Here is a 72,089-nt window from a genome sequence, read left to right on the forward strand (position 1 = left end):
GACTAACAGAGTGACAGCTCACTCACTAACTCCCCCGACCCCCAAGGGAGGGCATTAATCTATTCATGAGGGATCCATACCCATGACCCAAACACCTTCCAACACTGCCATGTTGGGTATCAGATTTTAACATGAGCTTTGAGGGGACAGACATATCCAAACTATATCACTGGTGCTCACTATTTCTCTGTGTGTATATGAGTTGCTGCCTAGTGTCCTTTCATTTCAGCCTAAAAGATCCCAATTACCCTTTCTTATAAGGCAGGTGGTCTACTAGCAATAAACGCTCTCAGTTTTTATCTGGAGGTACCTTAATTTCTTCATTTTTTTCCTTTCTGCTCCTCATAGTGGGTAATTTCAATGAACCTATCTTGAAGTTTGCTGTTTTTTTCTTCTGCCTACTCAAATATGCTGTTGGACCCCTCTAATAAATTTTTCATTACAGTTATTGTACTCTCTAGTTATCTCTATTTGGTTCCTTTTTACAAATTCTATCAATATTCTCTGTTTGGTAAGACATAGTTCTAATGCTTTCTTTTGTTCTTTGTACTTAGTTTCTTTTAGCCCTTTGAGCATGTTTAAAATAGTCTATTTAAAGTCTTTTTGTAGTAAGTCCAAGGTCTGAGCTTCCTCATGGGTTTCTATTAGCTTCTCTTTTTTTCTGTGTATAAGCCATATTTTCTTGTTTCTTTGCATGCCTCATAATTTTTTGGCTGAAAACTGGATATCTTGGATATTATAATGTGACAACTCTGGAGACCCAATTGTCCTTCTTTCCCAGAACGTTTTATTGCTGCTCGTTGTAGTCATTGCTGTTTGTTTGTTTAGTAACTTTTCTGAACTAATTTTGTAAAGTCTGCATTTTTTGTTGTGTGTGGCTACTGATGTCTCTATTCTGCTAGCTTACTGCTCAGCTCATGACTTAACAGAGATTTCCTTAGGTGCCTGGAACCTCCCCAAAACAAAACCGAACAGAAAAAAAACCAAACTCCCAGTTTTTGCAGCAGGGCTCTGCGTGAACTTGAGGTCATGTCTTAACTCTCTTCCTGTTTACAATGTGAACAACAATTTACAATGCAGTTTATAACTCTGCATTAGCCTACACTTTCTGCTTGTGCAGAGACTGGAGGTCAACCAGAAGTGAGAGATTAGGGCTGGCCCCGTGATGCTTAGGCATTAGACCTTGTTCATAGTGATAGGTACTATTTGAAAGTGGAAAAATTAAAGGCTACCAGAGAAATCTGGGCCAGACACCTAGTAAGGCACCTGATGAGCATAATTAAACAGACAGACAATATGAAGGTACACACTATGGCCTGAAATCCTGTGTGCAGCCATCCACCCCACTGTGCAATGTTGAGCCAAGTGAAAATGTGAAATCCTTTACCCAGAGCCAGAGTGGGAATGTTGTTTTAAACCTGGGTAAGGTTATGAAACACCTGTACTTGTTGATCCATGGCTTTTACATAGTTTTGTACTTGGCTGGAGTTATTTATGTAACTCCATGCAGCAGGTTGTTCCTAAGATGGTACAGCCTCCCCTCCCCACCCTGCCCTTTGGCCAGGAGGTAATAGAGGGTGAGACAATAATCTAATACCATTTGGGCTAGAGAGTCATGTGATTGTTGCAGCAGGGTAAGGCTGTGCTTTAACGGATTTATGTGTTTGGCCAGTGCAGCTGACAAATTTGTATTGTCCTGAACAATTGGTTGTTGCGTGCACAGAGCAGCAGAGCTCATTCCAGTTCCTGCTAGTGGAAGTAACAATCCTATTCCCAAGAGTATGGAAATAAAAACAATTAGCCTTTGTTGGGATGGATGTGGCCTGGCTGGGAACTAAGGTTGACCGTCTTGGCTAGTTGAATGTAAAGGAAGGCCCAAAGACACTAGGACATATTTGAAGTTACAGTTGGGTCTGGGTGCTGTTGTCACCCTTGCATTGAGGGAGGTGGGAATGGGGCTGTAGGAATATGAAGTGGATATAATGAGTTCCAAGTTCTGTAGGACCACAGTATATCCCCATGGATGAATTAGGGAACCCAAAAGTGGACCTCATTACCCCTGGTCTCCAAGACGCAGAGTGGTACCAAGCTTCCAAGTGTCTCCAAGTCATGTTAAATTTGGGGCAGATATGTAAAGACATAAACCCTGCTTGAGGATCTGAAGGGGCAAATAGCAACATGTACGCTTTGGACACCAAGTATTTGGGCTGTAATTTTGGGGTCTTGTGTTAGCAGGAGAGATATCTGTAATGCTAATAATTGTGCCAAGTTGGGGGGAATTAGACTATCTGCTGAATAAACACACAGCTTACAGAGAAGTTTTGGTGTGGTATAATAACAGGCCCAATAACTATGTTTCCTGAGAAACTTGGCTCTGATTTCAGCCTGCAGAATGAAAATATTGGGACTATTGGGCTTATACGGGGAGGTAGCAATATAAGGGTCTGGGGTGGTCATTTATCTCCGATACTGTGGATGACCCTGCATTTGGGAAGACCTTGGGGGATGTGTCTAAGGTAGAGGAGGAATGTGGTAAAGTGCTAGTTGAAATGGTAGGGAGGATAGTGGTGGTGGAAAAATAACTATCCCAACAGAATCCAAACAACTTTACCTGAGAGGACACAGAACTCAGTCCAGCTCAATGGAGGTGTGATCAGACATTGTCCCAAGTTGAGAATCTCTGCGACTGTTTGAAGAGATCAGGTCAGTGTTAAACACTGGTGCCACTGGTTCTATTTAACATAAGGGGCTGTAATTACCCTGTGTCCATACCTATGGCACTTGGGATGAAGTCCCTGTAGGACTGTCTTCAAACAAGGGCTCTTTCCCTTTCCTGAGATGCATTTGTGCACCAGGCCCATTTGGTTCCAACACTTCTCCAAAGTGGCCTGACTGGGGTCTAAGTGTAGTCCAAAGACCCAGATGGCCCAATAGGTGCACAGTAATACCAACAACAATGAACGTTGACATTTTAGGACTCTGTGTTTGCCTGTGGGCTGCCCCATGTGGACATTTATCATGGGGTCATTGAGGACCTTTCTTTCATTGGCCATCCACTCGAGGTCGGGACGTGGATATGCCCAGTGAAGTCTGGGTCTGTTCCTGGGATTGTGGGGCACACAACAAGGATGTCATCTCCTGACATTGCTAATGTCTACCAATTTTAGTGCTTCCTCCCCTCTTTTTTTTTCCCCCACAGTAAAACATTCTATCATCATCTTCCTCTCTTTTGGAAATCCACACTTGCCTTCTGCAGGCCCTGAAATTACGGTGACCACATGGCCTAGAATTTAGTATGGTTAATGCCAGAGGTAGAAGGGACATGCACTTGGGCATTCATTTGCCTTGCTGTAGTTTAAGCAGCAAGGATTTTAGCAGTTCATTATGGTGCTTGATAGGGCCAGAATCCTGTGGGCGGCAGGGCAAACAGAAGTTCCATTGTATGCGCTCCCACTGTTGGGTGTGGGATCCTTGATCTGAGCCTACCACCTCAGGAGTTCCAAACGGGAGGATACCTTTGGTAAAATAAAAAACCCTGATTACCTGTTACTGGAGGCATTCCTGGTCAGGGACGCCTGAAGGAGATTGATATATGCATCTACGGCAGTTACAGTGAAACAGGAAGTGCCCTCTGAGGTGAGGGCACCTCAGAGGGAGGAAGTAGGCCAATGAAATCAACCTGACATCTGGTAAAGAGGCAGTCCTCTCAGGGAATTGAGGCATGATGAGGCAATTTCCAGTGTTTGGCCCGGGAGCATAACTTGCAATTGAAGACACCTCATCTAGCTGAGGCCGCTGTGAGGGGAATGCCTCTGCTCCAGGCCCACATATTTGCGGCCATGGTGACTCTGTGGCCTGCTGATATGTGGGCTCACTTGGCCGTGGAGAGGGACATATGAAAGTGATGACTGAGGAGGCCTGGAACAGAGGGATCAGGATTGAGCTACAAGGGCTAGGTCGTGGGGAGGGTTTAGGTGGCCATACAGGAGAGACTGGAGGAGCAATAGGTGTGGCTAGACCAGAACGGAGGGCCACGATGTGTGACTTTAATGTGGATTGGCACCTTGACTATATTTTTCCAGATGGGGGCACCTTACAGGGAATGACCCTGAATAAAGAACTTGTCTCTTTGCCCTTGACCTGACCAAACAGCTAACCCATTTGCAGATGCCTAAAAGTCAATAAAATATGAGCTAAGGACCAGCCGTGGCATTCTGCACTGCCAAAGGAACTGCAACCAATTCCATGAACTGGGAGCATCTGGCCTTGCCATTGTTATATGTGTAGACCTGCTGGTGAGTGATAGGCAGCTGATCTCCAAAGGACTTCACCACGTTTGGTGGTGGTGCTGCCATCCTTGAAATTTACAAATTCCCTTTCACATTCCATCAGCTCTTAACATGACTAGTGGTTCTGGCAGCAGGAAAGCTACCACCAGTTCCTCCAGGGTTGTGGGCAAGGGGCTGAGGAGTGGGGAAGACATATCCTTCTGTAATTTAGAAAGGGCCACTGAGTCAGGTTTGGCCCTTTCCTGAAGGTACTATTTCCATCTTGGCAAAGAGGAAGTCGTGGCTGTGCAGAGCCACTGTTGGGAGGCACTATAATAGGAATCTGGGTGTATATGAGTAGGTGTCATGCCCGAGAGGGCCTCGGTTTCTATGAGTGCCCAGTATGCAGCTAAAAGCTGGCACCCTAGAGGTGTATATTGGGCAGCTGCACAGGGCAGCCACTGGGTCCAAAAGCCCATGGGCAACCAAGATAGCTCATGTTTGGCTCAGAGACTGCAAGGCACATAGTCTGAAGTGGCCAGTGCCTCTACTCAGAAGGAGTTGCCAGGGGTAACTATAGGCAGAGCCTGATGGACATCCTTTTGTGCCATCTGTAGGGCCTATTGCTGAGCTTCCCCCCACGAGAATGTGGAGGATTTGTGTGTGACAGCATAAATGCACCAGGGGATGAGCTACATGTGGGGAACGTGCTACCTCCAGAATGTATTGGGCCTGTTGAAGAGTAGCCAGGCCACTCTTCAATGATTTTTATTATGGTGTTTAACTGGAAGGGGAATCTGTCTGCCCTTTGAAGACCAACTGATATCCCAAATTTTTCAGCTGTGGCTGGTCCTTGTATTTTATGAGGGGGCAGTGGCCCATCCTCTTGTTTGTAAATGAGTTACCACTCTGATTAAGGTGTCCCTCACCGTGTTCTCCTAGGGTCTCTGTAAGAGGATATCTTCAATATAATGCCACATTATGCAAGGGGACACCTGAAGTTGAGTAGGCTTTGATGGCACAAATTGTGAGCAATGGCAGGGCTACTGACGTAACCCATGGGCAGTCAAGCGAATGTATATTGGATCCCCTCAAAGTGAGGGCAAACTGCTGCTGGGATTCCTCTGCAACTGGGACTGAATGTAAACATGGTGGCCAAATTGACACTGTAAAAACGTCCTCTGGGGTACATTGTTAGGAACTGGGAGTGGGGGTGGTTAATGGAAGGAACATGTGCAATTTAATTGTGGTAATTGATCATTAAGCACGACTCATTAGTGGTGGTCTCTAATACCTAATACTGGCCAGAGGAGAGAGTTAAAGAGGGAGATGGTGTGTTTTACTCTTTCCCGCAGTAGGTCCTGAATGATGGGGTGCAAGTCTTCCTTCTCTGTCTTAGCCAATATTGGGGAGTATTGACAGTTTTAATCAAGGGGTGGCGAGCAATCTTACCAGTTCCTGTCGTGCAGCCTCTACCAAGAAGGCCAAGAATTTGCTGTGAATTTGCTTGTACGCTGTGTGCTAGCCAGTTAATAATGTTCAGACTTTCCCCCAGGGGGGTCTCTAATTGAGATTATCGAGAAACACATTTGCCTCATACTGGGGTCTGCCAGTTGGTCACTGCAGGGGAGTCTGTTTTGCAGCACCAACAATTTGGGGTGGGAAGATATGGCAGGGCAACACCGAGCAGCAGCACCACGCCCCTGAAGTTGCACAAACCAAAGCTACAGACTGCCAGCAAGCTGTGGTGCTTTCTCAGAGGGACAGGGCCATTTGGGAGAGGCAGTTAATAAGCCATTTGCAGCTAATAGGCGATGTATAGGTGTATAACCTGTGACAACCATCCTATCCTCATTGCCAATTGTTTTGAGAGCCCCCAGCTAAACTGGGATTCCAATACCAAAGTGGCTAGCAAACCTGCCCTAATGGGAGATGAAGGGGAGCTGGGCATGGGTGTTTACAGTGCGCCTTTCACAGGATACTGCTTTTACCTGGTGGATGGCCTAATGCCTAATTGTCCAACCCATGACCAGGAGTCCCTCACTAGAAACTCGTTTATACTGGCAGATACCCTTGGAGCTCTTGTCTAACCTCTGTCCAGTTTATGCCATCGCTCTTGACACTGGAAGCACACCTCTGGCATCCTGGGGAAAACCTGGCCTGGGGTAGCCCCTGGTTCTTCAGCTGGAAGGTGAAAATTCAATACACCACCACAATAGGAAACAAGTTCAAAGATTATTACTTACAGATCCTACACAAGGAGGGTGCAATGAGTTGGGAGGGCAGTCCTTTATCCCTGGGTCACTTGAGGAAGAAATGAAGAGTCAAGAAGACAGACAGACAGACAGACAGACAGACACACACACACATATGCACACAGAGAGAGAAACAGACGGCGAGACAGAGAGGCAACTAGCAGTATATACAAGTATAGGGGAATAGTGTATGAGTCACTTTAAGTTTACAGGCAAATGCCTGAATAGTCCATTTAAAGGAAGGGTGGGAAAGAAGAAAGCCCTGACTTCTAGGGGGGAAGATGCCCCTAAGTTCTTATCCCTGGCCACAAGCTTGGGCCATTTGGGTGTGGTGTTCTACTTGTAATGCTTGAGCAGCAACCTTTCCTGTCTTGTTTCTGTTGCAAGGGCCTCTTCAGGTCTTTTCTGAGCATGCATCCAGCCTTGGGCATGTGCATAGTCTTCTAGATTCCCAGGAATATGTGGGAACTTTTCAAAGTCCATGTTCCCCAAAGTGTGTCTCTTTCCCTAGCCTCTTCCTCCCAATCTTTTCAGTTTGTCTTGCTTGCCCCAACTGTTATCCCTTGCACCAGGTACAGTGGCTAAAGCATTTGTATTTAAATATTTTCCACAAACACCTCTGAGTAGTTGCCTCAGTCTTGGGAGAATTCTGAGTTAGGCAAAATAAAGGCAAGCCCTTTGAGCTGGTCCTTCAGGGAGCTACCAAACAGGGCAAAACAAAAAGCCACTGTTCTTTGAGAATAAGTTCCATTCTAATCTCTCTGACACTAGGAACTTGTACTGGGATTGCAGGCTCTTATCTTCAAGACTGCTGTTGAGATGGGGAGTGGGAGATGAGACCAGGGCAAGTTAAAAATGCCACAAAGCTCTCTTATCAAGATTCAGGGTTTTTTGTTTAATTTGTTTTTAAATTTTATTTATTTTTCATTGTATATTTTCATGGGGTACAGTTTGTTGTTTCAATACGTGCATATATTGTATAATGATTCAATAAGAATAGTTAGTATATCTATCACCTAAACATTTATCATTTCTTTGTGGCTATAACATTCATGATGCTCTTTTCTGGCTATCTTAAAAATATATAATACAATATTATTAGTTATAGTCACCCTAGAGCACCAGAACCTATTCTTCCTACCTAACTTTAACTTTGTGACTTTGTATCCATTTACCAACTTCTCCCCATCTCCTCTCTCCCTTCCCCCTCCCTTTCCCTGCCTCTGGTAACCACTATTCTACTTTCTATTTCTTTCTTTTTTTTTTCTTCTTTTGAATTTATTTTTTTCTTAATTGACCCACGATAGTTGCATATCTAATATTTTCTTCTGTCATGTCTAAACTGTTAATCCTGCCAGTTGTATTTTTCATTTCAGAGATTGTAATTTTCATCTCTAGAACTTCAATTTGGGTCTGTGTTATGTCTTTCATGTCTCTATGTTTAACTTTTTGACCACATGGAATGCAGTTATTGTAACTGCTTTAATGTCCATGTCTTCTAATTCTGGTATTAGGGTCGGTTTTGATGGACTGATTTTTCCTCTTCATATGTTTCTTTGCATGCCTGGTAATTTTTGTTTGGATGCTAGACACTGAGAATTTAACTTTGTTGAATGCTAGATATTTTTGTATTCCTGTAAATATTACTGTGTTTTTTTTTCTGGGGTGCAGTTAATTTACTTGGAAATAGTTTGATCCTTTTGTATTTCGCTTTTAAATTTTGTTAGGTGAAGTGAGAGCCATGTTTAATCTTTGGTTAATTGTTCCCCACTACTGGAGGAATACCCTTCTGAGTACTTAATCCAACGCCCTATGAACTGTGAAGTTTGGTGGGAACAGGCACTATTCCTAACCCAGCGTAGGCACTGAGTACTGTTCCCTCTAATTTTTTCAGGTGGTTGTTTCTGTGGTCTTAGGTACTTTCCTCTCAGGTATGTGCTGATTGGTACTCTACTGAATACTTAAGGGGGACCCTCTGAAGATCTGCAAACTTCTCTCTCTCTGAAGCCCTCTTCTCTCCTGTGGACTGCATTGTGAATTCTTGCCTCCTTGGTGTCTCTGGACTCCCAGCTTCTTCAGTTCAACTCAGGGAGTCTGCCAGGCTCTGCCTCATTTCTCCCTCCCTGTGCCATGGCCTGGAAACTCTCTCAAGGCCATGGGGTTTGCTGTGTTTATATCTCGTCTCTCAGGAATCACTGTCCTTTGTTGCCCAAAGTCCAGTGTCTTAAAAAGCATTGTTAAAGTAAAATCCCCTCTCTCTCTCTCTCTCTCTCTCTATATATATATATATATATATATTTATATTGTTGCCCAAAGTCCAGTGTCTTAAAAAGCATTGTTAAAGTAAAATCCCCTCTCTCTCTCTCTCTCTCGCTCTCTCTCTCTCTCTCTCTCTCTATATATATATATATATTTATATATATTTATATATATATATTTATATATATATTTATATATATATTTATATATATATATTTATATATATATTTATATATATATATATTTATTTATATATATATATATATGGGGGTTGTGTTGTTGTTGTTTTGGTTATTTCAAATAGGAGGGCAAAGTTTGGCCAGTTAGCTCAGTTGGTTAGAGCACAGCCTTGTAACACCAGGGCCAAGGGTCTGGATCCCCATACTGGCCAACCACAAAAATACAAACAAAAAAACCCCCCAACTCAAGTAGGAGGGTAAATCAGTCCTATACAGTTTTTATGTGTACTCACATACTATTAAACATGAAACTTATTTGTAAGTTCTGCTATCAGTTTCCAGTTCCTCCTGTATTAGCACTGGTAACAGCCCTTCTAAGAGGGTGTGAGGACATGGAACAGGAATAGTGTAAGGGTCTCTTTGGTGTCTCCCACACTTGGGCTTGTTCCGCTTGGTTCAGGCTGCAATGGCTCCATATTGCTTCAGACCTCTTGCTCAAGTTCAGTCTGAAAATATCTTCTTAATATTCATCCTCTCCTCCTTCCTTTTCTCCCCTTTCCTCTTTTCCCCACTCACCCCTCATTATCTGCCCTTCTGCCATAAACAATATTAACACCAGTTGTGTATCCTTCCATAGCTTTCCGTATTGCTCATATAATCATATCTATCAATCTATTTTACATGTAGGGTGCTGGCCAGTTAGCTCGGTTGGTTGGAATGCAGTCTTGTAATACCAAAGTCAAGGGTTCGGATCCCCATACCAGCCAGCAGCCAAAAAAAGAAAGAAAGAAAACCAGAATAACTGGCCAGCAATTTTGAAAATAAATATTTTATTTTACATGTAGGGGTTTTATCTTTGTTATGCAAAATGAGATCATATTTTTTACATCTTGCTTTTCTCACTTTACAATGTGCTGTGGAAATATCACCAAATCTGCTGGTATAGATCGAACCATCCTTTTTGCTTATGGTTAATATTTCATGGAATGAAAGTACCACTATTTATTCATCCATTTCCTTACTGAGGAGTATTCTTTTGTTTATTGTTTTTATTTGCAGCTGCGTATTGTGTGGCATGACCATCCTTTATGGGTGTTGTCATATGCTGATGCTATTGTTTAGGGCATCTTCATAGGGGAGTGTGGAGTTTTTCTGGGCCAAAGAGTACGGGTCTGTTAAATTTTAATAGATGATGTCAAATTGCTCTTTTAAGAAACTGATAATTCACATTCCATCAACCGTAGTAAAAGAGAACACCATGCCTCCTGCCAACAGTAGGTGTTATCACACTTACAGATTCTTTTCAGCCAGAAGGGTATAAAGAAATATCTCATAGTTACTTTATTTGGCATTTTGGTGGCTACTACGAGGATTGGGCATGCTTTAATGTATTTATTGATAACATATATTTGATATTCTATTCATATTCTTTTGGCCATTTTTCTGTTGGATTGCAGTTTTGTTATCTGTTCTGGACAACCTGTAACTTACAGGCATTGACCTTTTATTTTTCGTCTGCTTTGCAATTCCCCTATTTTTTTAAAATTTTGTTTATGAAAGTATATTTTGTCAATGAAGCATTTAAAATTTTGATGTCGTCAAATATATTTACCTTTTCTTTCTTAGCTTCTGGGTTTCCTGTCTGGACTAGAAAGTTCTCCCAAACCTATAGTTTGTAGGATATTGTCTTAAATTTTGTGGAGAGAAAAATATTCATCAGAGAGAAAATCTAGAAGGCAGGAAGGGAAAACATCGAGAAAGTAAATTGGGACATCCAGGAGAAATTATGCCTTCACTTAGACTCTAAGAAGTGAGGGGCTGCTTTTGCAAGCTGTAGAGTTGAGTAGTTACAACAGAGACCTTATGGCCCACAAACCTAAACTGAGAAATGAAAGAGATAAAACAGGCAGGGAGCATGCAGCGAGTAGAATGGTTTGTCTTCTGTTATGCCACAAGAGTGAGGCAACCAAGATCCAGCCAAAGACTGCATCTGGAGCTGCACTCTTGCAAACTCCTCTCCTGGTTACTCTGACTCTAGCACCCCAACCCCCATGGTCATGGAATTAGAAAGACTACATGAAAATGAAGTAACATTTGCAAGACGGGGGCTCCCTGTGTCTTGTAAGCTCTGCACAGGAGGAGGTCCAGCTAGCAAGCAGATGGAGATGTGGAATGACCTCATGGAGGTGCAGACTATACCCAGGCTGTGAAAGGACTTGCGGGAGTCCATAGGCTGGTAGGCCGCTCCTGCAGAGTGCTGGCGGAGCTTCTCCTGCTGCAGCTACACATCCAGGTCGGAAACCCCAGGAACTGGGGACACCGGCTTTAAAAAGTCGGTTTTCTCTCTCTCAGCGCCCTAGGATGTGTCCAGACTATCATGGCCCAACTCTTCGTCTGATTATCCCTCCAAGAGTGGGGCCATCCAGAAGGTGCTTCGGAGCTACAAGTTGATGACCCGCAGGGGTAATTTTTCCAGATAGATGTTAGTTCACTGGGAATTTATCTTGATATATGTTGAGAGATGAGGGGTTCAACTTTCTTTTCTTTTTCTTTTTTTTTTTTCTTTTTGTCTTTTTGTGACCGGTAAGGGGATCGCAACCCTTGGCTTGGTGTCGCCCGCACCGCGCTCAGCCAGTGAGCGCACCGGCCATTCCTATATAGGATCCGAACCTGCTCTCCTGAGTGCGCCACGGGGCCGGCCCCAACTTTATTTTCTAGATAGAGTCACTACTATTAAAGAAGCTGTGGTTTTCCCATAAATTGAAATACTTTCATCATTTATTAAATTTCCATATTATTTAGAATCTCTTTTCTGGTCTCTCCATTCTGTTCTGATAATTTTTGAGCCCATTCCTACTATTTGGGGTACAGTTGCCTTATAGTGGTAAGTTTGGGCTCACTATTCTTTCTAAATAATTTCTTGGTCATTGGATATTTGTTTTTAGAGATATGTCTTTATACCATATTGTAATTAAAAATCCTTTGGGATTTTATTAAATGTATTCAGTATATATATTCTCTCTCTCTCTCTGAGAGAATATGTTAATAATCTTAACATTCAAAAACATTTTTTCAGATCTTGTTTTGTGCCTTCTAATTCAACCTTACAATTTCCTTTATTCAGGTCTATATTTAACTTATTACTAAGAATTTAATAGTTGTGGGGTTTGTCGGTATTATGGATGGGATATTTCATCCAATTCAAGTTCCATTTGGTTACTGTAAATGCAGAGAAACACTATAGATTTCTGTGTGTTTTTTTAATCAGGCCACATACCAAATTCTATATTCTCATAGACTGTTTTGTCCTCATTAGATTCTCTTGGAATTTCTAGGTATATTATCATAGCAGCAGCAGAAAGAAATAGTTTTATCTCCTTTTCAAAATTTATACTGATTTTTCCATTCTTCTTCATTTGCTGGAACCAAAACAACGTGTATAATAATTTTTTCCCGTTTTTCAGAATGCTGCTTGCCTTAAAAAAAAAGTAGTCTTCCTCAGTTTTAAGCAGCTTCTTTCTATTCGAATTATACCCAGAGTTTTATTAAGATCAGCTGCTGAACTTTCTAAGCAGAATTTTCAGCATATCTTGATTTGATCAGGAGGCTTTTTGTTTTTCCTTTAAACTGTTCATGTAAAGACATGCTAATTCTTCTTGATATTGGGCCATTCCTGGAATAACTCTTATTTACTCTTGCTGTTTTTTTTTTCCTTTGAACACATTCCTGGATTCTATTTGGTAATGCTTAATTTCACATTTTTATATTTGTATAAAAATATAGCAGAGGTCAGCAAACTACTGCCCAAGGGTCAAATCTAGCCCACTGCCTGTTTTTGCACAGCTCAACCTAAGAACGATTTTTACATTTTTTAAATGGTTGCAAAAAAAAAAAAAAAAAATCAAAAGAAGAACAATATTTTGTGACATGAAAATTATATCAAATACAACTTTCAGCACCCATAAATAAAGATTTACTGGAACAGTACTGCACTCATTCATTTATGCATCATCTAGGGCTGCTTTTGCAAGCTGTAGACTTGAGGAGTTGCAACAGAGACCTACTGTATGGCCTGTGAACCTAAATATTTACTGTTTGGCTCTTACAGAAAAAATGTGCCAACTCCTGGTCGATCTTCCTTTGGGGGCCTATCTTTATCAGATTTGGTGGTAAGGGTAATCTGGCTTTGTAAAAAGAGTTGGAGAGTTTCCTTTCTTTTTTCTGTCATATGAAATAGTTTAAATAGCTTCGGATTTATGTCCTCTGCAAAGATTAGATAAAACTTAGCTACAAAACAGTTTGGTTCTCGGACCAAATAATTCCTCTTTTTCTTGGATTAGTTTTGGTAATTTAGATTTTGCTAGGAAATCATTCATTTCTTGACATTTTCAAATTTGATTTGCCATAAATTTGCATAGAGTTTTCTCTCAATATAATTTTAATTCTACTACATCTGTAGTTATGTCTCAGTTCTTATTTCCTGTCTTGTATATTTTTACTCTCTTTATTCTTTACTCTGATTTATAAGAGTTTATCTATTTTAGTGATCTTTTCAAAGAACCAGGTTTTGAGTTCATTAATCTTTGTGGTAGTTTTTTTTGCTTGTTTTCCATTTCACTAATTCAAACTTGTATTATTATTATCCCCCTAGTCCTCTTTTATTTTGTTTTTGTTTTCGTTTTTAGTGGCTGGCTGGTACAGGGATTAAAGCCTGGATCTCGGTGTTATCAGCACCATGCTGTAAACAACTGAGCTAACCAGCCAGCCCAGCCTCATTTATTTTGGATTGTTTTGTTGTTGTGATTATTGTTTTCTCATTGTTTAGATGAATATTGAGTTCCCACATCTTTGGTCTTTCCTCCATATTCATGAAGGCATTTAAGGCTTCGAAATTCCCTCCAAGCCCAGACTTTATTAGGAAGTGGTCATTGCTTTTATGGGTAGTTTGCAATTTCATTCAGATTTTGCCTTCCATCAAGGGTTTCTCTTAATTTCTAAAGAGGTAAGACATTTATTAATTTTTAAATTGTTTCTGATTTTATGGATATGATCTCTGAATATACTTATAAAATCTCTACTATTTGTTATTGTTTCTAAGCTTCCTTTGGTGGCCAAGTACAAGCCACTCCTTTGTTAATATTCTGTGGATGTATGAAATCAATGATTATTCTCTATTTGAAAGATATAAAGTTCTGTATGTATCTGCTGAATTTTGCTTGCTGATTACTATTTATTCAATTTCACTATGTCCTTCCTTTTTGGCTACTGATATTTGGCTCTCACAATAATGATCATATTCTCCTTGCATTTTATGGTTATAATAGCTTGTTAGTTGTTTCTTTGGGATTTAAAAAGTAGATGACCATATAAATTATAAATACTGACAACTTTGTAGTTGTCAAGAGGTACACTCCCCAAGATGTATACTCTTTTTCCTTCTTTCCTTCCTTTGTTGTTGCACAAAATGTTGAAAAGCACTTGGGGACAGTGGGTGCAGCTTGCCCTCTAACTTTAATGGGAATGTTTTTACTTTCATACTTTCCCACCAGTGAGAATGATTGTGGGAGTTTTATTTTACCTAACCTTTCCAAATTAAGTATGTTTCCTTCTATTCTGGTGAGCTAATTATTTTTTTTAAACAAGACTTTTATTCATGCTTTTCTTTTTTAAATTTATTTTTATTATCATATTCATCATTACAAATCATACTTATTCTTTATGCCCCTTCTACAATCTCTCCCCTTCCTCTCCCCCTCTAATAACCATAGATCTGTTCTCTCCACCTGACAGTTTAACTGTTCCTCTGTGGGTTTGTTGCCTAGATGATCTGTCTAGTACTGAGGCAGGTGTGATCAAGTCTTCCCCTGTTATCATAAAGCAGATGCTTCTTCCATTACTCAGGAGTGTGCTTTGTCCTGTGTGGAGAGAGAGGACCTCTTTTTTTCTTTTTTGTTTTTGTTTTTTGGTTTCTGCTGATGCCTCTCTTTGTGTCAGTGCAGTTGAGAGTCTGGTGTGCCATCTGTATGGTGGCTATGACTGCTGCTATAGAGACTAGCCACTTTTGTGGCAGTCATGGCAATTACAGTGGCTTTGGCGGGCTACCTGTATGAAAATGGTGTTTTGGGTGTGCTCTTTACCTGGTTGAGGCTGGGCTTGGCTTCCCCCAGCTCCATACCTCACGACCCTGTTGTGGCCCTGGGGAGGTGGTGGAGGCTTGCCTAGTTGTGGCTGCGTTCAGCTTCTCCTGGCTCTATGTCTCAGGCCCCCGAATGGGCCCTGGGGCAGCAGCAGCAGCGTGCTTAGTTGTGGCTGGGTTCAGCTTCCCCTGGCTCCATACCTCAGGACCCCAGTGGGGCCCGGGTGGTGGTGGTGGCTTGCCTAGTCGTGGCTGGGTTCAGCTTCTCCCTGATCCATGCCTCAGGATCCTGTCAGGGTCCTGGGGCAGTGGCAGCCGTCTGTCTAGTTGCGGCTGGGTTCAGCTTCCCCTGGCTCCATACCTCAGGACCCTGGCAGGGCCCTGAGGAAGCGGCGGCAGCATGCTTAGTTGCCCATGCTTTTCTTTTTACAATTACAGAGAGGATTCCATGGTTTTCCTGTTTGATCTGTTAATATGGTAAGTTACATTGATAGATTTTCTACTGTGGAAACCTCACAGTGTTGGACCTTGACTATATTTTAGGCTTCCTGATACCTGACCCGCTTCCCCATGTTTGGGAACTCTCCTTCTTACCTGTTTTGGTAGGAGACAGCCTGCCTCTAATTATAGGGCTAAAAATGTCAGTTCCATGCTTTCCCAGCTCCCCTGACTGCTGGGACAGACATGCGACCACGTTTGGCTGATCAAATATACCCACTAGGGATTTTAAGTCTGAGGGTTGGGATCCAGATGATGCCTGAGGAAGGCTCTGGGGGGCCCAGTAGTCAGCCTCAATCTACCCTTTCCTCTTACCAGGTTCTTGATTCCACCACAGGAAAGAATTCAAGTGCAGAGTCACAGTAGAAAGTGAGAACAGTTTTAATACAACAGATAAAAAATATAGGTTTCACAGAGAGAGTGTGTCCTAGCTCCAGAGACCGGGCAGGGCCCACACCGACTTTAGTACAGCAGTAAGAAAAACATATAGTACAAAGTGCAGGCTGGCTCAAGAGAGTGAACAGCCACTTGCTGAAAGTAAGTTTGATACAAAAGAAAGCATACACACCTCAGCTGCTGAAGTGTGGGTTGGCCCCAAGAAAGTGAGCAACTACCTGCTGAAAGTAAGTTTGATATAAAAAGAAAGAAATACACACTCCACAGACAGAGTGCAGGCTCACTTCAGGAGAGTGCGCAACAACCCCACCTTCTGCTGGGATTCAGCTTTTATAGTTTTGCTATCTAACGAATATTCAACTAAGGGGTTGGTTCCCAGTTATGTAACATAGTCTTGCACGTGCTTAGTTGGTCTCCTTTTCGGAGCATATTTATTGATCAAATCCCATCACATGCACCAGACATACTCAAGAACATTTTGTGCTCTTTAGCACCCCTAGTGGAAGGTCATTCAGCTACCAGGGTTATATAACCCTTCTCTACTGAGCATGCCCAGCCACTGGATTTGCATAAACCAGCCCCCTGACTTCTCAGTTTCCTGTGGTGGTGCCAAAAATAGGTCTAAGTAGCAACAGTAACTTCCCTGTAGGGGATAGCCTAGAGGAGGGACCTGAAACCCTGGGGAATGGCTTGTAACCCAGAGATGTGTCCTGTAACCCAAGCGCAGGGAAACTGAGCACCTCCTATTTCACAGAGAACCCAGATAGTAGCATTCTCTGTGTTGGAGGCGGAATCTCCAGCCAGCTGGTTCTGTGGCATGGTGTTTTCTGTGGTTCTGGATGTGTAGTTTTTCTTTGATTTGCCTGTTTTCTGAGCCTGGCCCCTGGGCTTCCTGACAATTTGGTAAGCTACTAAATATAGATAGTCCTGACCTAAGATGGTTTGACTTACAGTTTTTCAGCTTTAAGATGGTGTGAAACAATGTGCATTCAGTAGAAACCATACTTTGAGTACCCATACAACCATTCTGTTTTTCACTTTCAGTACAGTATTCTATAAATTACATGATATTCAACATTTTATTATAAAATAAGCTTTATGTTAGATGATTTTGCCCAACTATAGGCTAATGTAATGTAGGCTGAGCACATTTGAGGTAGGCTAGACTAAGCTACGATGTTCAGTAGTTTAGGTGTATTAAATGCATTTTTGACTTATGATATATTCAACTTATGATGGGTTTGTCAGGAGGTAATCATATTGGAAGTCGAGGAGCATCTGTATTGTTTCAGTACATTCATTTTCTGCTTAAACATGAATTAATTTATGTTATTTGTAATTAAGAACAATGACCAATATACTTGCATTCGTGGGATAAGTCTTACTCATCCAAGTATTATTTGAAATCACCATTGGATTTGGTTTGTTAATATTTACATGTGTGTTCATAAATCAGATTGGCCAATAGCTTTCTTTCCTTGCACTGGCCTAATCTGATTTTAGTGTCAAGTGGGTGCTGATGTTACTGGGCACAGGTCCAGCTGCCTGCCACCTTTCAAAAGCAAACCACTCAAAAGTAAAATGTTGGTGAAAATGGAAGTCAGTTTTAATTCAGGAATACCAGTGACCTGAGGAGTGATGTTAGGCTAACCCATCTCTCTGGTAAACCTGAAAAAGAATGGCCAGGCTAAAGCCCTCTCAAAGACTCAGATTTACTGAGGGGTTTTTAAAGAGGGGTTGAGGGAATGGAACGTGGGAAATGAAAAGCAGGAGGGAGGAGATGTGAGCTGTGGGGCTCCGTGCAAGGAGCCAGGTGCAAGGTCTCACCAGAGCTTCATCTGGTTTCTACTACTGTCCTTGCTGTTATCTCAGGGTCCTGCTGGAGGGGTGGAATCAATAAAGCTATTGATGTTTTCCCTGGTTTCCCAGGGCCTGGATGGTCATGCAAGTCACAGCTCCAGGGTGACTAGAAAACAAATTTATATTCATGTAACTATCATCTTGCCCCATAACCAAGGTCCAAAATATCAAATAACCATGGGAAAAGAGGGAACTCACAGAAATGCATGTGAAGAAAAAAACTGTCTTTTAAAAATCTTTTATAGCCCATGAAGTTTTAGTTCCCAACATTGCTTCAGTCCTGCTCACTCCAACACTAACTTTTGAGAGTATTCCACAGTAGATTTGCAGGATTAAGGGATCTGTGTATTTTAAGTTTTGATAGATTTCATCAAATTGCTATCCAAAGAACTTTTGCCAATTTACATAAAATACTGCCTGTTTCATTCCACCCTTGCCAACACGGAGGACCTGTCACCAATCTGTTCCTTTAATTTTTTATGGGTGAGTTGAGCATCCTTGCATATGTTCAGAGTCTTTTTATCCCAGCTGTTTCTTTTTCTATAAACTGTTCATTTTCTTTGATTAGGTGGTTGGCTTTTCTTCTTTTTTGTTTGGAGAAGTCCTGGCTTAACCCTTTGTCCTACAGTGATCTGATGGTCTGGAGTTTAAACTCAGTTCCCTTTAATATTAATTTTAATGACTGTTAAAACTGGAAAAGGCTCTCACAAAGATCTGCAACTCGGAGGGAAGATGGCATTGATGGCTCTGCCCCCTAATTTAGGACATTCACTTTCCAGTTGCATTCACCGATTATGCAAAGGTTTTTATCGAAGTCTGATTAGAAAATTCCATACTCCCTAATGATAATCAGTTGTTCAACAAACCAATCAGAAGGTGTCACATTTTTATATTTTTAACAAATGAATCCAAAACCAACACAGCTTTTGGGGGGAAGATAACTAAGCGATAAGTAAGTGAGGAGATTGTATTTCTAACATTTTAAGTGTTCAGCTATAAGGGTCTTTATAGGTGAATCACAATTCTTTTGGCAACAAAATCACATAAATAAACATTTCAAAACATCTGTTTTCTAAAAGCATTGTCCATGGCATCTTAATTTGGTTGATGAGGAGCTCCCTCTAGGGGAGAAAAGTATCAGTGTCAGAGTTTCTTGTGGTTGCCTGTGCTTGCTGGTTTAGTAACATTTCAGTCTAGGGTTTTTTTGTAAGAATCTTTTCAATGCACTTGCCTAATGTTGGTAAGGATTAGCATTGTTAGAACTAGGCAATGTGGTCCATAAACTCTTTTTTCAGTGCACAGCAGTCACAAATTGCTGTGTTTCCCAAGTTATTGAAAACACATATGTTGGTGGCTCCCTCACCAGAATGTGACCTCTGTGCCAGAGGTGCTTTGCCTGTCTTATCCTTTGCTTTAACAAATGCCTATGATGGTCCCTGGCACATAGTCGGGATGCGGTACTTTTGGAATGAATTAACAGACCTTAGAACACTGAGCTTAGTGTTGCTTGGAATCATGACCAAGCTCTGTGGCCAAGGGCAGGCACTTGTCTATGACCTGGAGCTAAGTGGCCTATGCTGAGGGTTGGGGGAGAGGGTTGTTTAACTGGATTAGACCAAATTTAATCACTCAATACTTATTTATTGAGCTCCTACTATGTGCCAGACAATGTTGTAGGGGCTGAGATCCCAGTGATGAAAAAAGCAGGCACGATTCCTGCACTTACAGAGCAGCTTTACAGAGAGTGTTTATATGGTAATACTTGTTATGGAGAAAAGTCAAGCAGGGAAGGGAGTTGGAGCATTCTGGGATGGAGAGGAGATCTCAGTTTCACCTGGGTGGTTAGAGACAGCTTCGCTAAAAGGTGAAGGAAGGAGGGAGGGAGAAAGTTGAGCAGCCATCCGGGGGATAGTCAAATGTCAAGGCAAGTTTGAGGAACACTGAAGAGGCTGGTGTGGCAGAAGCACAGTAAGGGAGGGGAAGAGGGATAGGGGATGGAGTCAGAAAGATGCGGCATGCAGATGTGAAATGCCTAGAGACAATGGTTGAGAATTTTCCAGCAATGAGGCAGGACCTTGTGAGTCAAGGAAAAAAGTGAGCCTGAACCTTTCCAGCAGATTTTCTTGCTTCTAAAGGTGACCTCCAGGTTGCCTTCTTAGAGACCATTTCCTTGGAAAGAGTCGGATCGTGAATATGAGGTAACAACTCCTAAGGTGGTTCTGATGCAGTCCACATGTCAGGAGGTGGGAGGTGTTCCAGGACAGAGCAAGGTACATAAGGAAGAATCTGCTGAACCAAGGAGAGAACACTACCCTGGACAGTCGGAAGTGGAGGGAAGAACCGTATATCACTCAGCTCTTGTCTGAAGAGCATCCAGCCAACCTAACCCAGACTGCACCACCACCCTCACTGACCAATGAAGAATCTTAATCCAAAACCTCTCAAAACCTCCCAACAGCCAGAAAGGAACAGGATTCATTCAAGACAACAAAACAAGATTAACGTTTTGGACACCACTGGGATTCCCTTTAGCCTCATCCTTTCATTTTTAGACTCTTGTATGTTTTTCACACACTACTAACTGTTCTAAACTTTCTAGTGTGAGTGGTAATGAACAACGATGTTGCTCCGGACTTCCTGCTGGCCAGTGGAGGTTGGGTATGTGCTATTGCCAACACTGCTTGCTGTATCTGGACTAATGACATATTTAGCTGGCTTGGCTCCAGATGGGAAGCCTGGCTGCAGCCAGTATTGTAAATGGGCCTGATTGCCCTGCTAAGAATCATAGTTAAGGTCACTCTCATCCAATGTTGCCTAAAACAAATAAAATGGATTTATTCATGCCCCAATCTGTACAACTAATTAGGGTGTCTGATAGGGTAGCCTAGGCTCCTGAGAATGCTTAGCTAGATACGTAGAAGTCAGGGAACGGAATTTAGGGGAATGGCTTTGCCATCCCTTGCACATATCCCCATACACTACAAAGACAAAGGCTTGAAACCCAGCTAATCTGAGTCTTGGCAGAAAACCTTGAGATCCTCCTGGAATAGGAGAGGACGGGGTCTGGTAGGGAACTGCTCTGAGGCCCGTTATCTTCCTTGGGAGTCTGTCATGAGACAGCTTCTGACCTCCTCCTGGGATTTGATGAAGTGTGGAACTTTCTGGCCTACCCTCCTCAGAATAGAGCTACAGAATATAAGACCACTTAGCTGCAGTCTAGAATTGGCTGTGTAGCAACAGCGTGTCCCACAACTTGCGTTGCAGTCATCGGACCCCTTTTGTGTCATTCCTTTTGTTGTGTGAGACAAGAACCACAGGGAGCTGGCACTTTTGACTTATCTTACTTTCTTTGTCTATGTAACTAATAAACTATCTGAATTTAAAGTGGCTCACTCAGACTTTGGATCAGTCAGATTTTGGCCTTGGTTTTCTCTTGTCATGTTCCATGTGTGTGCTTGACAGAAAGCCATGCACCTGGGTCTGGTTATCTAACTTGGTTACTGTGAAACCTCTGGACTGGTAGAGCTGTAAATTGTAATGCTGATTATGTATCTGTGTGATATAAGAGACCAGTGGAAAACTAAGGTAATGGTTCCCTGTGTCAAGGTGAACCATGCACACCTTGACCTTGTCCCTGGCAATCGTTTGCACCCCCCCTTGCCTCTCGAGGGTGAAAGCGGGGGAGGAACAAGCATCTGCATATGTGAATAGTTGCTGGAACTCCTGAGGAGATTGCCCGGCATGATGATTTCCTGACCTGTATCTTCTATAGAGCTAAGGAAACTTAGTGCTAGATTAAAGTCTATTGTGTGTTGAGTTTGATTGCTAACTTCTTAGTGGTGGGACAGAGCTGAATCTTTAGACTGAGGACAGAAATAAGTTCAAACAGATCAGTACTCACAATAAGTACAATAGGTTAAACTCAACAATTAAAAAGCAAGCTGATAAATTGAATTAAATATATATATATTTAAATTTACTTATTATTATTTTTTTAAGTTCTAAGATGTTGTTGTGGAGCAGTTGGGGTGGAGGGAGAGAGGGGAAGAGGAAGGGGAATAGGGTGGGAGGATGAAGAAGAGGAGAGGGGGGCATGGTTGAGGCCTGTGGCACTCCCCCTCATTCCAGCAGAGGAGCCCAGGAGGCTTCTGGCAGCAGCTCAGTTGTGGCTGGGCTGGATGTGGATGTCAGGGGTGTGTGGCTTAGGCCCTTAGCCCCCCACTACCCCAGCTGAGGAGCCCCAGGTCCATCCTGCAGCAGCCTGGTGGTCATCACTGGGCTGGATGCAGATGTTAGGGTTGGGCGGGAGCCCTTCGCTGAGGCCCTTGGGCTTCTCCCCACCCCAGCTTGGGAGCCCAGGAACTTCAGGTCCTTTTAGGTTTTGTAGGTGTTCTTTGGTGGTGGTAGATCTTTACTGGTTATCAGAATTTTGTCTCTAATCTGTGGGTTTTCTGTTTTTTCTTTCAGTTCTGTGTTGGATTATTTGCTGTAACCACCACTTAAACTCTGCACTGGAACTAATTTGTTGTCCTTTGCTTACTTCTAAAATGGGGGAACTTCCTGTGGGGACAAGTACTTGAGCCCTGTGGTTGAGCTAAGTTGCTGCTTTGCTGGTGATTCTCTGGGGAGAAGGCTTTTTGTGCAGCTCAGGTTTTAATTGTTGACCTTGTAAACTTCTGGGTCTTATGAGGTCTGGTGCACCTGGGTTGTGTGGACATTCTGGTCTGGGTCTGACTTTTTTCAGCAAACTGCAACCCCAGCAATTCTGTATTCCTGACCAGTCTCCACTGAGTGATCCTGTGCTGACTGGAGGACAGATCAGCTGTCCAAGCTGTGCCCCAATTATCCCCTAGGGGACCTGTGTCCCCCACCGCCTGCATTCCAAGCACTTCCCATGGGCCGGGCCATGTGCCAGTCCCTTACAATGACTCACTGGCCTCTGAGTGGCTCCTTTTTTCAGTTATCTGTGCCCCCTTGCTTCTGTGTGGGTCCACGGGTACACTGTTAGTGATCTAGCTGGCCTGGGGACCACCAAAGCCCTCTGCACCCCGCATCCTCCAAGCAACTTCATACAAAGGGCACAGCTATGGCTTTTGCCAGCTTTTGCTCCGTGTGCTCACCAGGGCCTACCTTGAAGTGGTCAGGGCTCAAAATAGTCAGAGCGGTCCTTTCTTTCTCTCATCGCGGGTTCTCCCACCTTCATGAGCTCTGTAGGTCTCTCTTCCTCTTCTCCTAAGTTCTAGCTCAGTGTGGCAGTCGTTGCTTTTTAATAGTCGTAAATTTATTGATTGTGGGAGCGAGTGATGCTGGAGACCGTCTATTCTGCCATCTTGATCAGAAGTTGTATTAAATATATTAAATGGATCTCTATATGTAATGTTTATAAGAGACACATCTAAAATAAAGTAACAGAAAGTGTGAAAACAAAAGGATTGAAAAAAGATACATCAGGCAAATTTCCAGCAAAAGAAAGCTATTATAACAAAACAATTTAAACATTAAAAGGAGTGAAGATGTTTTATACCAGGGGTTGGCAAACTATGGCACTTGAATTGAATTGAACCCACTATCTGTTTTTATAAATAACGATTTATTGGAACACAATCATTCTTCTTTGTTTACATATTGTCTGTGGCTCTTTTTGAGCTACAACGGCCAGGTTGAGTAGCTGTGACAGAGACTGAATGGCCAGCAAAGCCTAAAATATTTACCTCTAGCTCTTTATACATAAAAGGAACACTATTCTAAGAAGCTATAATAACTGGGAATTTGTATGTACTCAATAACATAACTTCAAAATAGATAAATAAAAACTGATAGAATTTCAGAGAGAAGTAGAAATTCTACATTTACACCTATTTCACACTCTCATGGATCAAGCACACAGAAAAATTATAACAGGACGCTTGAAAAATTTAATGTAGAGCTTTGTTCTCGAAAACACATGAAACACTACTTTGAATTGTGAAAAATGGAGACAATTGGGCAGAAAGTAGCAGAGCTGAGGATCATAGGCATAGATGCTTGAGGGGTCATGTGTGGTCATGGGTAGGTCAAAATTATGAAACAATCAATGTTTGAAGGCAGAGAAAACAAAAAGAATAGAGGTCATAATGAAATGGTAGTAATTAGAACATAAAAAAGTTAACCAAACCGGAGAGAGTAGTCCAGAGTGAATGCCACTAACGTCTTGGGTGGGCCCCTTGCATTCCAGTCAGGTCTTTGAGATGCTCCGTTTCATGACTCCATTTATCCTGCACCTTCCAGAACACCCTCTTCCCTGTATTGATCCTGTATTGACCATCACGTGAGCTAGCCCAAGGAAAGCCATGCTTCTTGTATGAAGGTAAAAGTAAAATTTCATTCTATCTCATCACAGCTATGATCCAGTGCCACAGTGGACATGTAGATGGGTGGGTAAAGTCCAGGAGAACCTGGTCTGCCAGGAAGTCCTGGTGAAATCTGTCTGTCTACCTTGCACTGGCTCTCACAGCTAATCTTGAGGTGCCTGGTTTCTTCTAGAAGACAATGGAGGTGCCAGCATTACAGGTGAGATTGTAAAACAAGCATGTGGATACTTGGGGTTCCTGTACCATCTCATGTGTAGTAAGGAGCAGGGGTTTGGAAATGGATACTTTATGAATGTTATAAACTTTGTAACAATGCCCACAATGCTCACCTTGTTATTTTTGTTCCCCATGTATGAAACCTTGAAAACAAAATGCACTTTTCTACGAATCATTAAGGACAGCTGGAGAGATGCATGCCGGGCAACATCTAGATTTGACTGAGAGGGACATCCTCAAGAGCCCACAGAAGGAAAGGAAAGAAAGCTAGACCCAAGGACAGGGAATCAGGGCCAGCTATGTGGCAATTTGGCTTTGGCCCTTTTTGTTTTCTTAAAAGACTATGTAAGGAAGAGATTGTGGATGGACCGCAGAGGAGGGGAACCTGGTGAGTAATGAGATTCAGGTGCCATATATTTTTTTGACCTCTAACCTATGTGTTACATCCTTTTCCAGAGAGCCTCTTCCTGAAGAAGGCTCAACTATGTAGCCAGCATCCTAATCCCTGGGCTGTAGTCACTTTGATCTCATAATTTTCCCATAGTCTTTTCCATGCAAGGTAACTGAGCCATCTAGAAACAAGCTATGGGCATTTATCATTGGATAGAGGACATAACCATATCCACCCAGTTCCAAGAGTATCCTGTGATTATCCCAGGATGAGAGGGACCTTGGAACTTCTTAGACTCAGAGACTAGTTAGGAAGCTTGGTCTGTGGATGTCCTTGTTCTAAGCCAAAAAGAGAAACAACAGTACTTTATGCAAATCCATGTCTTTCTCTATAAAATCAACTATACAAAAATGAATAGGTAACTATAATTGAAACTGAGAAAGTTGAAGAAATATTTTAAGGGGAGCAGAAGATAAATTTATGTTCCATACAAATAAGAGAAACCCAGATTGTTAATATCAGAAACATTAAGTGTCCTAAGGGTTCTTAGTAGTGCCGTCAGTGTGGACCCAGAATCCAAAGATAAAAAGGGTCAACTCAACATTAGAATCTTGTCCCTCACATTACTATGGAGTGGTAGAGGTGGTGGGAGTGGTGGTGAGGAAACAGATGAATAGCCAAGGAGCTGAAATTTTGAGCAGAATTTTTGACATCTTCTTTGTGATGAGGCACAGAAGTTAGAGACTAGGCCTGCCAAGGATGCGGGCACACAACTGCCTAGTGTTTAATGTTGTGAGCCAAGAGGGGCATACCATACAAGGAGAAAGGTGAATTGAAAATAAATCAGCATCTCTAATGATGGAAGCCCAGCTTTACATCCCAATCTCTGAAACTGGGTTAAAGTGATCCAGGATTGCTAATGCTCCAGCCACTTGCCATAGGCAAATGCAAATCATCTTTGAAGGAAGATAACATCATCTTAGACCTCAATTTATTTTGAAAAAAAAAAATTTTTATGCAACATCTAACTCTCAATAAAAATAAACAAACTTAAGACAATAGAAATAACTGACAACAAAAATACACTTACAGAGGATCCAGATTATGACATAAATTTTAAAATAACTATGCTTAATATGTTAAAGAAAATAGAAGACAAAATGAGAATTCAGCAGAAAACTGAAATCAACTTCAAAAGTGTCCAATGGGAATTTTAGACCATAAAAAAATAAAAACCCAATTAGAAATTCAATGGGTGAATTTAACAGCAGATTAGACAGAGATGAAGAGAGAATTAATGAACTGGAAGATAGGTCAAGAGAAACCACAAACATAAGGATGGAAATACAAAAGAGAGGATAACAGACATGGGGATGCAATGAAAAGATCAAATACCTATAATTAGAATGTCATCCCAGAAGAGGAGAGAATATGAAGCAAAAGCAATATTTGAAGAGATAATAGCTGAGAAATTTACAAAATGGAGGAAAGATATAAAACTACAGATTCAAGAAGCACTATGAATCCCAAGCAGGGAAAATTAAAAAGAAAACTACAAATAGGCACATAACTGTTGAAAACCAAAGACAAAGAGAAAACTGTCAAAAAGATAGAGAATGAGATTACTTCAAAGGAGCAACAATTAGACTAATAGCTGACTTCTTAACAGAAGTGACGGAAGAAAGAAGACAGAAAAATTACACTGCTGAAGTACTGAAAGAAAATTAATAATGACTGATTTACTTGTTTAAACTAGCCTTCAGAAATAAGGGTGATAACAAACCTTTTTAGACAAAAATTGAGGAAATGATTCACTAGTACACCAACACTTAAAGAGTAACTAAGGGATATTTTTCAGGCAGAAAGAAAAAGAGCCTAGATGGCAGGCAGAGATTCAGGATCAATGAAAATAATAAGTATGTGGGAAAATCTAAATGAATATGGACTACATTAAACATAATTGTGTAATTTGGGGAGGGAATTAAATGAAGTTAAAATGTTCTCAGCTCCTTGAATTATCTTGGAAGAGGTAAGGTAAAAGTATTGCATTTATATTAGATTTTGATAAGTTAACGATGCATACTGTATTCTTTATGAGGCTGCTCTGCTCTATATGGTAGCCCCTATCTACATGTGGCTATTGACACTTGGAAATGTGGCTAGTGATAACTGAGATGTGCTATAAATGTAAAATATAAACCAGATTTCGAAAAGAATATGATACTATTACTAATTTAATATTAATTACATGTTGAAATGATAATATTTTGGATACATTGAATTAAATAAAATATATTATTAAAATTAAGTTCACCTGTCTCTTTTTCTTTTTTCTACTGTGGTTACTAGAAAGTTTAAAATTACATACTTGTATATGGCTCACAGATTATATTTGCAACAAGCGTTATATTTCTATTGGACAGTGCTGGTCTAAGGTAATCACTAAACAAATAGTTTTTAAAAAGTGTTTAACATCCAAGCTAATGAGGTTAAGGGGGGAGCAGGGGAGATGAAATAATGAAAAACAACCAAACCAAAAGAAGAATAGATAGAGATGAAAAAAACACAGACCAGATGAAACAAATGAAATCACAAAGATTTAGAAAGATTGAAAGTTAAAAGACTGAAAATTAAAAACCATGCAACACTAACCAAAGGAAGTTGGTATAATTAATAATATCAAAGCATATTATAAGGCAAAAGCATCTATAAATAAAGATGCTCATTTTGTAATGATAAATATTCACTTACAGGGATGATATAGCAATTCTAAAATTGTATGCATCTAATAACATAGGTTCACAATATATAAATCAAGAATTGACAGAACCACGAGGAGAAATATACACATTCACAATATAGTGGGACATTCCAACACACTTATCTCAGTGTCTGATGAAATAAAAAGAAAAAAAATAGTAAATAAGGATATGGAATATTTAAACACAATTAACAGCACTGATCTAGTAAGCATGTATAGAACACTATTTTCAAGCACACATGGGATGTGTACCAATATTGACCATATGCTGGACCATAAGGCAAGTCTCAACAAGTTTTGAAGAATTTAAATTATACAGATTATGTTCTATGACCACCATTGAATTAAGCCAGAAATCAATAATAACAAAGACAATTAGAAAATTTCAAATGTTTAGAAATAAAGCAATATACCTCTATATAACTCAAAAGTCAAAGAAGACATCAAAATAGCAATTAGAAGATATTTTGAACTGAGTTATAACAAAATACTACGTATCAAAAATTGTGGGATGCAGCTAAAACTTGCTTAGAGAGAAATTTATTATTTCAAATGTATGCATTAGGAAAGGTAATGAGCTAATTATCCTTATTAAGAAGTTACAAAGTCAATGTAAACCTAATAAAAGTAGAAAGAGAAAAATAATAGAGATAAGGGCAGAAAATATTTTTTTTAAAAAAAGGAATAAAAGATCAAGGCAAAAAATAACAAAGTCAAGGCCCCAAGTTTTCGAGAAATCCAAAGGGTCTTGGTATCATGAACAAGCTTCCTCGGGTTGCGATGGTCATCCTCCAGGTCACTACATGCTTTCTCCTAGATCCTGCATCTGTGAGAACAGGACAGGTGTATTTCCATTTTCAGATGAAGATGTATGCACTCATGGTCATCATCTGCTAGAAGCAGGATACAAACTCAGGACTTCTAGGTTGGTACCTTCCCACTTCTCTGGAATTATTCAAGGAGGAGTTGATTGTTAAAAGAGAGAATAGGGCCCCTCTTTGGCAGATAATGGGGATGAGTTGTGCATAGTTATTTCTCTAAGTAGCTAGGCGTGGCTTTCTAAAGACCAAACAATGCACAGCAGAACAAAGGAGCCATGAAGATTCTGCCTTGGTATGAGACACTGAAGTGCTGGGCACTGCCATATGCTATGCTCATGACTTTGATCATTTAGTGCTGACTGAGACCAAGACTGGCAAAGCTGCTGAAACAGAAATGGATGGCAGCTTGGAGGTGGAGGCTGGGGTTCTATATAAACCAGGTGGCAGGCTACAGTTTTGTTTTGCATGTGGTGCATCCATCCACACCTCTGCCAAGTGCTGTGGTGTGTGATCCACGCCCATTGTTGATACTACACCTTCCGGACCCAAAGCCTTTGCCAGGAACAATGTGAAATCACTTTCAACCAGTTGGGATCCACATTGAAATCCTGGTGCAAAGAGGCCCTGTGAGGAAAACTGGCTCCCTTTCCTAATAAAGAGCTAGCCTGTTTTTTCATGTCTCACTAAGTCTTTAAGTCTTCAGTCTTTAAGGACATCTGGTTCAGGCTAACAATGACATATTTAATGAAGGGGGCTCTTAAAGACATTTTTTCCCCTCTGACTCAGTACTCCGTATGTTTCCATTCCTAGCCCTTCACTCTCTCCCTCCTCCCAGTGCCTGGGTTCATAAAACTGCAGAAGTCTGTTATTTAGGGCTCCCTCAGCCGTGAGACCCCTTGTGTCTATGCTGATCCACCTGACCCTTGACTGGTGTGCTGTTCTGTGGGGGGAAAAGGAGAGTCAGTACTTTCTCCAGTTTAGCTTCTTGCGTATACTATCACAGTAAGTAAGTAAAAGCTTGACTGTTACTTTCATTTTGACTTGTCTTTTTTTTCTTTATTATTATTTTTTTACATTCTGAGATGTTGCAGAGGGGTGGGAGAGGGAGGGTGGAAGTGGCTCACAGCTGTCTTGTTCGCTGGCCTAGTTGCTGATGGCGGTGGGGGAGGGGGCAGGGCAGAGCTGAGGCTCACGTGCCTGCACCACAGTGCCCCTCTCCACAGCTCAGGAGCCTGATGGCTTCCAGCAGTGGTTCTGTTGTTGCTGGCCTCTGGCTTGTTGTCTTAATAATCTATTCTGACACCTCTCAGCTCAGCTCTCTTTAGCTCAGCCGGGCTACTGACAGACATTTTTGCTCATGGATGAATATCCTAATCATGACCGAGTATCACCCCAATGGCTGGACTGCCTTCCATTACTGAACATCCTCACCATGGCTGGATGTCCCCATCCATAGTTAGACGTGCCTCCTGCGTGGTTGGACATGTCTCCCCAATGGCTGGACATTCTACCAGTGTGTGGACATCCCCATACATATGTCAGGACATTATACCAATTACCAGTGGCTATACATCTCCACCTATGATCGTACATCCTCCCGTGGCTGGACATTCAAACTCATGGATGGATACCCCCTTCATGACTGGATATTGCACCAGTGACTGGACATATCCACTGATGGTTGCATATCTTTCCATGCATGGTTGGACATCCACACTCATGGGTATATCCCCTCACTCACGGCTGGATATCTCATTCATGACTTGACATCCTCCCTCATGGCTGTATGTCCCTGATGGCTGGAATTCCCACCTGTCCTTGCATTCACTGATAAAGTATTTGCACACTTGACAACTTCATGGACTTTAGAAGAGACCACTTCTTCCTTTTCTCTTCTCTTCTTTGGGCAAATTCTACCTTTTCTAGTACCTCATCCCCAACTTTGTGTTACTTTGTGTCCTCTTAGTATATAGCCAAGATCTCTATGTCTTTGCCTAAAATGAATAGGTTCCATTTTAGCTCTATGCATTATTGGAATTTGACTTATCTGACCATTTGTTTTCCTCTTTTCTCTAAAAAAGCTGGTGCTCCATCATTTAAGCTTTCAGACAAATTTAGGTTGGCAATCCTTTGGTCATGTCTCAATTTAGCTTCATCTCCCTCTGTTTCTGTTCCTCTGTCTCTCTGAGTCTCTCTGTTTCTCTCTCTCCATTTCTCTCTCTCTCTCCCCCCTCCCCTCTCTCTTGTGAAAGTTTTCAAAATAAAAATGGAGCTGCTTGTGTTAAAAAAAATAAATAAATAAAAATAAAAATAAAAAACCTGACTGGGGAAAAGGTGCTGTGACTGCTGACCAAAATAAATAAATAAATAAATTCAGAGTGCACCATCCCATTTCCCAGACCAGCAAAGCTGCTCGCAAGGTTCCCCAGTGCCTGCATAGGAGGGAAAGACCATAGCTTATAGGAGGAAGGATTCAGCCAAGGGTCAGTGAATTTTTGTGGGGTGCTCATGTGGGACCTGCCTCATGGAAAATGTGTGCATGGCCAGGAGGGAGGGCTGGCCCACCAGGGGCACATCAGAGAGCAGTGTAGGCAGCTAATCGGCCTTCCAATAGGCACAGGCACCACACAGTGGAGACTGGTCAGTGTGATAGAACTGCAGGGGATGCAGTTTGCAGGAAAGACCCAGTCCCAGGCTGGGATTTCCACACATCCCAGTTGTGTCTGTGGTGACTCCACATGACCTGAGAGTGACCAGAAGGCTGACAATTAAAATCCAGTCCACTCAGAAAGCTTTCCCCAGCCTGAGAAACAGCAGTAAGCAATTTAGCTCAGGCACACAGTTCAAGTTCCAGTCACTGCAGGAAGTTTCTCCCAATTTTGGAATTAATCTGAGGACAGCAGATTAGTTCCAGGGCTGTGCTTAAGTGCTAGTGGTTGCTATTAGTCCATCACAGGATGGAGAAAAACCACAGACTGGATTCAAAGTTCTGATATTGAGTGGTGAAAGTCTCACACCACAAAGAGCACCTATAAAACCTGGAAGAGATAGCTGTCTTCTCAAATGTGCAAGCATCAGTGTGAAAACACAAAGATCAAGAAAGGGCAGAGAAATATGACACCACCAAAAGAACCAGAAGAGTACCAGAAATGGACCCAGAAAGACAGTGGATTTATGAAATATGTAACAGAGAATTTAGAGCAATCCTGTTAATGATGTTCAGGGAGGCACAAGAATATACACATAGAAAATTAAATAATATTTAGAAAACAATCCAGGAGAAGAAAAAGAAACTTGAAAAAAGAAATAGAATCAATTAAAAAAAATCAAATAGAAATTCTAGATATAAAGAATATGTTATCTGAATGGGAAAGCTCAATAGAAAGTCCAATAGCAGACTCGACCAAATAGAGGAAAGAACCAATGAACTTGAAGACAAGACATACAAAATTATTCAGAGGAGCAAAAAGAAAAAAGAATAAGAAAAAAATGAAACAGAATTACAGCAATTATGGGACTCCTTCAAGTGAAATAACCTATGCATAATTGGTATGCCCAAAGGAGATGAAAAGGAAGAGACCTAGAAAGTATATTTAAGGAAATAATGGCTGAAAATTTCCCAATTATGGAGAAAGATGACAATATTCAGGTACAGGAAGCTCAGAGGCCACTGATTAAGTTTAATCCAAAGAGAAGCACCCCAAGGCACATCATAATGGAACTATCAAAAACCAAAGACAGAAAGAACACTGAAAGCAGCAAGAGAAAAGAAACACATAACATTCAATGGAGCCCCAATAAGGTTCTTAGCAGATTTCTCAGTAGAAACCCCACACGCCAGGAGAGAGTGGGATGATATATTCAAAGTGCTGAAGGAAAAAGACTGTCAACCAAGAATTCTGTATCCAGCAAAACTAACCTTCAGATACAAAGGAAAAATAAAATCTTTTCCAGACAAACAAAAGCTAAGGGAATTCATCAATATTACACCTGCCTTACAAGAACTGTTAAAGGGAGCTCTTCAAGCTGAAAGAAGATGATGCTAAAGTGTAACAAGAAAACAGTTGAAGGTATAAAATTCACTAGTAAAGTAAATATGCAGACATTCTCATAATATTCCAATGTTGTAAGTGTGGTGAACGAAGTGTGGTGAATAAGAAAGTCTGGTGTAATTTTGTTTCATTTTTTAAACCATGACCGATACACTTATCTCCTTCCTATGAAGACTAAATAACAAACCCAACAAGATAATAAATTCAACAATGTAAAAGAGATAGGCAATATTAAAAGATGTAACCTGAAACAAAATGTCAAAAAGTGTGGGGAGGGGTGTCAAAGCATAGAGTTGGCTTTGGTGTTTTCCTTTTCTTAGCAATCAAAGCTAAGTAGGTATTAGTTTAAAATAATCTGTTGTAAGTACAGCATGATTTTTGTAAGCCTCGTGGAAACTATAATTCAAAAACCTATAATAGATGTACTAAAAATAAATGGCAAGAAATCAGAATATACTACCTATGTTGGTTAATTCTAAGTGTCATCTTGATTAGACTAAAGGATACTGAGGAACCTGGAAACCCTATCTTTTTAGGTGTGTCCAAGAGGGTGAGAGCCTGAGTGGACTGGGTAGGAAAGAACTGTCCTCAATATAGGTGGGAATTATCCAATTCACTGGAGGACCAGAGAGAAAAAAAAATGGAGAAAAAAAGGCAAATCTCTCTTTATATACACTCTACTCTCCTGTTCATGAACATCAGAGCTAGAAACTCTTCCGGTTTTGGGTTCCAGGACCTCCACCAATGGCACCACTATCTTTCCTAGTTCTGAGGCCTTTGGACTTGGACTGAGCCATGCTGTCAGTATTCAGTTTGCAGATGGCATATCATGGGACTCCTCTTCACAATTGTGTGAGCCAATTCCCCTAATCAATCTCCCCTCATATATTTATAACATATCCTATTGGTTCTGTCTCTGGAGAACCCTGACTGATACACTACCAGAGAAAAATCACTTATCACAAAGGAAGACAGCAAGACCAGAAAAAAAGCAACAAACTGGCAGTAACAAGTCCCTGTGTATCAATAATAATCCTAAATGTAAATTGGTTAATTTCTCCAATTAAAGTACACAGAGTGGCTGAATGGATTACAAAACAAGAATCAACAACATGCTGCCTGGAAGAAACTCACTTCACCTGTAAGGACACACACTGACTAGAAGTGAAAGGGTGGAAAATGATATTTCATGCAAATGGAAATCAAAAACTAGCAGGAGTAGCTATACTTATATCAGATAAAATAGACTCCAAGCCAAGAAAAGTAGAAAAAGATAAGGAAGGTCATTATATAATGACAAAGGGATCAATTCAATAAGAGGATATAACAATTCTAAATATATATGCACCCAACTCTGGAGTACCCAGATATATAAAGCAAATACTATAAGACCTAATGGGAGAAACAGACTCTACTACAACAATAATCGAGGACTTTAATACTGCTCTTTCAGTAAAGGATAGATCATCTGGACAGAAAATTAACCAAGAAACATTAGAGTTAATCTCTATTCTAGACGGATTAGACCTAACAGATATTTATAGAACATTTCATCCAAAAGCTGCAGAATACACATTCTTCTCAGCAATACATGGAAGATCCTCTAGAATAGACCATATGTTAGGTTACAAAACAAATTTCAACAAATTTTTAAAAAATGAAATCATACCAACTATCTTGTCTGACCACAATGGAATAAAACTAGAAATCAATAACAGAAGGGAGATAGGAAACTGTAAAAATACATGGAAATTAAACTACATGCTCGTAAACAATGAATGGATCAAAGAAGAAATCAAAAAGAGAAATAAAATATTCCTGGAGACAAATGAAAATGTAAACACAACATACAGAACTTATGGGATACAGCAAAAGCAATTCTAAGAGGGAAGTTTATAGCAATAAATGCCTACATCAAAAAGAAGAAAGACTTCAAATAAACAACCTAATGTTACACCTCAAGGAACTAGAAAAACAAGAACAAACCAAACCTGAAATCAGTAGAAGGAGAGAAATAACAAAGATCAGAGCAGAAAAAGGTGAATTAGAGATTTAAAAAAATATAAAATACAGATAAAACAGAGAGGTTTTTTCCAAAAAGATAAACAAAATCAGTAAGCCTTTAGCTAGACAAATGAAGGAAAGAGAGAAGACTCCAATAAATAAAATAATAAATAAAAAATGAGGTATTATAACTGATACCATAGAAATACAAAGGCTCCTAAGAGACTAACATGAACAACAATATGTAAACAAACTGGAAAACCTACAAGAAATGGATGAATTCCTGGACATGTACAACTTACCAAGGCTGAATCATGAAGACTTAAAAACCTAAACAGACCAGAAATGAGTAAAGAAATTGGTGCAGTAATAAAAAGTCTCCCAACAAAGAAAACCCCAGGACCAGACAGCTTCACTGCCAATGTCTACCAAACATTTATTTAAGAACTAATACCAATTCTTCTCAAACTCTTCCAAAAAATTGAAGAGGAGGCAATACTTCCAAACTCTTTCTACAAGGCCAAGCATTACCCTCATACCAAAACTAGAAAAAGACACAACAAAAAAGAAAACTACAGACTAATATCCCCAATGAACATAGATGTAAAAATCCTTAACAAAATACTAGTGAGCTGAATCTAACACATTAAAAAGATCACACACCATGATCAAGTGAGATTCACCCCAGGGATGCAAGGATGGTTCAACATACACAAATCAATAATGTGATACACCACATCAACAGAATGAAGGGAAAAAACATAACATCATTTCAATAGATGCAGAAGAAGCATTTGATAAAATCCAGTACCACTTCATGATAAAAACACTCAAGAAATTGGGTATAGAAAGAATGTACCTCAATACAATAAATGCCATATATGACAAATCAACAGCTAATATACTGAATGGACAAAAATGAAAGGCTTTTCCTTTGAGATCTGGAACAAGATAAGGGTGCCCACATTCCCCACTCTTCTTCAACATAGTACTGGAAGTTCTAGACAGTACTATTGCAATAAGGCAAGAGAAAGAAATAAAGGGCATCCAAATCAGAAAGGAGGAAGTCAAACTATCCCTATTTGCAGATGACTTAATCCTATACATAGAAAACCCTAAAAACTCCATAAAAAAATTACTAAAACTAATAAATGAATTCACTGTAGTGGCCAAATACAAAATCTACACACAAAAATTAATAGTGTTCCTATACACCACCAACAAAATACCTGAAGAAGAAATCAAGAAAACAATTCCATTCACAATATCTTCCAAAAAAATGAAATACCTAGAAGTAAATTTAACCAAGTAGGTGAAAGACCTCTATAACAAAAACTATAAAACATTGGTAAAAGAAATTGAAGAAGACAGAAATAAATGGAAAGATATCCCCTATTAATGGATTGGAAGAATTAATGCTTATCAAAATGTCCATATTACCCAAAGTAGTCTACAGATTCAGTGCAATTCCTATCAAAATACCAATGACATTCTTCACAGAAATAGAAAATGCAATTTTGACATTTATATGGAATCTCAAAAGACCCCGTATAGCCAAAGCAATTTTAAACAAAAAGATCAAAGTTGAAGGCATCACACTGCCTGACTTAAAAATATACTGTAAATCTATAGTAACCAAAACAGCATGGTATTGGCATAAAAACAGACAAATAGACCAATGGAATAGAACAGAGAGCTTAGAAATAAACAGGCATTTACAGAAACTAATTTTTGACAAAGGTGCTAAAAATGGACACTGGGGAAAGTGCCTTTTCAATAAATGGTGCTGGGAAAATTGTATATCCACATGCAGAAGATTATCTCTCGCCATACACAAAAATCAGTTCAAAATGGACTAAAGACCTAAATTTGAGATCCAAAACCATGAAACTACTAGAAGAAAACATAGGGGAAACATTAAACGAAATGGGAGTCAGCAGCACTTCTTTGAACAAGACTACAAAGGCATTGGCAACTAAGGCAAGAATAAACTAATGGGACTGCATCAAACTAAAAAGCTTCTGCACAACAAGGGACATTATCAACTGAGTGAAGAGGCAACCTATAAAATGGGAGAAAGTGTTTGCAAACTACTCATCTGACAAAGGTCTGACATCCAGAATATATAAGGAACTCACACAATTCAACAGCAAAAAACAAATAACTCAATTTAAAAATGGGCAAAGGACCTGAACAGACATTCCCCAAAAGAAGACAAACAAATGGCCAACTGGCACATGAAAAAATGCTCAACATCACTAATTATCAGGGAAATGCAAATTAAAACCACAATGAGATATCATCTTACTCTAGTTAGAATGGTTATTATAAAAAAGACAATAACAACAATAATAAAAAGAAAATAACAAATGCTGGCAAGGGTGTGGAGAAAGGAAAAACTCCTACATTGTTGGTAGGAATGTAAATTGGTACAACCATTGTGGGAAACAAATGTGGAATTAAAAATTGAACTACCTTAGAACCCAGCAGTCCCACTACTGGGTATAAACCCAAAGGAAATGAAATCAATATTCCGAAGAGACACCTGCACTCCCATGTTCATTGCACACTATTCACAATAGCCAAGAGATGGAATCAACCTAAATGCCCATCAATGGATGAATGAATAAAAAACTGGTATATATACATGTAACAGCCTGAACAGAAGTGACTCCATTTTGTTAAACCCTTGTATTTAAAAACTTGTTCTCTTCTATAACCCAAACCACATAGCCTGCAGCTAATTGCTAGAAAACAATATCTCTTGCTCTTACATCATACACAAATAATTAGAGAAAGATTATTAACCCAGATAGCCATTCTTTACTAGCTTCCTAACCTGATCTTACTGGAGAATAACAAGAACTGAACCCATGGAGAATGAGGTATGACACTAGTCAACTCCTACCTGGAAAGTTCCTTGATGATTTTGTGAAACACTCAAGCATGCCTGCATGTCCCCACTTGATCACTATGAATCAACTTTCCACCACAGACCTCTGCATAACCCTTTGGCAAACCTCGGAGAGGAGGAGATGGGCTTTGAGACATAAGTCTGCCATTTTCTCAGGCTGCTGGGCTTCCTGATTAAAGGCTACCTTTTCTTACACCCACACTTGTCTCTCAATTATTGGCCATTGAGCAGCAAGCAAATGGACCTTTGGGGTCTCGGTAACATACACAATGGAATACTATTTGGCTATTTAAAAAAATGAAATTTTGTCATTTGCAGCAAAATGGATGGAACTGGAAACCATGATGTTAAGTGAAGTAAGCCAGGTATGGAAAGACAAATACTGCATCATCTCACTCATATGTGGAATCTTAAAAAAAAAAAAAAAGAAAGAAAGAAAGAAAAAGAGGTTCTCATAGAAGTAAAGAGTAGAGTAATGGTTACCAGATGCCAGGAAGGGAAGGGGGGCCAGGGAGAGGGGAAGTGGTGGATTAACAGGTACAAAGCTATGCCATCTATACTAAGTGAATCAATATACAGTATATGCATGTATTGAAACCACACACTGTACCCCACAAATTTGTACAAGTAGATATTTAAATATATATATTTTAAACCCTGACAAATAAAGCCAGAGAAAGGCCACTAAGTTGGGAGTTCTCATGCATGTATTCCTGATAACAAGAACTACCACAAAGGACTCTTCAAAGCCACAACCGTGCAAGGATACCATCACAACCTTAATAAAAAAATATTTCTGCTAGGACATTTGCCCAGCAACTCCCTGTCCAACTTCAGACAGGCATCACCCTTGTTGTTGATCCTTGTAGCCAAGGAAAATTATCCCAAAACAATTATGTAATCCTTCATCATTTTTTCTTTAAAACCCTTTGTCTTCCTTTACCTCCCTGAATATGCACATAGTTTACCATGGCATGTATATTCCCACTGCAGTGCCTTATTCCTGAATAAATATCGTTCTCTTTTACAGAGCCTCTCTCTGTTTGTTATTTAGGTTGACACTCTTACACATAACACCTACCTACACAAACACAGTTGACAAAATCATAAATGTTCCTAATCCATAATTTATCATTACAGTAGCTCCTGTTTTAATTCATTGATGTTGCTATATAAATACCTTAGACCAGGGAATACATAAACAACAGAAATGTATTTCTCACAGTTGTGGAGGCTGGGAAGTCCAAGATCAAGGTATGTGGTGGAGTCTAGCTCTTTTTTTTTTTTTTTTTTTGGAGTCTAGCTCTTTGCTTCATCAATGACGCCTTGTTGCTGCATCCTCACAAGGGGTGAACACTGTGTCCTCACATGCCAGAAGGCAAAATGGCTCCCTTAAGCCTCTTTTATAAGGGCACGTAACCACCTCCCAAAGTCCCCATCTCATAGTACTACTGCATTGGAAACTAAGTTTCAGCATATGAATTTTGGAGAGACACAAACATTCAGACCATAGCAGCTTAATATTGCTACCATAGCTGCCTGGATAAAATTTCCATTGCTGTGCTGCCTCCACCTGTCTTTTCCTTTCCACAACAGTGTCCACATCATCACACTGGCAGAAATTCATTGTCCTCTTTTTCTCTACCCTTAAAATTCCCCTCTTCTCCTGTCCATCTCCTGTATAACATTCCATCCTTTTTTCTTGCCTCTCTCCCTTCTCTTAAATGTTTGTCTGAATTAAGACTCTTTTGGTTGCAAATGACAGAAAATGGACTTTGACACCAAAAAGGAAATTTATTGGTTTACTTGACAGTTAAAGAGTGTATTAGTTTATGTGGCTGCTGTAACAAATAACCACAAACTTGGTGGCTTAAAAAACAGAAACATGTTCTCTTATGGCTTTGGAGGCTAGAGTCCAAAACTAAAGTGTCTTCACACACAAAGAATGATTATAGTTCATAATGATGAATATACTAATTATCCTGATTTGATCATCATGTACTGCACACAGGTATTGATATTCAACTCTGTACTCCACAAATATATAATCAATTATGTTTCATTAAAAACAAACAAATTTTTAAAAAACACAAGGTGTCAACAGAGCTATACTTTCTCTAGAAGCTACAGAGAAGATCTCTTTCCTTGCTTCTTTCAGCTTCTGGTGGCTGCCAGCATTCCTTGGCTTGAGATGCACCACTACTACCTCTGCCCCAAATTTCACATGGCCTTCTCTTCTGCATCTCTCTCTCAAAAGTCCCTCTGTCTCTCTCCTATAAGAAAACATAAGACTACATTTAGGTCCCACCCAGATAATCTAGGATAAGCTCCTTCTCACAAAATTTTTTAAGTTAATCATACTTTTTGTCACTTGAAGTAACATTCACAGATCCCAGGGATTTGATGTGAATACCTTTTGGAGGCCCATTTATCAGCCTACCACAAGGCCCATCGTTGAGCTGCTAAATGTGGCTGTAGATGCTGTTAGATTCTGAACCCCACACAATGTTTACAGGCCCTCCCTCACTTTCTATCATGTTTGTCCAGTTTGCAAAGTCATAGCAAGCCAGATGGAACTTGAAATAGAGAGTGCCATGACATAAAGGCCTGGCTATAGGAAAACCTGCTAACCCCCAGATGTGGCCAACCTGACGGCCATGTATGGGATATCTATCACATAGATGAGGGCCTGGCCTACGTCACGCTAGGCCACTGCTCCTGATGGTAGATCTCTTAGACCTTCTCTCTAAAAGAGACCTTAGGGCTCAGGCTGATTAGGATGCCAATAAACCGTTCTAACCCGTTTCCCCAGGGAATGTAGAAATTGGACTTTATTTTTCTGCAGCCCCTACCTAGGCATCTCCATTCAGAGTAGGGCACCAGAGGGTCTGGCTGTAGCCAGGGCCAGCTGAGGAGGCCAGGATTGCACAGGCATGTGCTGGGCAGGACCCTCAGGGCAGAACAGTGCTTGGCAGGGAGCCAGGACAACAGGGTGTCTCAGCTGAGCAACAGAAGGACAGACTCTGTGCCACATGGGGGGCAGCCAGCCAGAGCCAGCCCCTTGAGAAGGCCAGAGCAGGAGTTGAAGAGCAACAGCTGAGCCTGCCACCTCCCTCTCCTGGAGTGGAACATGGAGGCTTCCCTACGCTCTGCTGGCCACTTCCTGGGAGAACCAGGCATGACTGGTGGGGAGGAGACAGCCTGGGGGGCTGAGGGAGGGTAAGCAAGCAGAGGAGGATGAAAGGTGGGCAGGTGGGGGTGTCGCTCTGCCATTGGAGGTCATTGGTTTGGGCACACAGCCTCTAAATCCTACCACAGCCTCAGAAGCAGCTGCATTGCTCCCTCTCCCCCTCCCCAGACTGCCACCCCCTCTGCTGGGCCTGCCTCAGATTTCTCACAGTCTCTGCTTTGTCCTCCATGCCCAAGGTCCCTTACTCTCCCCCTGTGTCCCTGAGATGTTCGTCTCTGAACCTCCATCCCAGAAGTCTGAGGTCTGTGACCCTCTCCAGATTCTTTCGATGATGGGCCCTGCATGAGGAAAGGAAGGACCAGTCAGGAGGTATGCAGGGGTCAGGGGTCTTTATGGGCTTTCCCTAGCCCCTAGCCCCTTCAGTGTGTGTATAGGAAGGGAGTAATGGTGGTCTCCAGAGCAGCATGGTATATTTCCAGTTTCAGGGTCTAGTCTGATGCCCAATACCACCTTTGCAGTTTGCAAAGATTCAGCCCAGGACCTGTTGTCTTTACCTGGGCTTCGTTCCTCAAGGGGCTCTCTTCTCAGGAGCTCCCTCTTCCTCCTACCAAAGCAGTGAGAGAAGCTGGTGGGAGATTTGCCTGCTCTTGGAATGTCTAGCTTTGTAAAGTGGTTGTGCCTGGAATTCTGTATAAGTTCTTGAAGGTGCCAACCAGGTGATGGGGGCTGTTTAAAACCTGGGCTTCGAAGGATTAAGATAAGCACTTAGTGAGCTCAAGTGAATCATTCTTTCTGCTCTATAAATAATCCAAATAAGAATATGAAATGACATTAGACTCCAAAGAGAGAGCACACAAGCTATGGAAACATCTGATAGCTTTGGTTTGGAGACTGATGGAAATGGGAAGGAAGAGGGTGCCCCACTTGGCAAAACAGACTCCCAGGTACATGGCACATGCCATTGGAGTCACACAGCATGTATCAGGAAGAGAGGCAGAAAGCCTCTGATTCCTTCACATCCACCCAGCCTATGCACTTTCAACAAATCTGAGTCCATGCCAGCAGCTGCCAGGTGGGTCTGGACCTGTGGGTAGAGGTCATTTGTAGAGTCGACTGAGAGAACTGGAACTGAGTGAGGCCGAAGATGCCCATCAGGACAGAGGCTCCTTTTTTATATTTGAGGTCCACCAATTAGTCCCAGCCCAGTTCTCCTGGCATTCCAGAGCTCTCCCTGGACTTAGGACAATCTAACTGGGAACAGGGTGTACAGAGATATTGGTTTTACTCTAGTTGGTCGAGGCTTCCATCCCTGTAACCATTTAGTAATGCTGAGGCAGTAAATGAGGCTAATTCCTTAAGGAAAAGGCAAGTGCATAGAGCTCAATCTAATAAAAACTATTCTCAGTTGGGCAATTCAGACTTTAAAAAACCCACAGTGTCCAGTTAAAAAACCCAAACAGGGACTGGCCAGTTAGCTCAATTGGTTAGAGTGCAGTGTTATAACACCAAGGTCAGGGGTTCAGATGCCCATACTGGCCAGCCACCAAGAAAAATTTTTTAAATATTTTAAAATCCTCAACATTATATATATGAAAGAAAAAAAAAAGACTGCAAGGTGGAGAGAAGAAAGCAGACTTGCTGGTGACTTTGGAACCCAAGAAATGACACCCAGGGTGAGTTCTCTGGGACTTCTTTTTACCTCACGTGTCCCAGACTTGAAGCTGAAGAAGTTGGAAACCTGGAAACATCAATGGGCAAAGACAAACAAGCCCTCACACCAAAAAGTTCTCTCTGGCCAAAACACTCAAAACAGGGCAGACTAATAAGATAAGCATTCAGAGAATATCCACTGTACACCAGCCAAACACCACAGAAAAATCTGTAGCCCTACCCCGATTCTCACCAACCAAGGTAGAGTGGGGAGCCTAGACTTCCACTCTCCCCAGGCTGCATAAGACCCTGACCCCTCTGCTGGGCAGATGTAAATATGGAAATTTTTGTAATTTGGGGAGAATTGGCATATTTACAATGTTCAGTCTTCCAATCAATGAGCATGATATGTCTTCCCATTTATCTCTCATTTTTTTTTTTTTGTAGTATTTTGTAGTTTTGACCATACAAACTTGTCTTTCTCTGTTGATTTCTTGTCTAGGTGATCTGTCCAATGTTAAGAGAGGGGTATTGAGGTCTCCCACTGTTATTGTATTGTCTATCTCTCTCTTTACGACTAGTACTGTTTGCTTTACATATCTGGGTGCTGCACTGTTGGGTGTGTATACGTTTATGATTGTTATGTCTTCTTGCTGGATTGATCTTTTTTATAATTATATAACGGCCTTCTTTGTCTCTTTTTACAGTTTTTGGTGTAAAGCCTGTTTTATCTGATATTGGAATAGCTACTCCTGCTTGTTTTTGGTTTCCATTTGTGTGGTATGTCTTGTCCCATCCCTTCACTATTAGTCTGTGTAAGTCTTTACAGGTGAGGGGAGTTTCTTGTGAGCAGTATATAGTTGGGTCTAGCTTTTTGATCAAATCAGCCAGCCTATGTCTTTCAAGTAGAGGATTCAGTCCATTTACATTTAGGGTTATTATTGAAAGCTATTGTCTTACTCCTGGCATTTAATTAATTGTTGTTTTGTTCTTTTGAATATCTTTTTTCCCTTTCTTTTGCTTTTATTGTCTTCTGTGTTCATTGGGGTTTTTTTGAGGTGGTAAGATATCGTTTTTTCTCTTTCTCTTTGCATATCTGTTCTACCAATGGGTTTTGTTCTTTGTCATGTATTCATGGTGGTGATTATTGTTTTTTTGGATTCCAGATGCAGGACTCCTTTGAGGATTTCTTGTAGGGCTAATTGTGTGGTGGTGAACTACCACAGTTTTTGTCTGGGAAATACACTATTTCTCCTTTATTTCTGAAGGATAGCCTTGCTGGGTATAGTATTCTTGGCTCACAATTTTTTCCTTTCAGTACTTTGAATATGTCATCCCATTCTCCTGGCCTGCAGGGTTTCTGCTGAGAAATCTTGTTAGTCTGATAGGAACTCTTTGTAGGTGACTTGACACTTTTCTCTTGCTGTTTTTAGCATTCTCTCTTTGTCTTTGAGTTTTTCCAGTTTAACTATTATGTGACTCAGAGAGAACCTTTTTGGATTGAATCTGTTTGGGGATCTTTGAGCCTCTTTGGTCTGAAAGTAGTTTCTCTCCCAATACCTGGGAAATTTTCTGCTATTACTTCATTGAATAGGTTTTCCATGCTTTTTCCTTTCTCCTCCCCTTTCAGAACACCCATGATTCAGATGTTTGTGCACTTAAGGTTGTCTGCTAGTTCTCTTCGATTTTATTTACTTTTTAAAAAATTCTTTATTTTATTTTTTTGTCTACCAGGTTATTTTGAAAAGGATGTCTTTGAGATCAGAAATTATTTTTTCTCTTTGCTCTAGCCTGCTGCTTAAGCTCTCAGTTGCATTTTTTATTTTGTTGAAAGAATCCTTCAGTTCCAGGAGTTCTGCTACACTTTTTCTTAAGGTTTCCATCTCTTTGTAAATTTCCTCCTTCATATTCTGAATAGTTTTTCTCATTTTGTTTTGTTGTCTGAGTCTCCTTTTATCTAGTCAAGTTTCCTTAAGATTGTTGCTCAGAATCCCTTTTCAGTCATTTCAAAGGTTTCCTGCTGTTTAGCATCTGGTATTTGATAATTACTATATCCCTTTGGTGGTGTCATATTTTCTTATGTTTTCATGTTTCTAGTATCCCTGCAATGATGCCTGGTCATCTGGTAGAGCAGTTGCTTCTTCTACTACTTTTAAGTGGCTTTTGAGAGGAGAGACTCCCTCCTGTAGGTGTGTTTTATATTGACCATTAAGTAGGGTGTGTTACTATTGGTTCTGGGTAGACACAGTGATGTAGTCTCCATGTAGTCACTTTGACCGTGTTCAATGTCAGAGTTGTGTGTGAGTGCCTTTGTGGCATAGGTGCTGGGACACTTAGTGGTTCCTTGCTGAGGTTAGTGACACTGTGTTTGGTCATTGAGGGCATGGGAAATCTCTTAAGTTCTTGGGAGAAGTGCCTTAGTGCCCTGTCACTCTTTGGCTGGGGCGGGTGACTGTGGGTGGGCTTGTTGGCACCCTGGCAAGTGTCCCATTACTCTGATAGGTACACTGGGTTATACTGGAACTCCTCAGATTGAGTAAGTGACCCTGGGTGGGGTTTCCCTTTCCTTGTTTCTATAGGCAGAGGTTCTTCCTGGGTCTTTGCTTCCCCCATGGGGGGCATGGGTTGGTGATGACTGGGAAATTTCCTTTTTACTCTATTTGGTTATCCTGAATTTCTGCACTCTCCAGGCCTCCATGTTTGTCTCTCTACAGGTCAAGGTAGTTGTGTGGGATGCGCACATAATTCACATCTTGCAAGTGCACAATTGTGGAAGCAGAGTAATTCTCCCTCTGGGTTGGGCCACTGGGATGCAAGTCTGCACTCACTCACCTCTTCCTGGCACCTCCACTCCTGACCCTCCTTGTGTCAATGCAGTTGAGTGGCTGGTGGCAGGTGGTTCTTCATATGGCTGGGGTGGCCGTTCTGACCAAGGTGCCTGGTGTGGTGGAGGCATGGGGGGGTCATGAGTACTTGCTAGTGACTGTGGTGGCAGAAGCAGCGGGAAGCAGGACAAATCTCTGTTGGAAAGTGGGTGACAGTCCTAAGACAGGACAATGGTACTGGTGACTGCAGTGGTGGTGGCTGTGGGTCTGCTCAGGTCTTCTTCAGGAGGAATGTACCCTGAGCACCTCTAGTCTACCATCTTCCCACAATAATCAACTGTCTCACCGTAAAAGTTCTATACATGCTTTGTTAAATTTACGAGTAACGGTTTCATTGTAATAAACTATTATAAGTGGTATTTTATTTTTAATTTTGGTATCCACGTGTTCATTGCATATATACAGAAATATGATTGATTTTCCATTGCCTTGCACCTGTGGCCTTGTTGAAACTGCATGTTAGTTTGAAGAGATTCTTTAGAAAAAAAATCACAGTTTAAGACAGTACCAAATGCACCAAGATGACTGGAAACAGATGGAACCTAAAACATGTTGTGGCACAATCTCAACTGCTGAAGATAAAACACTGAAATATTTAAAGAAGAAATAAAATATACCAAGGAGTAAATCAGATTGACTTCAGCTTTCTCAGCAGCAACACTGGGTACAAAGAGAGAGTGGAGCAATGCCCCTGGCTTTCTCTTGAAGCACAGAATTATAACCTCGCCCCTAATAATATCCAAGTGTAACAGCAAACAAAAGAACATTTCTTATGTGCAATGACCCAGAAAGTTTCTTATACTGCCCCGAAATATTTAGTGGGCAATGAGCTCCACGACAGTGAAAACTAATAGGGGAAACACACAAGGAGCAATGATGAACAGAGAAGTCAGAAAAGTTTATCCTAAAGTCTAAATAAGATTTGAGTACTAAAAATTTAATATCAGTTTATGAATAATATTCAAGATGCTAACAAATTGCAAGATTGGTGGAGGAATGGGTGGAGGAAAAGGAATTGGACAAAGGTTCTTGCCTGATGTAGGAGGAGGTAATAGATAATGGTTTGCTACAGATGCTAACAGATTACAAAAAAAATACATTAACATTGAAGTACATTAGAAATATAATAAGGTGTATAATTTTTATATCAATTAGGAATTACATTTGGTTGCTGTAACAGAGACAGCCAACAGTGGCTCAAACTAACGAGAGAATTAATTTTATCCTACATGTAGGCAATCCCTGCCTGGTATCCAGGCTTCTTCTGTCACTCTACTTTCACACACTCGTGATTGGACCTTTGTCCTCATATTCTCCATATGACTCCAGAGCGCCTCCAATTATGTGTACATTTAACGAAGTGAGAGGGGTAATGGCAAAGGACAAGAAGGCCATTCTAGCCTGAGGCAGTGCCTGCAGTGCTCGCCCAGAGCCTACTCAGTGACTTCTGCTGGCATCTCATCGGCCAGCAAGTGTCAGATGACCACTCCTAGCTGCAAAGGAGGCTGATGAAAGTCATCCTTTTCTTCCCCTCCAGACTCTGGGCGTACTGCTACCCCAAATAATCACAGGCCCATTACTTAAGAAAATTAGGAAAATGGATACTGGCTAGGCAATTAGCAGTCTGCCTCACTTCCAAAATAGTACAAAGCATAAAATTCCAAAGAAATCTCAACCAATTCAACAAAAGACAACAAAAGAGAAAAAGAAAAAAAATAGGTGTGATAGATGAAAACCATGAAACAATATGGTGATATCTAAGCATATCGAAAATCAAAATAAATGTGAATTTGTAGTATTTATCTATTAAAATACAAAGACTTTCTTGCTGGATCAACACAGACACACCCATATTTTGTGAACCAAAGGAGGTGGGAAGTTGAAAATAAATCGATGCATAAAGATACAGCAGGGAAGGATAAAGCAGGATAAACTTTTCTGACTTCTCTGTTCACCACTGCTCCTTGTGTGTTTCCATTGCTGACAATGATTTGCTAAGCCATTGGAATTAATCCTTTTGCTGAGGATAGCTGAAAAAGCTGATCAAAATATTTTTAAAATTTCTCCTTGAAGGAACTGAAAAGTAACAATGCAGCATTACTGGGCCGTAATCCAAATTAAAAGAAATCCAGACTTGCAAACCTGGCATTTGGGGATCGTCCAACAACTTTGTCATCAAGCTGATGCTTCTTATGCCTTCCCCGTCCCATGCACCCTGTCACACCCCACCACTTCCCTGTCCTCCTTACTCCTCCTCGTCCCCACACTTGTCGTCCCATTAACTTCACACTGACACGCTCAGCCATAAATGGCCTTCTCCTCTTCCCGGAATACTCCCACAGCCCCACACCAGCCTCCCCCACATTCATCCTACACATTGCAAATGCACTACTCAGTGACCCCTGGGACTGTGACTCTAGAGGGGACCGGGGCCTCATGCTGGCCTCCTGGACTTGAGCAGTGACCCTTCTGCTCAGCATTGACCTTATGGCACCAAGCGGGTTTTCGGTGACCAAGAGCAGGCACAGGTGGGGCCTTGCTTCTGCAGTGGCCACTCCTGACCCATCTCCTGACTGTGAGCTTGAAGCCCTCAAGAGCAGAAGAAGACAAGAGAGTAGTCAACGATACGTGAGCCTTAGATGGGGGCCTCAAGGGTTCCCTGTGTATCCTGCCCTTGCAGGAGGCTGATAAATGGTGCCCTGCTGATAAGCTAGACACAGAAGATTCAGCCTCAGTGAGGGAGTTCACCCTGTTTCCCCAAGTCCACTGTCCTCATAAAGATAATCATTGTTAAATTGTTATTGTGTGTATCTACATGAATCCCCTTTTCACAATGCCTTTATAACACACGCATATAGATACAGGTAGGGGCCATATTGTTCTTCAGTTCGATTTGCTTCGCTTGCGCTCTTCCATGTCAGTGCAGAGAGAACAAACTCATTCCTTGTGGTGTCAATAACCGCAGAGAAATTCCCATGTGCAATGACCCAGAAAGTTTCCTATACTGCCCAGAAATATTTCCTGGGCAATGAGATCCGCGGTAGTGAACGTGCCAGATTGGTGGAGGAATGGGTGGATGAGTTTTCACAATTCTATATTCTCCAGTAACCACCACCCACAGCAAGAGAGAGCACATTTCTCTTTGTTTCTTCGTGGTGTTTTCAGGAAATACCCCTTATACCCCTACCCTAGATGTAAATTGTGTTTTGATATGTCTTACCTGTAGATTCGTTTTGCCTCTTTTAGAATTTTGTATAAATGGAATCATGCATTAGGTGCTCTTCTATGTCTGGCTTCCTCATTTAGCATAATGTTTCTGAGATTCATCTATATTATTCTGTGTATTAGTGTGTTCACTGTTATTACTGAGTGTTATTCCATTATATGAATATGCCACTAATTCTTTGTCTAGTCACCTGTTGTTGGGCATAGGGTTGTTTCCAGTTTTGACCTATTTTTTTAAAAAGTGCTATGAACATTCATGCACGTGTATGTTGAAGACAGGTTTTCATTGTTCATCTGAAATACCTAGGAGTGGAACTGTTGAATTATAGGGTCGATACATGTTTAACTTTATTAAAAACTGCCAAGCCATTTCCCAAAGTGCTTCTACTGATTCACATCTTTCCACCAGCAGTGTGTGAGAGATCCAGTAGTTCTATATTCCTGCCAATATTTAGCATTGTCAGTATTTCTTATTTTAGCCATTCCTGGGATGTCTAGGGCTGTCTCACTCTGGTTCTCATTTTCATTTTCCTCATGATTAATGATGTTTGGCATCTCTTCATGTGCTTATTAGCCATTTGTAAATCTCCTCTTGTTTAACTTTATTAAAATTTTTTCTGTAAACACTTTCTTTCTCATAATTATTTGGTTCTATTGTTTGAATGAACTGAAATCCATGCAATTGAATTCCCTATTGGTGGATGTTTAAATTGTCTCTACTGGACCTGGCAGATATATACAAAACATTTCACCTAACAACTAATAAATATACTTTCTTCTCATCAGTACATGGAACATTCTCCAGGATAGACCACATATTAGGTCACAAATCTAGTCTCAGCAAATTTTTTAAAAATGAAATCATTCCAAGTATCTTTTCAGACCACAATGAACTAAAACTGGAAATTAATAACAAGCAAAATTCTGGAAACTATATAAATACATGGAAACTAAACAATAGGCTCCTGAATGACCTATGGTTCCAAGAAGAAATTAAACAGGAAATCAAAAAATTTCTTGAAACTAATGAAAATAAAGACACATCATACCAAAACCTGTGGGATACTGCAAAAGCAGTACTAAGAGGGAAATTTATTGCAATAAACCCTTACATCAAAAGAACAGAAAGACTTCAAGTAAATGACCTAACACTGTACCTCAAAGAACTAGAAAAACAACAACAATCTAATCCTAAAGGTAGTAGATGGAAAGAAATAATTAAGATTAGAGCTAAATGATATAGAGACCCAAAAAACAATAGAAAAGATCAATGAAACAAAAAGTTGGTTTTTCAAGAAGATAAATAAAATAGACAAACCATTAGCTAGGTTAACAAAAAAAAAAAAAAAGAAGAAGAAGAGAGATGACCCAAATAACAAAAACCAGAAATGAAAAGGGAGATATTACAACTGATACCACAGAAATACGAAGAATCATTAGAGACTATTATAAATATCTGGATGACAACAAATATGCAAACCTGGAAGATATGGATAAGTTTCTGGACACATACAAACTACCCAGACTGAATCAAGAAGAGACAGAAAACCTGAACAGACCAATAACAAGCAATGAGATTGAAGCAGTAACCAGCAATCATCCAACAAAGAAAAGCCCAGGTCCAGATGGCTTTACAGCTGAATTCTATCAAATGTTTAAAGAGGAATTAATGCCAATTCTCCTCAAACTATTCCAAAAAAATGAAACTGAAGCCACTGTCCCAAACTCATTCTATGAGGCCAACATAACTCTGATACCAAAACCAGATAAAGCCACCACAAAAAAAGAAAATTATAGGCCAATATCCTTGATGAACATAGATGCAAAAATCCTCTACAAAATATTACCAATCAGAATACAGCAACACATTAAAAAAATTATACACCATGATTAAGTGGGATTCATCCCAGGTATGCAAGGATGGCTCAACATATGAAAGTCAATAAATGTGATACACCACATCACCAAACTCAAGGACAAAAACCATATGATTATCTCAATAGATGCTGAAAAAGCATTTGACAAAATTCAACATCCCTTCATGATAAAGACTCTCAACAAATTAGGTATAGAAGGAAAGTATTTCAACACAGTAAAAGCCATCTATGACAAGCCCACTGCCAGTATCATTCTGAATGGGGAAAAGCTGAAGTATTTTCCCTTAAGAACAAGACAAGACAAGGATGCCCACTCTCACCACTTCTATTTAACATAGTACTGAAGGTACTAGCCAAAGCAATCAGACAAGAGAAAGAAATAAAAGGGCATCCAGATTGGAAAAGATGAAGTCAAACTGTCCTTATTTGCAGATGACATGATACTATATATAGAAAAACCTAAAGACTCTATCAAAAAACTCCTAGAGCTGGTTAATAATTTCAGTAACATTGCAGGATACAAAATAAATGCCTCCAAATCAGTTGCATTTCATAATCATCATATTCTCCAATAATGAACTAACAGAGAAATCAAGAAAGTAAGCCCATTTACCACAGTCACAAAAAAATAAAATAAAATACCTAAGAACCAATTTAACCAAGGATGTGAAAGATCTCTACAATGAGAACTACATACCACTACTGAAAGAAATTAAAGAAGACACAAAAAGATGGAAAACATTCCATGCTCTTGGATTGGAAGAATTAACATTGTGCAAATGTCTATACTACCAAAGTGTTCTACAGATTCAATGCAATCCCCATCAAAATACCAATGACATTCTTCACAGAAATGGAAAAAACAATCTTAACATTCATATGGAACAGCAAAAGATGCCAAATAGCCAAAGCAATACTGAGCAAAAATAAATAAGTAAATAAAGCCAGAGACATAACACTACCTGACTTCAAATTATACTACAAAGCTATAGTAACCAAAACAGCATGGTACTGGCATAAAAATAGACACTGGGACCAGTGGAACAGAATAGAGAACTCAGAAATCACCCCTCAGGCTTACAGCCATCTGATATTTGACAAAGGCAAAAACACCTACATTGGGGAAAAGATTGCCTTTCAATAAATAAGTGGTGCTGGGAAAATTGGATATCCATATGCAGAAGAATGAAACATGCATCTCTCACCATATACTAAAATAAACTCAAAATGGATTAAAGACTTAAGTATAAGAACTTAAACTGTAAAATTAATAAGGAAAAATATAGATGAAACACTTCAGGAACTAGGTCTGGGCACAGACTTTATGAACATGAGCCCAAAAGCACAGGCAACAAAAGAAAAAATAAACAAATAGGACTCTATAAAACTCAAAACCTTCTGCACAGCAAAGGAAACAATCAACAGAGTGAAATGACAAGCTATAGGGTGGGAGAAAAGTTTTGCTAACCATGCATCTGACAAAGTTTTAATATCCATAATATACAAGGAACTCAAGCAATTACACAGTAAAAAAAACAAATAACCCAATCAAAACATGGGCAAAGGAACCAAATAGACATTTTTCAAAGGAAGACATACCAATGGCCAACAGGTACATGAAAAAATGCTCGACATCACTAGTCATCAGGGAAATGCAAATTAAAACCACACTGAGATATCACCTCACCCCAGTTAGACTGGCTATAATCAAAAAGATGGAGAATAACAAATGCTGGTGAGGGTGTGGAGAGAAGGGACTGCTGCTACACTGTTGGTGGGACTGTAAATTAGTATGACCACTATGGAAAACAGTATGGAGATTTCTCAAACAACTACAGATAGATCTTCCATATGATCCAGCAATCCCACTGCTGGGTATATACTCAAAGGAATGGAAATCATGTCAAAGGGATACCTACATTCCCATGTTCATCACAGCTCTGTTTACAATAGCCAAGATATGAAACCAACCTAAATGTCCATCAATAGATGATTGGATAAGGAAATTGTGGTATATATACACCATAGAATACCACTCTGCCATAAAAAAGAATGAAATTCTTTCATTTGCAACAACACGGATGGGCTTGGAGAAACTTATGTTGAGTGAAATAAGCAAAGCATGAAGTGATAAATACAACATGTACTCACTCATAAGTGGGAGCTAAGAGAGAAAGAAGGAAGGAAAGAAAGATCACAGTGGTGTATTGGACTTCCAGAGGGAGAGAGCACACCTAGGGATACAAAGTAGAGTGGGGGAAAGGGGGATGGGGAGAGAGGTCAGGGGTAATTGGGTGAGGGACACAGGGTATAATCACAATTTGTAGTAATGGGCATGCTGCCAATATGGATCTTGCCATCACATCTTGGGTATGAGTGGTGACAATCAGCTTTGTATCTCATGAATATTCATAACCAATTTTAAAAGTACTATGCAAAAAAAAATGGCCTGTAGTTTATGTTTTCATCAACCATACTAAGATGATGAATTTTATACACCTTTGTGCCAATGAGGCAGTATGTCCAGTGCCTTGCCTTTGTAGTCGAACACTGGCCACTTCTGCAGAAGAGAATGGACAAGCCTTCCACATTTTCAACAAAAAGCGCTCAACTGTTGAAAGTCATCCTGGTGCCTGAGTCATAGGTGCCCTTATGACATCATCATTCCATCCCCTCCTCCTGCCAGACTTGTGGCTGGAGGAGTACAGACCTGAGTATGGTAGAACCATCTAGTGTCTAACCATGGACAATTTAGGGGGATGCAGATCTGAGGGGATTTGATCCATCTATCTCCAAGTCATGGGCATTCGATGTTGTGTAAGAGAAATCCAGTCCACCCAAACGTGTGGGCAGGGGAAGTTGGATTTTCTCAGTTAATCAGCATATGATCCCTATGTCTATGTTCTCTGGTCAAGCCAGAATGTTGTGTATGCAGTGGACTTCGCACTGAGTTGTATAAAGAACAACCTACTCACACCTCTCCCCTTCTAACTCTGATTGCAGAAAGATGGCCATCTATGTGAAATCATAGTTGAAGATACTGAGGAAACCACATTGTGGAAAAAGGTGGAGAAGGAAAAGAAAAAGGCAAAGGCAAAGGCACCAGAACCTCCACCCCCAAAACCAAAACCAAAGGTAGGCTATTGCAGGCCCTCAAGGTTGGGAGAGACCCCTTAACCAGCAACATCTCTGACCCATGTTATCCAGCAGTGATGATTGTCTTCTCTGTGACCCATAGCATGGGATGACCATGGAATTCCTTCTACCAACCAGGATACATCTGTGAAAATAAAGTGGGGCTATTATCATTTGGGAACAACTATCATAAACCAAGGAATGTCCCAGGTCATCCAGGACAAAAGGTTGCCATATCCAGAGCTGGAATGAATAGGGATAAATTCATCCTTGTCTATCTTCCTCCACTCCGTTATCAGACTGAGAAGAGGTGGTGACTGAGACATGGAGACTCGGTTGTAGGGAAGAGAAATCATGGAAAGCAGAACCAGGCCATGCAAGGTTGGGAGTGGGTGGTGAGGGCCGAGTAAAGGGAATCTCAGTCTAGAATTGCGTGGGCGTCTGTGCACGTGCACATGTGCGCATGTGTGTGTGCATTAACTGAAGTTTAAGGTGCGAGAAGCCAAAGAAGGGAAGGTGAGAAATAGATGAGAAAGACCCCAAAGACCTCCCCTGTGTGGAGCAGGGAACTTTTAATACTGTGATGTGACAGATGGGAGAGCAGGTTGTGGATCTGAGCTGGCGTCAAGAATGACAGGGCAGGGTGAGCAAAAGATGCCACTTCTCTGGCAGGTGGGAGGGGTCTGAAGAGAAAGGTCATGGATCTCAGGTAAGTGGTCAGGCCCATGTGGAACATGGAACCCTTTGACCCATAGATCACAGTGTTCTTGCTCTAGACTGGCCACCAGGTTCACAGAAACCTGGGCGAGGTAGCTAAGACAGGTGTCCTCCCATTTTTCAGATGGAGGCATTGAGGCTCAGAGGTTAAGGTGGTGTGACCATGTCCATTAACCAGAGAGTGGCAGAGGCAGGATGCCTACCTGGCTTCCTGGGTCCAGCTGTGGCTCTGCCCAGTGCTCCTGAACCTTACAGGATTGGGGACCTTTCCTGGCACACCTGGGGCTGAGAAGGGTGAGGAATGTTTCCTGATTGTGTCTTCTTTTCCTTGCAATCTCCCCTTTCTCACAAACGAAGCCACCGCCTAATAAGGTAGTGGCAGCCACAAAGATCCAGGCCTGGTGGCGCGGGACGCTGGTGCGCCGCACGCTACTGCACGCAGCCCTCAGAGCGTGGATCATTCAGTGCTGGTGGAGGCAGACGCTGGCGAGGCTGCTGACGAAGAAGCGGCGGGCGGCGCTGGATACCTACGCACGGCAAACATGGGCGGCCAGCAGGCTGCAGGCCTGGGTACGCATGTGGCGCATCCGCCGGCGTTACTGTCGTTTGCTGAATGCTGTCCGCATTATCCAGGTCACTTGGCGCTGGCATAATTGTCATACCCGCGGCCCTTTCCGAGGCAGCTATGAGCTCACAGCAACCCACCTAAGACTTCAGCTTGACATCTTTCTGGGATCACAGATATGTCGAATTACAGACTGCATCCCCTTCCCAATAAAGAACTGACCAGGTCTGCTCCGACTATGTGTCAGCAGGTCTCTGTTAGACATGATGCAGGAGGTCCTTGTCTCAGCAAAGGGTCAGGGGAAATGATGGCAGATACTAGACAGCTCACAAGTCAGCTGTGAACAATCAGCAGGGGTTGTCTGGGGTCCTGTGGGGAAAGAGTCTGAGCGTCCCTTGCTGGAAGAGCAGGACCTGTGATTGCTTAGCAATGTCTGCCACATGTGGGAGTGTTAGGGTTGCCAGGTTGCCAAGACGGCCAACTCGAGAGAGACTCCCTCATGTCCTGGTTTCTGTAAGCGACACCCCTGTAGTTGTGCAATATGGAGACCTGTGCCATCCTTTGCTCTTAATCCTCCCATGTCTTCCCATTGGATTTAGAATGAGTTCAAAAGCCCTCCTTGTGGTCTACATAAACCTGCATGGTCTGGCCCTTGCATGTCACCCTCTGCATTTATCAAATAACCCAAGGGTGTTCCTATTTCAGATCTTTGCACCTACGGCCTGCTCTCCTAGGTTTCTTGTTCCAGATGGAGTTCTCACTTCATTCAGATTTGTCTCTGCACAAGCGCTGCCCTCTCCAGCTCCTGACTCTGCTTTTGTGCTTTCAAAGTCTTCATCACTCTCTGATGTTATGTTACATCATTAGTTGTCTATTTCCTGTTTCCTCCTTAGAAAGTGGGCTCCAAGATAGCAGGGCTTTCTGGTTAGTGCTGTGCCCCCAGGATCTAAGACAGTGCCTGACACATAGTGGTTCTCTTTCTCTCTAAGTTATATATTTATATGTATTTAAGTTAAATATTATCAGCTTAAAGAAGTTAAATATTATATATATATATTTAAGTTAAGTATTATATATATGCAAATAATCAATCCAAGCCAAACCTCCTCTATCTGGCCCATACACCCCAGGTGGGAATACTTCTCTGCCTTGACTATCGTGGGCCAAGATAACCAGACAACTAAGGAGCACCCCTATGGCTTAGAGCCTGCCACATTATTTAAACTAGCCAGTCCTAAGCTGTTTGCCCTCCCCTTCCTTGTCTTATCCACGGAAACTCCAATAAAGACCATGGCCTAAGCTCTCCCCTTGTTTCTGTCTTCTGCCACCTGACCAAAACCTAGAGCTTCCCCTGTGACCCTGCATGGCATGGAGTGACCCCCCTATGTAGGGCCCTGAGTATAGTAAATTTTGTTTTCTTGAACCTCTCCCCGTCTCCTCTTGTGGCTGCACTTGTCACATAAATAAACAAAAAACGTTGTGTGTGTTTGTGTGCTTCAAATTCAGTAATTACATCAACAATCTTACCAGCAGCAGGGAAAAAAGAGGAGGAGCAAGGCAAGCTCCTTTTCTTTAAGAGCATATCCTTTCTTTCTTTCTCTTTCTTTCTTTTCTTTCTTTCTTTCTTTCTTTCTTTCTTTCTTTCTTTCTTTCTTTCTTTCTTTCTTTCTTTCTTTCTTTCTTTCTTTCTTTCTTTCTCTCTCCCTTTCTCTCTCTCTCTCTCTCCCTTTCTCTCTCACTCTCTTTCTTTCTTTCTTTCTTTTGGAGCATAATTGATTGTACATATCTGTGGGGCACAGTGTTGAATATCAATACCTGTGTGCAATATGTGATGCTCAAATTAGGATACTTAGTATACTCAACATTACACAATGTAATCATTTTTTGTGACCCTTTACCAATTTCTCTCTGAACCCCTACCTCCTTTCACAACTCTGGTGGCCTCAGTTCTGTTCTTTCCTTTTGAAAGTTCCACAAATTATTGCGATTGCTGTATCTTTCTTTTTTTTCTTTTTCTTTTTCTTTTTTGAGCTCGCACTTATAAGTGAGGACACATGTTATTTCTCTTTCTGTGTCAAGCTTATTTCACTTAACATAAATCTTCTCTAAGTTCATCCATGCTGCTGTGAATGACAATTTCATTCTTTTTTATGACAGAGTAATACCCCCATTGTATATATGTATACCACATTTTCCTTATCCAGTCATGCATCAATGGACATTTAAGTTGGTTCCAACTCTTGGCTATTGTAAATAGAGCTGTGATAAACATGGGAGTGCAGGTATCCCTTCGACATGATGATTTCCATTCCTTTGAGTATATACCCAGCAGCAGGATTGCTGGATCATACAGCGGTTCTATCTGTAGTTGTTTGAGGAACCACCATACTGTTTTCCGTAACAGCTGTGCTAATCTACAGTCCCACCAACAGTGTATGAAGGTTCCCCTTTCTCCACATCCTCACAAGCATTTGTTATTCTTTGTCTTTTTGATACTGGCCAGTGTAACTTGGGTGAGATGATATCTCAATGTGGTTTTGATTTGCATTTCCTTGGTGCTTAGTGATGTGGAACATTTTTTCATGTGTCTGATAGTCTTTTGTATATCTTCTTTTGAGAAATGTCAGGACCAATCCTTCAATTACCATGTGCCACCTCTGAAATCCTTCAATTGCCATGTGCCCTCACTTCATAAGGAAATGAAGGAAGGTCTGAATAATGGAGAGGCATACTATATTCATTGATAGAATGATTTAACACTCTAATGATCTCCAAGTTAATCTATTAAATTCACATTCAAATAAAATAAAATTAAAGTCAATTTCAATACAAAATCTTATCAGGATTTTTGGGAAAATTACATTAAAAATTGTATAGAAGAATAAATGTCTACCATTAGATAAGTCAATTTTGAAAAAAAGAAGAGAAAAGGGTATGAACATGCTTAATCACATTAAACTGCATTACAAAATACTAATAAGACCATGCTGGAGAATGAGCTACCAACAACCTAAGTTGGGAAGTAAGCATTTATTTAAGGATTTCTTGGGTTCTCCCCATTTTCCTCCTTAATACATAGAGCAAGGCAACAGGTCCTCCCCACCCTGGCAAAAGTGAAGTTTATTTTCACGACAAGTTGAACCAGAAAGCATCTGGATTCAGGGAATTCAGGCATGGCTGAAAGCAAGAGTAAAGGGATGTACTAAAAAAGGAGGGATAAGTGAATGTGCGCAGGCAGAACAGAGAAGCCTGTAGCCCTCTATGCCAACTCACCATGCTTGACTTGTGGTCAAGTTCTGGGATTCTTCTCTAGGGCGTCTGGCTCTGAAGAATAAGTGAATTATTGCTACATTAATGCTGCATAATGAACAACTATGAGCCTCAGTGGCATGCAACAGTAAGCATGCAGTGGGGCTGGCTTGGCTAGAAGTGCTCTGCGCCTCATGTCTCTCATCCTCCTCTTACTAGCCGGCTCTCTGGGCATGTTCCTGTCTTGGCAAAGACAGAAGTGAGTGAGGGAAAACATAAATAAGCAAAGCATTTCAAAACCAACCCTAGAACCTGCATACTATCACTCCACCTTATTCTATTGGCTGAAGCAAGCCACACAGCCAAACCCTAGGCACGGAAAGATATATTCCATTCCCTTATGGGGAGAAATGGCAAAGTCCCATAGCAAGAGATGTGAATATAGGGCCACTGATGCAATCTACTAGAAGCTCCAAAGGGGGGGAAAAAACGAATGAATGCTGATGTTTGGGGTTGTCCACTGAAACCAAATTCAACTATCTGCCTTATCAACCTATATATACCTAGACAATAAGCCCACCCATACATAGTGAAATTCTCTTTGAATTTTTAGTGCCCCAATCTTACGTATAGACAGACGACCAAGGACCATTAACATTTATATAAACTTCTAACATGAAAGATTGAGACAAAAACAACAACAACAAAAAACTGACGAAAAGGGCTTAAAATAAATAATATTAGGAACAGAACATAAAAAAGTGGGAAAAAAAACCAACAACAAACATAACTGATATTCTTAAAACAATAAAAGATGATAAGAAACCATAAAACAAGAATAGAATGCTACAAAAGAAAAGAATATTCAGAGCATGGGAAAGACCCTCTAAAAAATAGAAAAAAATCTTCTAGAAAGTATCACGAAAAGACAAAGACATGGGAATAGTGTAAGAAATAGTACAAAATTAGAGGATTAATCTATGATCTGACGATTAGGATTGCTAAAAGACAAAAGCTAACAAAATCGGGGGGTAGAAATGATGAAAAACTAATAGAACAAAGTTTCTCAGAGTTGAATGATATGAATTTTTAAACTAAAAGACTAATCAAGTACCAAAACAATAGAAAAAGAAACCAAAACCCATTTCTAGGTGTATCATGCTATAATTTCTGAACATCAGGGATAAAGAGAAGATCCTAAAAGCTTCCTGAGAGGAAGAAGCAGGTCACGTCCCACAGACAAAGGAATCAGAGTGGTGGAAGACTTCTAAAAGAAAGTGATGTTAATCCTGACTGCAAAATGGTGCAGCCTCTATGGAAAATGGTATGGAGGTTCCTTAAACAATTGCAAATAGATCTACCATACGACCCAGCCATCCCACTGTTGGGACTATACCCAGAGGAATGGAAATCATCAAGTCGAAGGTATACCTGTTCCCCAATGTTCATCACAGCACTCTTTACAATAGCCAAGAGTTGGAACCAGCCCAAATGCCCATCATCAGATGAGTGGATACGGAAAATGTGGTACATCTACACAATGGAATACTACTCAGCTATAAAAACGAATGAAATACTGCCATTTGCAACAACATGGATGGACCTCGAGAGAATTATATTAAGTGAAACAAGTCAGGCACAGAAAGAGAAATACCACATGTTCTCACTTATTGGAGGGAGCTAAAAATTAATATATAAATTCACACACACACATACACACATACACACACAAACCGGGGGGGGGGGGGGAAGAAGATATAACAACCACAATTATTTGAAGTTGATACAACAAACAAACAGAAAGGACATTGTTGGGGGGGAGGGGGGGAGGGAGAAGGGAGGGAGGTTTTGGTGATGGGGAGCATTAATCAGCTACAATGTATATCGACAAAATAAAATTTAAAAATAAATTTAAAAAATAAATAAATAAATAAAAGAAAGTGAAACGAAGTCCTCAAAATTCCGAGAGAAAATACTTTTCAATCTGGAAGGTAGTCCTCAGCAAAATTAATCGGATTTGTGGGCAGAATAAAGGCAATTACATTTGAGTCTCTACTAATTTATATCCATGCAACCTTTTTTAGGAAGCTATCATAGGATGTGCTCTGTGAAATCGAGGCACTACATCCAAGAGAGACATCGTCTCTCAGTCTGTTTTCTGTCACTTCGAATACCTGAAACTGGATAATTTATAAAGAAGCAAAATGTATTTTCTACACTTTTGGAGGCTGGGAAGTCCAAGGTCGAGGATGCACATCTGATGAGAGCCTTCTTCCTGGTGGGGACTCTGGAGAATCCCAAATCAGCACAGAGCATCACATGGTGAAGGGAGCAGGAGCATGTCCATGGGCTCTACTTACAAAGCCACCAGTCTACTCCCATGGTAACCCATTAATCCATTAACCCATTAATGGATGAATCCACTCATGAGGGCACAGCACTCATGATCCAATCACCTCTTAATGGTCCCACCTTTCAAATACCATAGTCAAACTTTCCACCTTCTTAATACTCTTACATGGGGATTAGGTACCAAGAAAAGCTTCAGAGGAGACAAAAATTCAAAGCAAGGCACATACTATGCAGGACTGTTTCCTATCACTTGGTGAAGACCTCAGGGTTAAAGGTAATCTAACGGAAAACATGTATCCCTGGATGAGAGAGCACTTGTTTAAAAACCACATTTCCTAGAATCCTCATCCCTGATCATTTTGGTTCGAATTACCAAATAGGAACTTGCATGAGGCTGGAGAGGAAGGCGTGAAGGGGGTGGTCTTTCTGAGGTCAGATATGGAGGCAAATAGACACAGAGGTGTCCAGAGCAATCTAGCTTTTGCTTGCCCTCTCTGCTCTGCATCCAGCTCTTGCCCTGCTGACTACCCTGACCCTGGCCCACTGCATGATGCCTGCCCATGCACCCCAGAGGGACAAAAGCTTTCATAGAACTCCCCATGACCTTCCACTTCGTGGTCCCATGTCAGCAGTTAGATGTGCCTGGTTCTCAGATTCCCCTGCAAAATCCCCCTAGTCCACCCAAGAGGGCTTTGGTAGGGCTGCTTAGTGGCTCTTTGCTCTTTATTGCCTTCCTCTAGACCTCCTATTCGGCAGCTGCTGGCACAATCATGTAAGGTCTAACTCCTGTAATGAATCCCTTATCCCATAGCCCCTATGGTATATGCATAGCTCATAGTGGCTCTGCATCCCCGATGAAACCTGCCTGGTACACGTAAGATCCTGTAAATAGGGGATTCATCACAGGAGAGGGGAAGAAAATTCCCAGGATGTTGGTGAGAGGATGCTCCAGAAAGATGACTGGAGAGCCGGTATGTGGAGCTGCTAATCCAGATTACAGAGAAAGGCTGCAGGGCAGCAAGACAAAGCAAAATTGATTGATTACTCCCGTTTTGATGAAATGATGGGGGATGAATTAGTAGAAAACAAGTCGATCACTAGCTCCAGGAGGAACAAAGAGGAAATTCATGAATGGAAATGTCATAACAATACATTACGTTGCTAACCCATGAACAATGGATATAATCACAATGATGTAAAGACGACATATTCATATAACCATAAAAAATGCTGCTGTAACCACACTGAGTGGAGGCCATAAGAGTGGGAAACAGTAAGTCTTCGTCTTCATGGAAAGAAGTCAATAGATATATAAAAGTAAAAGTTATGGATTTTTAGTATAGCAGTTATTGAGGTAAATGACATAGGAAATATATTTATAACTTAAAAGTTGTATCAGTGATGTAGGAATCCATTGAGAGGGAATAAGACAGGAAGCTGCTGGGTTTTTTTCTTTTTTTATTGTAAGCTTTGTAGAATAAATTATTTAAAACTATGTACATAAAGTTTTAGTATAAAAACATCAGAAGTAAATGTCAATAGACTTCAATGCAAAGGGTAAATGAGAATCTAACGGAAAAACATGTGACCCTGGATGGAAAAGCACTTGTTTACAAAAAAAACAAAAGCAGAGTTGCAGAGTTTTCAGGGGAAATAGATGGATTTGATTTTGTCAGAATTAAAGATGTCTATCGAATGAAAAACAACCATGAGAAAAGTGAACAGGCAGATGACAGTTTCGGAAAGGACATTTGCAAAATTTTTATCCAACTGAAGGTTATCCAAGGAAGTTGTATAAGAGAAGGATGCGGATCCAATAGAAAAATAGGTCAAGGATACATCAGGGCAATTTACACAAAGATACACCAAATGGCTAGTAATAAATAATAAGTAATAAAAAGAGCTAAAGACACTAAGCAGGTACTAGGACCAGGTGCCATTCCGAGGACTTCACCTACATGAATCCCCACAAAGCAGGAAGGAGGAATGATGCTGCTGTCTGCACTGTACCCAGAAGGAAACAGACACGGGGGCTGAAAGACTTGTCCAGGTGCACACAGCCGAAAGGGACTGAGTAGGGACCAGAGCCCAGGTACTCACCCTTAAGAATCCCTCTCTGCTCAAGTCCCCTGGCAGGGAAACACAAATCAAAACAACAAGGCAGCACCACTTTACGTCTTTCAGGTCAGCAAAAATTAGAAGAGATGGACAGAGGTTAGACTGGCGCTGGCGCTGTGGAGAGCTATCTGGCAGGGTTTGGTGACGTGGAGTAGCCACCTGTCCTGTGACTCAGCACGGCCACCCCAGCACCTATCCCCTGGAGGGCACCTCCCACCACCACACAGACCGCAGGCAGCTGCTGATAGTCATGGCATTGTCTCCTGTAGAAAGTCGTTAGAGGTGACATAGAAATTAATCGATGGAGAAGACAGGAGAAAAACACGGGACATGCTGGGTCGTGAGTGCCTACGGACTGATGACCTGTTCTGACAAATTTTGTACATATTTCAACATTTTCATAATAGAGAGTGTTTTTATGATGTTTGGGGGAAAGAAAAGGGAGTCAGAGTGCTCACCAGCACAGCTGTCGGTACGACTCACGTAGTCAGGACAACGCAAACACTAAACCGTGATCTCACCTAAATTACAAAAAGCATCACCAGGAAGATGAGGGGGAATAAGTGGGGTTGTTTGGGGTGGGGCCAAAAGCCACGTTCTCTCCATCCATGGTGAAAAGTTGACAGATAATGCCTTGAAGTGAAGAGGCCACGTCATGGCTGTAAATGTGGTGAGAAATGACAGTGGGGACAGCCAGAAGACTGCTGGAGTTGGAAGCAAGCCTGAATCCCCACTGACTCTAAAATATGTCCACTGCCAGCACCAGAGGAGTCTACAGTAGGAGGGGCCCTATCTCACACACAGTGACTTTGTTTGGAGCATTCCTCTGGCCTGTTAAGTTTCCAACACAGGAGGGAAGGGCTTGCATCGACTGGTAAGCTACGCACTGCCCAACAGCCACAAAAGGATGGGGGTTGCAGTAGCCGGAGGGAGGGAGTAGAGATTGGCTGAGGCACCTCCATCGTGACCTTTCTTCAGTCCTTCTGCTCGCCCTCCACACCCACTCTTTTCCCCATCAAGAGGACTTTCCTCACCACTGAGAAAGGGCACCAGGGCAGAGAAGAGGGCACAGGGAGCCAGCCTGAGCCAGTGCTGTGGGGAGGCCATGTGCCCTGCTCTGCATGGCATGAGCTGCTCCCCTCTGTGGCTGATGACAGGAAAGGCCTGAGGGTGGGTCACACCACAGGTCATCCTCGGGGCAGGACCAACTCACCTGGGCTGTGGTTCCATGAGGATTCTGGTCCATCCCTGGCAGGAGGGGAATGGGCAGGTGTTTTTGCTTTCTCCACCTACTCTGAGCCTGGAGAAGGCAACCTGGTCCCGGGGTCATAGTTGCCCTTATGACATCACGGCTATCTCCTGTTCTACCACCTTGCCTGCCCCGGCCAAGGCCAGGGGAGCAGCAACCAGAGAGGGTGCGACACCTGAACCACTGCCCCCAAACCATGGGCAGTGGATGTTGTGTAAGACTCAGTCAGCCACTTTCCCCCAGGGGTGGGGAGTGGTCCCGTAGCAGACAAAAGTACCCAGGCCTTCACAGAACTCATGCAAAGAATGGGGCACTGGGGCTATGGGGACTTTGCCCAGAGGCTGGTCCTCACGCACGCTCCACCCACCCCCATTCTGATTGCAGAAATCCAGTCCAGATAAAGATGCACCAGAGAAAGAGGATCCGAAGAAGGTAGGTGGGTCCCAGGCACGGGAGAGAATCAAGATCATTGACCCCAGGGTCCCTAGAAGTGGAGGACTCACCTCTGGTCCCACAGGGTTTGGTCCAGTATTGCTTCCTGGTGCTCTAAGTGCCCTCCCTATCCTGGTGAACTGTGTTAAGCATGGAGACAGACATAGAGAGGGGAGGTGGCAGCATGCACACGGCCCACGTGGGAGGTGGGCACAGCATAGTGTGAAATGGAAAGGACCCTGAAGGACATGGGGTGACCGAGAGGCAGCAGTGGAAGTCGACAGGAGGGAAGGAAGGGGGGGGACCCTACAGGCCTGTGGCACTGCATGAGGCATCGGGGGCAGCATCACAGCTGGCATCTGGACTCATGCCACCAGAAACGCAGAAGCTCATCCTCACCAGGATCTTTTGGGTCCTTACTCCTGGGTAGGGCCTTCTGGATCCAAAGGTGTTTTCCCTGGTTCCATGAACCTGTGAAGTCCACATAGTAAACATATCCCCATTTGACAGACGAGAACACAGTGGCTGATAGGTGGGCAGGTGTGCCCATAGCCATGGACAAGGCCGAAGTAGAGGCAACACCCCACCCAGGCCTGCTGGGTCCTCAGAACCACCCAGGAAGGGCTGATTGAGAAGGCAACCACCTGTGTTTGGTGGGGACAAATCCACTGGGAGTCCTCTGCTTTGCTTTGTTAGTTGCTTCTTGCAAAACTATGCCAGAGGAAAAGGGTCCAGGCGGCTGGGCAGATCCAGGCCTGGTGGCGTGGCACCCTGGTGCGTCGGATCCTGCTGGTCGCTGCTCTCAGGGCCTGGATGATTCAGTGCTGGTGGAAGACCGTCAGGCAGAGGCGGATACAAAAGATGAGGCAGACCCTGTTGAGGATCTACGTAACCCAGGAGCAGTCGGCGGTCAAGCTCCAGTCCTGGTTTCGCATGGTGCAGTGCCATCAAAGTTACTGTCAAATATGCAATACTCTCTGTGTGTTCCAGGCCCCAATGAGCAGCCCTACCTTCCAGGCTGATGACTTTTTACATGTCCAATACGGAGTTGCTTCCAAGCAGCCAGAGTTCCACATTGAGATCCTATTAGTCTGAACGGCATGCAGCATGGAGAACTGGCTCCACTGCCCGAATAAAAACTGACCAGGTTTTGTGTGTCTCAGTAATTCCCACAACCACAGGGACCCCAGGGCTACAGGCCATGCTCCCCCTCTACTTGGGGACAACTTCAGTGCAGGTACTCACCACCACCCCCAACCCTCACAGTGCCTATGGCTCCTGTTTGATCTGACATAGTGGCCATATGCTATTGACTCTGCACCCAAATCAGAAATTGCAGCCCATGGCTGTCCTCATATATGCAGTGCCAGGTGTTCCATTCCATAGCCCTGGACTGTCTCCTGAACTTGGAAGCAGAAGGGGTTAGGTTTTGCAATCCCTAACTTTGGGCACTTCCTCTTATGAAAGCCTCTGAGCCTGCCGTCGGGGGCCAGCTGGGGCTTGCACACATTGGGTTTCTAGCTGGCAAGCACCCAGACAGAAGCCTAGTACAAGGCTGGCTCTCCTGGCAGTGCAACCCAGAGAAAGCACAGGAGGCTGGCCTTAGTGAGGACTGGGGACAAGGTTTGCAAGCCTCATGCTAACTTGGGTGCTGATGGCAGGTGATGCCCTTTTGGGAAATGGCAGATGTAATTATCTTAAGGAATCTCAGCTTTGCTTCCCTCATCCCTCCTCAGCACCAACTTCCCCAGGGTACTGAGCAGCAACAGTGCTCCCACTGCTGTCCCCTCCTCCCTATGTATGACACCATTCTTAGCAGACTTCAACATTGACTGGATGATGTTCCCTAATCCCTTGCCTCTGACCTCCAGTGATTTTGACTTCCCTCCTACCTCAGTCACCCAGTCCTATGAGTGTACCTTAGATCATTGCTTCCCAAGCTGTGTGTGGGGAAGGACCTTTAAAAAAAAAGTGTCTAATCTATCACTGATCAATTCTTTTGTGAAACAATAAAAATGAATTATGAGAAAAATATATGGATAAGACATACAGAATATAAGCCTTATTTTTCATCATTGTACTGAGTATCGATAATGTTACTATTCCAATTTTCTATAAACTTTCTACATGCTTATTCTCAATCTCTGTATTTATCCAGCTCCAACAGACTTGGAGCTAAAGAAGCTGGCAAACTGGAAACACCAATGGGCAATGAAAGAAAAATCTGCCCCCACCCCTACCACCAAAAAAAGCCCTCTCTAGCCAAAGCACCCAAAGCAGGACAGACTAACAAGATAAAACTTTCAGACAATAACTGCTCTACTCCAACACCACAGAAAAGTCTGTGGCCCCACCCCACCCCATGCCAGCCAAAGCAAAGTGGAGAGCCTAGACTTTCACCCTCCACAGGCTGCAGTGAGGTGCCCCAACCCTCCTGCTGGGCAGGTGTAAAGATGGCAATTTTTACAATGTGGGGAGAATAGGCATATTTACTATGTTGTCTTCCAATTGATGAGCATGATGTGTCTCTCCGTTCATTTAGATCTTCTCTGATTTTTTTAAATCAGTGTTTTGTAGTTTTTACCATACAAGTTCTACACGTTTTGTTAGATTTAAAACTAAGTATGTCATTTGTGGTATCCATGTAGCCATTGCAAATATATAGAAATAGGATTCGTTTTTCGTTTGCCTTGCACCCATGACCTTGAGGAACTCACTTATTAATTCTAAGAGGGTTTTGCTTTTTTAAGATTCCTTAGGATTTTCTACATAAGCAATCATGTCACCTGCAAAGAGGGACAGTTTTTTTTACTTTGTGACCTGTATGTCTTTTGTTTCCCTTTCTTTTCTTATTGCACTGGCTATAACTTCCAGCACTATGCTAGATAAGACTGAAGAGTGTTGACATCCTTGCCGTGTTATCAGTTTGGTGTGAAAGCATTTAGTCTTTGACTTGTGAGTATATTATTAGCTACAGGTTTTTTCATACATGCTCTTTATGAAGTTGAGGAAGTTCTCTGTTCCTATTTTTCTGAGTTTTTATCATGACTAGATCTTGAATTTTGTCGAATGCTTTTTATACATCAATTGATATGATTATGTGATTTTTCTTTTTTAGCCTGTTAATATGGTGGATTATGTGAATTGATTTTCATATACTGAACCAGCCTGGAATGAACCCTACTTGGTCATGTTGTGTAATTATTTTTCTATATTGCTGAATTATTTTACTAATATTTTGTTAAGAATTTTGCATCTACATTCATGAGGAATATGGGCTGGGCCTGTAGTTTTGTTGTTGTTGTTGTTGTTTTGGGGTTTTTTAAAAATTGTTTTTGATATAAGGATAATACTGGTTTAATTAAATGAATTGGGAAACATTACCTACTCTTCTATTTCCTGGAAGACATTGTGCAAATTGGTTTTTTCTTCGAATGTTTGGTAAATCCTCCATTGAAATCATCTGGACCTGGAGATTATTTTGGGTGGGAGTTTTTAAACTATGGCTTCAATTTCTCCAATTTCTTTTGCACTTATAAGACTGTTCAAATGATCTATTTCATACTGGGTGAATTGTGATTTTTTTTGAAGAATGGGTCCATTTTATTTAGGTTGTCAAATTTATGTGTGTAGAATTGTTTGGTATTTCCTTATTATCTTTTTGACTTCTGCATGGTCTGTAGCTTCATTCCCGATATTGTTAATATGTGTCTTTTTTTTTCCTTAGTCACTCTTGCTGGAGGTTTGTACATTTTACTGATCTTCTCCTAGAACCAGCTCTCTTTCATTGATTCTATTGTTTTTGTTTTCAATTTTATTGATTTCTGCTCTTATCTTTATTATGTCCTTTATTCTGCTTACTCTGAGTTTTTTTTTATTTGTTAGCATATTCATTGTTACAAATCATACTTATTCTTTATGCTCCTATACAATCTCTCCCCTTCCCCTCACCCTCCTTTCTTCCTCCACCTCTTTCCCCCTCCACCTCCTCCCTCTAATAACCATAGATTTGTTCTCTCCATCTGACAGACTAACTGTTCCTCTGTTTTTTTGTTGTGTAGATGATCTGTCCAGTACTGAGACACGTGTGATCAAGTCCTCCCCTATTATCGTGAAGCAGATGCTTCTTCTATTACTCTGGAGTGTGCTTTGTGTGTTGTGTTTTGTGGAGAGAGAGGACTTCTTTTTTTCTTTTTTTTCTTTTTTTTTTCTTTTTTGGCTTCTGCTGGTGCATCTCCTTGTGTAAGTGCAGTTGAGAGTCTGGTGTGCCATCTGCATGGTGGCTGTGACTGCTGCTATAGAAACTAGCCACTTTTGTGGCAGTCATGGCAATTGCAGGGGCTATGGTGGGCTTCCTGCATGAAAATGGTGTTTTTGGTGTGCTCTTTACCTGGCTGCAGCTGGGTTCAGCTTCCCTGGGCTCCATGCCTCATTCTAAGATGTTGTTGCAGAGCAGTTGCAGGGAAGAAGGAGAAAGGAAGGGGGAGGGGAAATAGTGTGCAAAGAGTGGGAAGGAAGGGGAGCATGATTGAGGCCTGTGGTCCTTCCCTCATACTGGCAGGGGAGACTGCGGGCTTCCAGCAGCAGCTGGGTCATTGCTGGGCTGGTTGCGGATGTCAGGGCGTGTGACTGGGGCCCTCCTCTCTCCCCCATCCCTGGCTTGGGAGCCCAGGGGGCTTCCAATTCTTGTAGGTTTTATAGGTATTTTTTGGTGGTGTTAGACCTTTACTAGTTAATATCAAACTTTGTCTCCGGTTGTGGGTACTTTGTTTTTTCTTTCAGTTCTGCGTTGGATTATTTGCTGTTCCCACCATTTAAACTCTGCCCTGGAACTAATTTGTTGTCCTTTGCTTACTTCTAAATGGGGGAACTTCCTGTGGGGACCAGCGCTTGAGCCCTGTGGTTGAGCTAAATTGCCTCACTGCTGCTGATTCCCCGGGAAAGGCTTTTTGTACAGCTCAGGGTTTAATGGTTGATCTCATACGTACCTCTGGGTCTCCTGAGGTCTGGTACACCTGGGTTACATGGAAACTCTCGTCTGAGTGTGAGTCTTTTAAGCAAATTGCACCCCCTGCAGTTGTTTATTCCTGACCAGTCTCCACTGACTGTGGTCCTGCGCTGATTGAAGGGCAGATCAGCTGTCCATACTGTGCCCCAGTGTTCCGCTGGTGGCCCATCTCCCCTACCACTCACACTCCAGGTACTTCCCATATAACAGGCTATGTACCAGTCCCTTGCAATGACTCACTGGCCCCTGAGTGGTTCTTTTTTTCTGTTGTCTGTGGCTTCTTGCTCCTATGTGGGTCCATGAGAACCCTGTTAGTGGTCTTGCTCGCCTGGGGGCCACCAAGGTCCTCTTCTCTCCTGCCGCCTCCAAACAAATTCATATGAAGGGCGCAGCTGCGGCTTTTGCCAGCTCTTGCTTGCTCCTTGTGCTCACCAGGAGTTGGCTGGAGTTCAAAATGGTAGGAGCGGTTCTTTCTTTCTCTCATCATGGATTCTCCCACCTTCATGAACTCTGTAGGTCTCTCCTCCTCTTCCCCTGAGTTCTAGCGGCCTCAGCTTGGCTGTCATTTCTTTTTAATAGTTAAAAATTGGTTGATTTGTGGGAGAGAGTGAGGCTGGGGACCGTCTATTCTGCCATCTTGACCGGAGGCCTACTCTGAGGTTATATTACTCTTCTTCCTCTAGGTTCCTGATATGGGAGCTTAGATTATTGATTTGAAGATATTCCTATCTTGATATAAGAATTTAGGGCTATAAACTTCCCTCTAGCACTGCTTTAGCAGCTTCCCACAAATTTTTATATACTGTATATTCATTAACAGTCAGTTGATTGTATTTAAAAATTTTTCTCCCTGAGACTTCCTCTTGATACATTGATTATTTGGAAGTGGGTTATTTAGTTCCCATGTTTGGCAGGAAGAGTGACACTGCATTCTTCTCACAGCATGCCTTCCAGTGGTGCATGATTTCAGTTTGTGCCTTTAGTCATGCTTTTCACTTTGACCACTTGATTAAATTGTTGTCTCCTAGACTACTCCACTATAGGATTACTTTTTCCCTTTGTAAGTAAAGTGTGTTCGGTGAGGAGATACTTTGAAATTATTTAAATATCATTACCCTCATCAAACTTTTATTTGTTCATGTCAGTATGAACTCATGTTTCCTACTTTATTCAATGGGTTATAAAACATTAATATCTTTATTTTGATGCTCAAATTGTCCCAGACTTAGCTGGCAAGAGCCTCTTCAACCTGGATTCTGTGTTCTTTTGATACGTTGTCCTTATTCTTTGAGCACTTGCTTATTTTCTGACACAAAAATATGTTTTAGGCTCATCTTGTACTTTCCTGCTCCAGACGAAGAATTAGCCATTTCTCCATGCTTCCTTTCAGCGGGAAATGGTATTTAGAAGTCAAATTCTGGCAGTAGGTGTGCTCATGATTGTTGGAGTTTTGCAGCACAGCTCACAGGCCCTCTCAGTGGACAGAGCTAGGGAATATACATATATATGTATGTATGTATGTATGTATGTATGTATGTATGTATGTATGTATGTATAAACAGAGCACACACACAGATATACACATTTATTTATTGTGTGTTAACTTTTTATTTGGATATAACCAGACATACAAAACTAGACAACATGATGAACCCCCATGTACCTATCACTCAACAATTACTAACTCATGGCCAGTCTTATCTATAACCCCTGCTCTCCCCATCATATTTTGAAACAAATCCCCCATACTGTATCATTTTACTCATAAACATTTTGCTATCATACTGTTTAAATTGTAATAGCCCACACATTGAAATTATTTGACATTTCTCTTAAATCTCTTAATCTGTTGGTTCTTTAAAAACTCTCTTTTTCCCTTTGTAATTTTTTTAAAATTAATTTTTATTGAAATATATTGATTGTACATATTTATGGGGTACAGAGTTATATTTCAATACATGTACATAATGTATGATGACTTAATCAGGGTATTTAGCATATTCATCATTAATCATCACAAAACTTAATCATTTCTTTGTGATGTGAACATTTGATATCCTCTCTTCTAATCATTGATTATATGCAGTTAATCATTATTAATTAGATTCTTGGGTCGACTGTACACCAATAGAACTTATTTTTCTATCTAGCTGTAATTTTGTATCCATTAACCAGCTTCTCATTTTCCTCCCTCTCCCCTCCCCTTTCCTGCCTCTAGTAACCACAGTTCTTCTTTCTCTTTTTAACAGTTCAACTTATTATTATTATTTGTTTGTTTTTAGTTTGGGGTTTTTTTTAGCTCCCAAATATGAGTGATAACATGAGGCATTTCTCTTTCTGTGCCCGGATTATTTCACTTAACAGAATTTTCTTCAAGTTCATCCATGCTGCTACAAATGGCAGAATTTCATTCTTTTTCATAGCTGAGTAGCATTCCATTGTGTATATATACCACATTTTCTTTATCCAATCATCTGTCTGTGGGCCCATGGACATTTAAACTGGCTCCATATCTTGGCTGAGATAAACATGGGAGTGCAAGTATCCTATCAGTGGTACATTAGGATTTCCATCCCTTTGGGTACATACCCAGTAGTGGAATAGCTGGGTCATATGGTAGTTCTATCTGCAGTTTTTTGAGACACCTCCATACTGTTTTCCATAAAGGCTGTACTAATTTACAATTCCACCCACAATGTATAAGGATCCCCCTTTCTCCACATCCTTGCCAGCATTTGCTGTTTTCAATACTGGCAAGTCTAACTGGGATGAGATGGTATTTCAATGTGGTTTTGATTTGCATTTCCCTGATGATTAGTGATGTTAAGCATTTTTTTCATATATCTGTTGGCCATTTGTATGTCTTTATTTAAAGAAATGTCTGTTGGGTTCCCTTGCCCATTTTTTAATTAGGTTATTTGATTTTTTATTGTTGAGTTGTTTGAGTTCCTCATGTATTCTGGACATTAGTTCTGTGTCAGATGCATAGTTTGCAAATATTTTCTCCTCTTCCGCAGATTGTCTCTTTGCTCCATTTACTGTTTCCTTTGCTGTGCAGAAGGCTTTTAGTTTGGTAA

The 72,089-nt window shown here is 41.4% G+C and overlaps 2 protein-coding genes across 2 annotated transcripts; both read left to right on the plus strand.

Annotated features, from left to right (window-relative positions):
* Positions 1–20,461: 20,461 nt before the first annotated feature.
* Positions 20,462–54,825, plus strand: LOC134390105 (IQ domain-containing protein F5-like). The gene is made up of 3 exons (XM_063113399.1): positions 20,462–20,509; positions 53,191–53,322; positions 54,397–54,825. The coding sequence occupies exons 1-3, from the start codon at positions 20,462–20,464 to the stop codon at positions 54,823–54,825; spliced, it is 609 nt and encodes a 202-aa protein (XP_062969469.1).
* An 8,943-nt stretch (positions 54,826–63,768) lies between these two features.
* Positions 63,769–65,099, plus strand: LOC134390304 (IQ domain-containing protein F3-like). Its single transcript, XM_063113508.1, has 3 exons — positions 63,769–63,786; positions 63,957–64,004; positions 64,701–65,099. Exons 1-3 carry the CDS (start codon positions 63,769–63,771, stop codon positions 65,097–65,099), a joined length of 465 nt encoding a protein of 154 aa, XP_062969578.1.
* The last annotated feature ends 6,990 nt before the right edge of the window (positions 65,100–72,089 follow it).

Source organism: Cynocephalus volans, chromosome 11 (genome assembly GCF_027409185.1).
Source record: "Cynocephalus volans isolate mCynVol1 chromosome 11, mCynVol1.pri, whole genome shotgun sequence".
In the NCBI taxonomy this organism is placed as follows: Eukaryota; Metazoa; Chordata; class Mammalia; order Dermoptera; family Cynocephalidae; genus Cynocephalus; species Cynocephalus volans.

Excerpts from the sequence above, each read along its gene's own strand:
- LOC134390304 (XM_063113508.1), top strand. Across the intron at positions 64,005-64,700 it reads AGAAAGAGGATCCGAAGAAG|TTGCTTCTTGCAAAACTATG; the intron begins GTAGGTGGGTCC and ends TTGCTTTGTTAG.
- LOC134390105 (XM_063113399.1), top strand. The coding sequence starts at position 20,462 with ATGAACAACGATGTTGCTCCGGACTTCCTGCTGGCCAGTGGAGGTTGG. Across the intron at positions 20,510-53,190 it reads TGCTGGCCAGTGGAGGTTGG|AAAGATGGCCATCTATGTGA; the intron begins GTATGTGCTATT and ends CTCTGATTGCAG. Across the intron at positions 53,323-54,396 it reads CCCCAAAACCAAAACCAAAG|CCACCGCCTAATAAGGTAGT; the intron begins GTAGGCTATTGC and ends TCACAAACGAAG.